Genomic DNA, 61,210 nt, shown 5'->3' with positions numbered 1-61,210 from the left:
ACTCTTTTGCCACTTAGTGGATTATTCTAGGACCCTTTAGTTTATTCATTTGTGTTAGCATTAGCACCTCTTCAGCCATTATTCAAGACCCAAAACCGAGGGAAAGAGAGTGTCTTGAGGGAAAATTGATTCATCTTGAAATCTTGGCTTGAAATTTAGAGGAATGGAAGTCTAATAGCAAATTTGAGCTAACACATTTGAAATTGAAGACTTAAGGTAGAGAATTCATTCTTGGTTTATATATTTAAGTCATTTCTTGCATGGTTCTTGGTAGTATAGAAGATTTTAAGTCAAGAATTAGTTTAAAGAATTGAATTGGAGCTTAAACCGTGCATGCATGTTTACATTCTTGAATTTTGAAGTTGTTTTCATAAAATCCTCACATGCATGTCCATATTTGGGTTATAGTTCATAAATTCATTATGTTTTTAGAGGAATTGACTCTTTTGGTCATGTATTGGAAGCTTTGATTTTAATGGAACACATGCATGTCACATTTAAATTATGTTTTTGAAGTTATTGTTGAATTTGTGTTTAATTGACCTACCTTTGGGCTTTGATTTTGCAAATTGATCTTGGAAACATGTTATACTATGAGTTTTAAAGTGTTTTTCAGAAAATTAGCCCAAAAGGATGGGATTTGATACTTTAAAAGTTGAGTTTTGAGCTTGAGGTTCAATCTGGAAATTTCAGAATTTGGACCTACGCTCGAGCGTAGGACTTTACGCTCGAGCGTACACTCTGAGTACATGCAGTCTGCTCGAGCGGAGAGAGTCGCGCTCGAGCGTGAAATGCAGGTGCCCAGAAGTTCATGTGTTTTTACAGTCCGCTCGAGCGAGGAAACTCACGCTCGAGCGAGGACCTGAGTTTCACGCTCGAGTGGAGGTCGAGCGCCCGTCGAGCGTGAATTGCATGCATCCAGTACTTTTCATGTATTTTACAGTCTCCTCGAGCAAAGGAAATCGCGCTCGAGCGGAGCACCCTTGTCTGTATGTCCGCTCGAGCGTAGAAAGCCACGCTTGAGCGTGGACCTCTTTCTCAGCAAAATTTGAAAAATGTTTTGAAATACATCTTTGCATCCTCATTCCATCCTAGGCATTCCTAGGTCATGTTTAAGGCATCTTAATGAGGATATTGATGTAGAACCACACCGAGTCAAGTTAGGGGTTAAGTTCTTAAACCCAAGTGTGTAACTTAGTGTGTGTTCATTCTGTAACTGTAGGGTTGGCATCCGAGGACGCTCACTAGCCTATCTGTAGCCCAGTACTCAGTAAGCAACAATTTTGTAAAGATACATTCAATATGATTATTTCTGAATGATTGACTGTACCATTTTTTGAAATGATACTTCATACTGAATGAATGTTTGTCCTCTACTCTGAACTGTATTGTGGCATCTATAGCAACTACTGTTACTGTGCTATTACTGTTACTGCTACTGTTACAGAGATCTCTGTAGTTCCTATTCTTGGAACTTCCGTTTACTGTTATGATGGCCATCATTGACTGTTCGGTCTTTTAAGACCTACTGTTTACTGTACTATTCTGCTATGGGATGTACCACATATGACTGTTATGACTGAATAACTGATTCACTAATGTAAATGACTATTTTAACTACTGAAAGGACATTCATTCTTAACCTCTTTATGCATATGTTATTCATTGGGTTTTAGCTCACTGTTTATATTTATATGTAGGTGTCCAGGCACCGAACCGGAGCTAGATGCGTCAGGTTAGCTCCCTTTTTGTCAAGCCAACCCTTGTGCCTCACTACGAGGTTCCATGTCTGTCCAAGCTAAGGCTGCTTTTAGGGCGCCTCAGTTCACCCTTCTGTTTTTGTTCTGTATTACTGTATAGACTTGTACTGCACTGTTCTAATTAGGGATTAGGTCCCTAACCTGGATGATTGTATATATGTATATATGTTGATGATGAATACGATTGTATCAGAAAAGTCTTTTTGCATACAGACTGTCACAGCTCAATGGACATCTTTTTATTACTGTTTGGCTTCCGCCAGCCCCTGTACTCTATATTACTGTCTTTATTGTTAAGCAGGCCTTCGGTAATCACGGATTATTGGCCGGTCTCGATACTAAACCCATAGGGGCGTGTTTGGGTCGTGACAATTCTCAACCACTGATTTAAATACATAGGCTTTTCCTAACCAAGTTTATGCATTTTAAATGGTCATTCCCTGTTCTTAGTGCTTCGAACTCGTAAGAACAATTTGTTAATTTTATTAGCCACATCATTAGAATTATATTTTGGTGTGATCCACAAATCTAAAGTAGGTTTTGTACACCAAGAACCACAATACAAGATGGCCTTAAAAATTCAAACAACTTGACATTTTGAACAATTTCAAAAAATTCAGATTCATGAACATTAAATTGTTCATCATTTTTAGCCATGTTTGGGTTGAGAACCTGTTCTTTAGCTAGACAACTTTCATCATTTATTGACAAATGGGGTTGTTTTTCTATTTTAGCCACTAACGGCTTATGAAAACCCTCCATGTGAGTTTCATCATTTTTTGGCCTAATGGGTTGTTCCATTTTAGCCATTAATGGCTTATGAAAATCTTTCATAGACACGTTGTTTCTATGGTTTGACTCTCTAAGAATGAGTTTTTCAACTCCCCGAGCTCTATATGGAACATCATTTTTAACCATGCTTGGCTCAACAACATGTTTTTTATCGAAGTTATTTTCATTAGTTGGCTTTTTAAAAATGGTTTTTTCGACCCCCGAGCCATTGATGAAATTATACTTTCACTAATTTCGGTCACAAATGACTCAAAAACATTTTGTAAAAGCCCACAAAATTCGGTCATTAAAGACTTGACAAAAAGGGTTGATAACTTATGTCTCCATTGGCAAATTTCCATATCAAGTTGATGAGTTACTCCAATTAAGTGGTGTATTTTTTCTTTTACCAAATAATATGGTAATGAAGAAACAACTTGGAAATTTTTTTCATCAAGAAAATGGATCTTTTTTTGAAGATCCAAAATTTTTCTTTCATGCCAATATATTTCATATTGACAAGTTCGAATGACGAAATCCAAATCGTTTGTCATTTCTTACACTTGGCAGTCCCACGGGGTGTGCCAAAAATTGTTGGCTTATTTTTCCTACGAAGGAAAATATCATAAATGCAAGCGTGAGAGCAAAGATTGAAAAACCCTTACAGATTAAATTCAAGCCAATTATCAAGCGATTGCGTTGACGGTTCTTTTGCCTCAACAAAGAAGACTTTAAAATTGCCAAGTGTAGAGAACATAAAAATTAAAAGAAGAATGAGGGACAGAGAAAGACGATTGAGTGAACAATCAAAGTAATAATTACTTACCTCTACTCCTATGCTTCAAAAAAGAACTGCATAAAATGCTTTGAAGAAAATGCTAAAAATAAATGCTTCGAAATATAAATCTATGTTAAACTACTCCTAAGATAAGAAAAATGACAAGAAATATTGAAATCAATTGTCTTTGATTTAAGCTCTGGATCTTTTATAGTGTAGCCATGAATGGCTATTTATAGGCAAACATTTGTAGGAAAAAACTACTTAAAACTACCCACTCTTCCACCTCATCCATTTCATACTACATGATATTTCATAACTTCCTTCAACCTCTACTTCATGCTCCATGTTCTCCACTTTATTCTCCATCATCTTTTCACATTTCATAACTTCTCATAACCTCCAAATGAATAGGAGGATGCCACATGTCCTGTAATTATCAATAATAATAAAAAATAATAAAATAGCAGATTTGTGGTGCTAACAGTAATACTCCAAAAAAAAGATATGGGATTCTTTAAACCATTCCAATAGGATATGAGATTCTTCAAAATATTTCAAAAGGGGTACAAAAATTCCTTAATAAGTTTTGAGCAAATGTATAATTTCAAATTGTGAGTATTACGTTTAAAAAAATTACATTAAGGAATTTTTTAGTATTTTTGTGTGTGTTACATTGGAGTGCTACGTTTGAGATTATATTAATTAGAGTGTTACATTTGGAAAAAGTACACTAATGAGGTTTTTTTTTTTTTTTTTTTTTTGTGTGTGTTACATTAATTGGAGTGTTACGTTTGGAAAAAAAAAACAATAAGGAGTTTTTTTTGTGTATTGCATTGGAGTGTTACGTTTTGAAAAAATACACTAATGAGTTTTTTTGGAGTGTTATGTTACGTTTGGTAAAAGTGTACCAAAGAGTTTTTTAATATTTTATATTAGATGTTACGTTACAGTTATATTAGAGTGTTACGTTACTAGAGTGTTATATTTTTTTTTCTCATCATGTGAGATTTGTCCTCGGAGGAAGAATCTAAAACCTCTATGATGCGAATTATCCAAATGTATAATTTTACATTTAGAAAAGCCCACTTTTATCCTTACAAAATTAAATCCAAACATATAAGTGACCATCATTTTGTGTAATTTTCACTTTAATAAGACCTTTGAGTTCATAAAAAAAAAAAAGACTAAACCGTTTACAAAATTATCTTTTAAGATTTATTAATGTTTCACCAAAAAAAAAATTCCCCTCACAAATTTTCACTTAAATTCTTAATTCATACACGACCGAAAAGTGATCAAATAAACTGTAATTAATGCCATCAAATAATTATGATGGCACCACAGAATTCAAAAAATTATACAATTAATCAAAAATGTCATATAATCCCTAAGGCCATGTTTGATTGGAGTTTTAGGAGGTAGATTGGATTACCAATTTGAGAGACCACTAAATCCTTATTTGGATGTAACAAAATGTCATAAGATTAATAGTGAAGTGGGCTTAGAGCATTCCTATCAGTTTACCTAAATTTGACTCTAAAATATTATTAAAAAATTTATTTCTTATTTTAAGAATTACTTTTTCATCTATCTTCCCTAACAAACTCTTTATTCTTTTTCTATTCTATTAAAATAATTTTTACATTTGAATAATTTTTTAATAATAAAATAATTAAACAATACCCTTTGAAGTAAAAAATAGAGACTTTATGGCACTGCCTTTGAAGTCAATCAATTACATAAGAAAGCAGCAAAAGCAAAGGCAAGGGTCGGTCGTCTGGGAGGCAGACCGTTCGGGTGTCCGGGTGGACGATTAGTTTTGAGCATTTTTTTTCTTTAATTACAGGATACGAACGAACATTCGAGCAAATATCCGAGGGGACGTTTGGGGGGACATCTAGGAGATTTCTCCTTCAGACCTTCAATAAAATAAAATAAGAATTTATCAGATATAAGGGAGTTACAGTGACTCTCTATAAATACGGAGTCACTGTAGCAATCCTAAATTTAAGGGATGGTATAAGGGATCTGTTGGGATAGAATGTCTGAAAAATTAACCCTTATAATAACTTTTTGCTATTATAAGGGAACTGATAGGGATGCTCTTAGTAATCCCTGTAGGGGGATTAGCTTGGGTGAATTTTAAGTGAGATTAAGAAAATAGTGAAGGGATTGAGTATATTTTATATAAAAAAATTATTTATTTATTTATTTATTTTTTACCAAGTGAACCTATTTGTTTTAGTTTTTTTTTTGTAATATAGAAATAATTTATTTATTTATTTTATATAAAAATAATTTAACAATCCTATCACTAATCATCTCCCACACTATCATCAAAATAAACACACTCTTACTTAATCCACTTACTAATAATCTACACATTAACAATCTCTTTACTAACAATCCTCTCACTAATAAATCCATTCAACTTAATTTGTCAAATGGCCTAAATGCAAACCCCTTCACTAACTAATGTTGATAAGTAACAACATAGCCATTGCATACTACATACAATCAATTGAGTGCCACTTCACAACTACCATTCACATATCACATCTAATAAACTATTTATAAGAATGATTATCAATGAATAACCAAAAATATATATATATATATATATATATATATATATTTTTTTTTTTCTTTAAAACATTACTTCTAAATTTGTTTGTACTAACGTGACAAAGAATTAAATTTTAATTGATTAACTATTAAATAAATCAACAATTAAAATGCAACCATGAACAAATAAATAATATTAGGTTAATCATTGAGGAGTCTACCCTAATTAATCCTAAATTACATAAGAAAAAATATTATTACACAATAATTTAAAAATTAATATTAATATTTATAAAATTTATCATCTTTCTATAAAAGAAATTTCTCCTACACCACTGGGTGGTGTAATTAATAAAATTATGTAGTTCGAATTTGAATTTATTCAAGTGATCCAAATTTTGACTTACCAATTGTGTGATCAATTATTTATAATTAATAATGCATGTAATTTGAATTTAAATTTATCCGAATTCTTGGATCACTTATTTGATATTAAAGTGAGAATCACAATCAATAAGAGTATAGACAGATGTTATATTAATCATCCAAATAGTTATCCAAATGATCAACCAACATGATTTAAATCAATAAGAGTATAGACAGATGTTATATTGATCATCCAAATAGTTATCCAAATGATCAACCAACATGATTTAAACAAACAAACTCAAACTTGAGGTAGGAAATATTTTCCTTCCCCAATTATATATCCACACACGACGGACACGGCTAGAAAGAGCAAAAGTCAACGGCAAGAAAGATATCAAAGCTCTCTCTTTCTGTCTCGGACATGTCATCGACGGGAAACTCGGGCGGGCGCGCCGCCGTGACATCGCAGCCTGAGCTCTATTTCTGCTACCAGTGCAATCGTACGGTCTCAATAACATCTTCTCCTACCTCCGAACTCCTTTGCCCCAATTGCAACGGCGGCTTCCTCGAAGAATATGAAAATCATAATCCTCTTCCTCCTAACCCTAGCCTCAACCCTACACCCAATCCCTTCTTCGCCTTCGACAATTTATCTGGTTTCCCTTCCTTCGGAGGCGGCGGCGGCGGCGGCGGCGGCGGCTTACCCATGGTCTTCTCCACCTCTGCTGGCGGAGCCATCGGCGGAGGCATCGAGCTCCAAAACACTGCCGATCTCTCTGCTCTTTTCGGCGGCCGATCACCTACTCTCCAACAAGGCCAAGGCCCCGATGAATTCAATCCTTTCGCATTCCTTCAGAATTACATCAATACCCTAAGAGCAGGAGGCTCCAATATCCAACTAGTCATCGAGAACTCCTCCTCCTCCTCCTCGGATCATCCAGGTTTTCGGCTTCCGTCCAATCTCGGCGATTACTTCATTGGCCCTGGACTCGAGCAACTCATCCAGCAGCTTGCCGAGAACGATCCTAATCGGTACGGGACCCCCCCTGCTTCTAAGTCTGCAGTTGAGGCTCTTCTCGACATTAAGATTACTGATGAATCGCTCTCTTCGGATTCTTCTCAGTGTGCTGTCTGTAAAGATACCTTTGAACTTGGTGAGGCTGCTAAACTCATGCCTTGTAAACATATATATCATTCCGACTGTATCCTCCCCTGGTTGGAGCTCCACAATTCTTGTCCCGTTTGTCGTTACGAGTTGCCTACAGACGATCCTGATTATGAGAATAGGACCCGGGGAACACCAGCTCCTTCCAATTTCAATTTAGCGTCTGCTTTAGCTGCATCTGCATCTGGTAGTGCTGCTGCTCCTAGTGGGGCAACGTCTCAGGATAATCTCCAGACCACACGCCCTGTCGAACGAAGGTTTAGGATAGCTTTGCCATGGCCTTTTAGGGCGTTTGGCTCACCTGCAGAGACCAGCAACAGCGGAGCTGGAAACAACAGCGGTAATAATACTGGAGAATCAAACTCAGGAGGTCAGGCCAGAGAAGAAGATTTGGATTAAGAAACAATCTTGGTATGATTAAATACTATCTAGTTTTCTCTTCTGTTCTGTTGCATTTAGTTTTTTCGTACTGTGGTTTATTTTCTGTACATGTTTCTATGATACAATGTGTTAATGTACACTAAACCTAACCCACTAACCTAACCCACTACATCCACTCCACTAAACCTAACACACTTACCATCTCCACTACCACCCACCACCTCCACTACCATCCACTACCACCACTCACCTACCTCACACCTCTCCTATATAATAGCTTGTAATATACAAAATCTATATATAACAATCTTGTAATACATCAATCAATAATATAACAATTTTTTTTTTTTTTTTTTGAAAATATAGTGCTCTTTAGTATTTTTCATTTAGCATAATAATGTAGAACATTTGAAATAGAATCACATATCAGTAACATATCTTCCTTGGTTTGTTACATCGATTACAGATCAAATTAGATGGAACAATTGCCAACTTAAAACAGAACCAAAAAGAATAATAATAATAATAATAATTGTAAAATAAATTGATTTGTATTTAATTGATCTATTACAAGATTGTTGTGTATAGATTTTGTATATTACAAGCTATTATATAGGAGAGGTGTGAGGTAGGTGAGTGGTGGTAGTGGATGGTAGTGGAGGTGGTGGGTGGTAGTGGAGATGGTAAGTGTGTTAGGTTTAGTGGAGTGGATGTAGTGGGTTAGGTTAGTGGGTTAGGTTTAGTGTACATTAACACAATGCATGTAGGGTGCTACAAACACACACACACAAAATAATAATAATAATAATAATAACAACAACATAAAGGATGAGTTTGATCATTTGTGTGGGATGTCATCACTTTGAGCGAGATACTTGACAAAGTAACTCGGCTCTGCCTAGTTTGAAAACTACTTTTCCAAAGGTTAAATGCTTGACCAAATAAGATTAGGAAATAATTTTTAAGTGAATCAATCTTTAACTACATGGGTGCCACATGACTTGGCATGCTTGCATCCTTAAGAGGATGTTCCCCACAACCATACTTGCTCCTCTTGACTCGAGAATTGCACATTGACATTATACATACAGACTGTTTAGGTCAGAAGTAGGACCTAGGGACCCCTCAGGGTTGGTGTCTTGGCCATGGTATGCGTGAGCGACTTGTGACCCTGCACAGGATCACCACAAACTCGTGGATTGATGATAGAATTGAGTGCATCCTTGCTTTGCTTACTCTCCGAGGTGGCCCCACCCCAGTCTGACAAACCTTAGACAAGAGAGAGATGCATCGCATGGATGGAGCCAACATTGGTTAAAAGGGCCTTGGTTAGAACACCTGACATGCCTTTCCAGCCATTTCCCCTCTATATAAAAGGAGCTTACTCTCTCCATGAGATAGACCAAACCATTCCTTCATGTATATCTCTCACCCTGCATTCATTGATAGTCTTCACCTCCATTGTTACTGCCACTCTTCTCTCCAAGGCTGCCTCAACTTTCTTTTTATTCACACTTCGTGAGTTTGTGCCATTTGCCTACCATGATTCCCAAAAGATCCCACAATCCACTGAATACCTAGATTCTCCATACACAAACATAATACTGCCACTTGCTCTCTATAAGTTGCCTTAGCTCTCTCCATATCCACTCTTGGTGGTTCTGTTCTATTCAGTGTCTACCATGATTCCAAGAAGGTCCACAATTCACTAAACACATGGATTCTCCACACACATGCTTGATTGGGAAAGATTGGTACGCACTATGTATGATGCTCAAGAAGAGTAGAGCTACCAGCTTGCAGAAGTATGAGTTTGCATCCAGGTGGTGGTGAATCATGATCGGTATGAGTTGGGACTCTCTTCAAATGTTTTGTAGGACTGTTACTGGGGTTCTTTTTGGCTCCTTCTTGAGCCATATAAGATCAAACCCCCGTCGTGTATATTACAGTGCACAGTTTTATTTAAGACTGGATTTCATTTTTTCATGATTGGTTCTTGCTATCTCCATTGTAGTTTGTTGTTGTTATGGTCATGGTTTGATGCATTAGTTTGGTTCCTTCCATCTCCATGATAGCTTGCTGATGTTATGACCATGCTTTGATTATGGTCTTCTTTCTTGCCATTTCATTATAGTTTCTTGATCTTATGGTCGTGCTTTGTTGCACTAGTTGGGTTATTTCCTTCTCCATGATAGTCTGTTGAAGTGATGACCATACTTTGATGTATTAGTTTGTTTCTTGTCATTTCCATAGCATGTTCACATTATGACCATGCTTTAGTTTTATGTGCTAATCAGCTCCTCTCGATCTCCATTACAACAATTTGATGTTATACTGTATTTATTGCCATTTCTTTTACGGCATGGCATGTTGATGCAATTGGAGATTTTAGTGTCCGATATGCAATGTTATGCAATGATTATCTGGTGGGTGTATGTCATGCATCTAAAAGTCCGAGGCACTTTAATATATTATACATTCACTAACATAGAGCTTGATTTGTGAACCCCTCCATTTTGAATGACCCACTTTCTCTTTATCCATGTTGATATGATATATATAAATATGTATAACGTGATGTGGTGGTGGAGAAGAGACACAAAACTTTCTTCCCAAAGTTTTCAGTATTTATGGCACATAAACTACTTTTATACATTGAGGAGTGTGATTGGTGTCCCATGTCCCTGCATGAGTTTTCTGCCAACATGCATTCAATATAAGGGAAGTCCTATCATTTTTCACTTCCTATCTGTTTAAACAGTAAATATTATTTGCATACACCACACCTTGCATCTCCTGCAATAGCCAACTATCATCTGCTAATTCTTTCATCTTGCATAACGATGGGTCATTTTCATTTTTGGAGCTCATGCATGCGTCCTTCGCATCTTTATTAGATAGATCAGTATTTGGCATGACTACTGCAAAACCACTTTACTGGGTCCTCTTGATGTTATAAATGAACATATTTCAAAAAAGGTGGTGAATACAAGAAACAAGCCATAGGTCATGATGCCCTTTCTTCCTTAAAATTTGTATTCATCAAATATGTTGCACTTTATTATACATTTATAAGATATGCAATATAGTACTCGTTATGAGTAGCTTTCCTTTTATAACATTGACCCGTGTTTCACGAATGTGGAAACTTTGGCGATGCCTCATATCTGATTTCTTTTGAAAAATAATGCATTCTACACAATGTTATGGTGTCACATCCCAGATTTGGGAGAATGATTGGCACGTGAATCATCAAGCCTTGACCCATGGGACAAGAAAGCCTAACAAAGGCCTATTCAAAAAATCCCCATGAAAAATAGTAATATTCCTGGAGTGGATTCAATAAAAAGGACTGCTCCCATCTTAAAATTTCGTGGGCTAGGCCATCGCCTATGTGCCTGAGTGGTTGCTTGAGCAATGGATCAAGACCCCAGGCATTTTTACAACTATGACTCCAAGTTCAACTGAAAATAGATGTAAATTTGTAAAATTGCTCTTGGGTTTTGCAAAGTAAGTTTTATGAGAAGGAAAGGGTCTTAAGAGTAAATATAAAGAGAAGAAGTTTTTGGAGGTTTGGCTCAAATTTTGAGGCATGACCCACAAGATAGCTCGATTTCCTTGAAGCCATGGATTGAAAATTTTGCAAGTTCTTAGTATTTTTAACAAAAAAAGAATAATGTTTAGTTCTCATTATTCTTTAATATGTGTTATTTTAGGTTCAAGCTAGAAATTTTTTTGAGTTTTGTATGTAAGGAATATTTTGGTATTCTTGGTTTGGGATGTAGAATGTGCTGCTGTTCAGAGACTTTTGTTTGTGGGGCTTACTTGATAGTTTTTATCAGATTTATGGCCTATTAAGTTTAAATAAAGGTCCTAGTCTTCAACTCTTACTCCAAATCCAAGATAAAAGTCCCAGTAAGTTTTCTTGTCTTTCAAGTTAGATCCTTCTTATATAGTGATGTATTTGTCTGTGTAGTGCATGGAGATATCTTTTGAGCCAAAACATCGATGATATGTATCAAATGGCTTGTGTGCTTAGGCGTTGTCATATTCCTTTTCTTTATTTCTTCAACTTTGTTTGTTTCGGTTATATAATTGAACGATCCTCCTTATCTTTTCCCATCGTTGATTAAACTCTTTGCATCAGCCTGCATCAGTTTCTCTTACATCATCTACACTGCCGTCTTTTTTCTTTTGTTATTCTTAAATCTAAATGTAGTTATCTTAAGTTCTATTTGTTCCCTTACTATTTTTGTTTCTTCCCCCCTTCTCACCTTGACCATATAAAATGCTGAGAACTTCAACAGTGGTATCTTTTTGTTGTACTAATTATCTCATTAAGTGGCTTTTATATTAACAGCAGCTAGGATCTACAACTTTAGTGGCTGATTCAGCCAAAAATAAAAGGGCAGCCCAGCAATGGAGGGAGTATCGTGCATTGGGGTGACCATTTTTTATTCAACTAAAAAGATATATAATTACTTTTGGCCACTGTCAGTGTTTTTTGGCAAATAGTAGGCCCATATTCTAGAGTCTACCGACATGAAAAATAAATGTTTTATTTAGGTATGATCTAAAAGTTAGGACCTCTCTCTTTAAAATAAGAAAAGTTTGGACTTATGGAATCAGATTCAGTATTTGATCAAACAGTTGATATGCACATGCCTCCCCCACATCCCACTGCAATCACCACACCTCACCACTGTAATATCACCAAGCTCCACCATTGCCACCTTCACCCATCTTTGTATCCACCCCTATCACCACCCGTCAACCTAACAAACCATAATTTGTCATTCATAGACTTGTAGCTTTCAGAAGTGTCGGGTGTTACCCATGGTTCTGCTTCGGAGGGATCTGATTCATATTTGTGACTGAGAGAAGGGGGTAGAGAAGAAGTATATATATAGAGGGAGGGATGGAGGGAGTTAAGCAAGTAATATGCATACCTCTCTACTTTGTATGCTGTTCCTAAACCAAAAAACACACTATACTATAGTTTTTCCCATTATCCTTGCTGTGATGGCTGGCTGGGAAATAGAATCACGTTGTTGCTTCTGGTGAGCAGATCTCAGAGAGCAAAGATCTGGTGGTTGCGTCTGGGAGGGGTGGGTTGGGTGACTGGAGATCACAGATGGGGAAGGTGGGTTCCATCACTGGAGGTCATGGGTTGGGGACTGGGGAGGGGTGAGTTGGGCTGGGTGGGTCACTGGAGGTTGTGGTTGGAAAGAGTGGGTCGGTGAGGGAATGATGGCTGTGATTGTAGAGGTAGTGTGGCCAACGGTTGTTGTGGGCGTAGGTGATGGTGGACGTGGGATGGAAAAATTACCCGACCCGATTGTAATTGTCCGAACCTAATTTTCATAAGAAAGGTTTGGGAGAAATTGATAGGGTAGGGTAAATTATAGGGGTAGGAAGGTAAAAAATGTCAGAATTCGAATAAAGTATGAAATTATATCACCAAAATAGTTGAGTTTAAAATCAAGAATTCGTGCACGAAACCCAAAAAAACCCAATCCGTTGCCGTCCCTTGACTGTTGTTGTGGGGATGATGCCTCTTTCATGTTTGATAAAATGCTTTAGCCCAAAGAAGATGAAAGACAAGGGTAAAAGAGTCATTTTAGTTTTTCTGTTAAGGGTGTTATCCAACAAACTGACGGGGAGGTCAGTGTAATTTCCAGAAACATCATGGAGGTATCTGTATTAAAGATATACCTCAGTGGGTGTAGGTGTTATTTACCCTTTGTTTTCATATAATTTAAATTTATTCCACAAAAAGGAAAGAAAAGAAAAATAAAAAATATTTGTGATACTAAACTGATTGTGTATTTAATCCATGTGATTTAGTTAGCATAATCCATGGTATGATTAATCAATTTCAAGAAGCTGGTTGATAGCTCATGATATTGTAGCTAAATGATCATTTCTAACATCCATCTTGAGAATGCACTATCAGTTTCTTAATGCTTTCTTGGCTTATCAATCTTCTGGTCCATCGTTCTGGATTCTTCTAATGTTTGTTGGGTTTGAGGAAAGGATTTTCGCTGATTCTAGTACAGCCTTCCTTTATGTGGGTTTGGGACTGTAGTGCCAGGATTTGCAGTAATTAAGTCTTGGTTGCAATCTTAATAGATAAACTGTTATTTATTTTGGTAAAAGCTGGAGCTGTACTGAAGGCTACTCTTGTGGCCCCTTCTCTAATGCCTTTTTCATGTTACCTTGGAATATTAGTTAGCAAACCTGAATGTTTTAATTTAAACTGGCTCTAGCATGTTTTCTGCCTGAAACTTTTATGTTCATGTTGTTTTTCCACTCATAAGCATACTGCCATGACCAATGTGTACAACAGTGAACAGTTTAGTGCCAGTTGCACTGTGTGGATAAACAAAAAAACAGTGCTTTGTGTCCCTTTTGATTGAGTTAGCTTTTCTTCTTTTTTTTATATAAATATTTTTGATTTAGACACAAGCACGGTATGGTCATGTCTTAGTGTACCAAATGGTGCTCAACTACTAAACTTATTTTTGCTGGATACTTTTTTAAACTGTATTATTTCATAAATGTTTCTCTGATGCACAATAGTAGAATGCTAAATACATGTATTAGCTAGCTGTATGTGCTTGGAAGACATCTTATGTCATTAGCATTATTTTGGTTAACAAGACAGATTTGAGCCCCTGACATTTAGTTAACAAAGCAACGAAATACCACTTGGCATATGACACCAGTATTAATCTTACTGGCACTTGAACATTATCAGTTGTTTTGAGGTGATGTTTATGCATGTCATCTGTGTATGCCTTTGCAATGGACTTATTTTTTTAGTGTGTGTAATCCTTGTATACAGTGTCTTATAGTAGTACAAAACCTTGTGTTTATTTCTTATACCTTGCCAATAAATGTTGTTTTTATTTTATTTTTGATGGCAGGGAGGGATTGAATTCAAGTCTGTAACCATGTTGAAAATAGATGTTCTCCAATACAGTGAGGATTAGTACTTGATAGGTCCAATTTTAAATGCTTGGCGGTAATAATAACAATAGTGGAAGGCTTTGTGTTTTTAATTTTCTATTACTAGATTTTTTTGTGTAATTTTATCATTTTATGGTGAATTCATGTGCATATGTGATTGGGTTGCATATCCTCAGTTTTGCATCATGTTCTTTCTGCAGTTGCTTCTGATGGGTGAGCTGAATTTGTTGCTATTGGTATACTTTTAGTATGTATGGTATTTGACAAAAGGCCAGAGACATTCATCTAAGAAAAATACTCTTTCTATCCAAGGACGTAAATACAAAATGATAAGACATGATTGAATTGAATCTAGATGTTTACTTGGACCCTACTAACTTAAATACATACGTCTTATATGTCTGTCTGTTGTGCACAACAGGATCAGATACAACTTATGTCTTAACTTGAGAAGCTGTATTCAAGCTAATGCAACAAAAACACTGCCTCAAAGGAAGGAACTAGCTTTGAATTCATCTTAAAAAAAAGGAACTAGCTTTGAAACCGTAGACGTTTTGTTCTCCTTGGAGGAATTTCACCAGAAGGAACCTTTTTGTTTGTCTTGATTTGGATGAGGATGAGGAGCCTAAGGCCGTGCTTGGAAGGGTTTTGGAATGATAGTTTTACCTTTATATTTTACTATGATGTTTGGTTTGAGTTTCAGAAAATTAATTCTACCCCTCATTTTGAAAACTCGTTCCAAGTGGGTTTTTAAATTTTGAAATTTGGCCTATCGCTCATCCCATCAGTTGACCTAAACAGTGCATTTTTTTTTTTTTTTTTGTGCAATTGGCACTTTTTTTTTTATATTTTTAATAAAACAATATTTTTGAAATTTTTTAAAAAAATTTATGAGTTTCTAATAGATTTTTAAGTTGTGTGGTTGGTTATGAGTTGTAAATTTTTGTATCAAATATCATATGTCATATCAAAAATTTCTTATTCAATTCAAAACTCATTCATTAAACAAATTTTCTACGTTCAAATTATAATTTTAAAATTCATAAATTTAAAATACAATTTCTATTCTCAAATCATATTTGAAAAATTCTATCAAACAATCGAAAAGTTTCTTCTTTAGAAGAGATGGATGGGAAGCCCTAAAAGTTAGTGATAAAGGAGATTACCTGGTGGAACAATCCCTCTCTAGGGCATTGATTCAGGCCCCCTTAAAACCCCTGCCACCCCCACGACACACGTGTGGGTTGGGAATTGGGAGAGGAGAAAAAAAAAAAGAGAAAAAAAAAAAGAATCCCAAAGAGAGTCCCAATCTTTATTCCGACAATAAATAAACGGGACCGGGGATTATACAAACTAGAGCGGATCCCCTCCAGGACAATTACTCTTTAATATATATGTACTCTTTAATAATCTTAGACTCTCTAACACTCTTACATACCATGGTGCCTGCCACCTTTCATCAGCACCGGTTCTAACGAATGAGACGGGTCAACAATTCATTTCAATCACATTTTTACTTAAAATTGGAGAGATGTTTGATTCATAAATAAATTAGGTAAAAAGCATAAAAACTGTCAAAGAGACACCTCCCTTAATTGACATATTCCATTTCTTATCAAAAGTACCAATTTGATAAAAAAAAATATATATATATATGCATTAGTCGAGGTTGATTATAAAAATGAAATTTCATTTATATCATTCTCTTACATGCTTTGTTTTATAGTGAAAAAATACAATCATTTATTTTCTTTACTCACTTATCTATCTATATATAAAAAAAAAATTAAAAAATTAAAAAAATATAAAATAAAAAAAAAAAACCTATATTTCATTTCTGTTCCTATTTGTTATACCAAACGGACAGTTAAGAATGATGTGTGAAGAATAGAAATTATTCCAGGGGTACTATAAATGGGCAAAGCCGGCTCAAAAAAAGGTAATTTGTTTCTGCAGAGATTTTGGTTCCTAAATTCCCTTCCACAAAGCAATTCATTACTCCTAAGACAAAGACAGCCATGTTTCACTGATACCAAGCTCAAAGCTCAACCAGGACCACTAAAGTTTGCATCAAAGTAAATAAATGTGTCCCTGTTTTGAGGACCCATACATAAACCTGGCCATCGCACAGCCAAAGATAGGTGCCAGAATCATATGCAAAGCAGTACAAATCAAAAACCCAATTAACATGTACCCAAGTGCCCTGCACCCCACATTTGCAGCCAGAAAACAGATCTAGTCTCCATATGGCATACCAATATTAGTTACAAAAAAAGAAAAAGAAAGATAAAAAGCAAACTATTTCGAAGCAGGGAAGGATCCTGTCAACTATTAAACCACAAGACTTGGTCAAAGCTTCACTACAAAAGTCTCAAAAAGAAAGTGCAAATTGTAAAAGCCTTGTTTGTTACAAAAACATACTCAACAGAAAAAAATATGGATCTATCTATAAATGTATCCATTACTCAACCTCTCAAAGTTAATCTACCATTTCCTTAGAAGGAGAGGGGCCAGATTTTTGTGTGAGAATTACCACCTGTTATTGGGTGGTTTGACTTTGTAAATCCGAACTATCCAATTAGATGTCGTGAACGCCTCTTCCAAGTATTCAAGTTTCACATCTTTATTACCTATTTCAACCCCCCTTGCTCGATCATACCTGCCATCACAAAAAGTAAAAAAATATAAAAATAGATAATAAATGTTTATTTTTTGTTTTTATATAATTTTAGTGACATCTTTGGCAGACGTTAGAATAATGTGGCCGTGACAAACAAAGCCAGAAGAGGCATCTCCAAAGTCATAATATTATAAACAATATAAGTACATATATAATATAACCAGAAAGTGTATTTTTGGCAAGGAGTAACCGCTTACATAAAAGGGTATATTACACTAACCACCCTTAGAGTTTGGAGAAAATACATTAGCTTCACAAGTTTGACATAATTATATTAGCTTAAGTTTTCATATTTTTTTTAGTGTACTTTTATTTTCTAGGATAATGTGTCATAGAAAATTTCATACATAATATGGGGGTTTTATGTATAACTACATATATTTGTTAAGTGAATATCCAATTAAATGTCGGACACATATCTCATGCTCCTACCCAACTGCCTAGTGTCCAATGTAGGTACCTTTCTTTTTTTTGAAAAAAAAATTTAGGTACTTCATAGATTAAGAGAAATCTATGTAACATAGATCATACCTTAAATTGCAATTAGGCTACTCCATAGAGAAGTAAATGGCTACAACTATCCACATATCTTCTTTTTTTCTTTTTCCTTTTTTTTTTCTTTCAAATTTTAACAATTTTAAGGAATTTTTTAGGCAATTGCATTTAGGTTTTCATATATGTGATGTGCATGTAATGAACACGCATTGGTTGATATACTTTCAGAGAAATTCAAGTGCACTTGTCATTTGAATTTCTCTAAAAGTACATAAAGATGCACAACAGCATACAAAACCTTAAAAGCAGAAAAAGGGTAAATATTAATCTTACCCAGGAGGCTTGCCATATTCTGTTGTCAGCTCCCCAAACCGATAGTAAGACAGCTTGTACCTAATTACCACAGCAAAATGGGATAAGAAGCTTTTTCCTCACTAAATGCAACATATAGTAAATAACAGAATAAGTAAACAGAGGATAAAAGGTGAAATTTTAATTTAAGTTCAATTTCAAAGAACTCATAGTGCTGTCGAATGTTTTGCCTAAAATGTCCTCAAGACTGAAACAGTACACCCACCCAATTTTTAATAACCACCAATATGAAAGCCTAACATGTTAAAATCAATGAGTGCTTCATAAAATAAAGATCAACTATGATATTAATAGGCAAATAAATCCCTTCGTTAGCCATCTGTGAGGGTTTTGGGTGGGAAACATGTAACATGAGCAAGCCATGACATACTACTTGAGTTTCTAGGACAAGAATGTCTTTATTTTTGTTGTCACTTATCTGCATAGCCAAATATGGCCTCTTATAGATGTATATGTATCTAAATTATATAATCAAATTTAAAACAAAAAGTTGAGAGGGAGAAGGAGAAAGAGAGAGAGCTAATCACAGAGGAGGTGGTTTCCCCAGCCACAAGCTCTTCTTAGCCCCATCTGAAGCTATCTCCCTAACGGTCGAGAGTCACCATGGCCAGAGGTGCCTTCCTATCAACCAAAGACAAGTACATTGATTTGGTGGTGATGGGGCGTGGGCCGTATTGGTGGTGGTAGGGAGTTGCAATGTGTGGGTGTGGGTGTGGGTGTCAGGGAGAGAGGAGGGAGAGGGGGTTGATTACGGTGATAATGGGGGATTTTAATAGTGGTGATGGTGATTTGGTGTGGGGGGGTTTTAATGGTGGAGGGAGAGAGAGAAAAGACTAAGATGATTCCAATATGAAGACTAGTCGAGGCAATGTCCCCAAAAAAAAAAACCTAATACCCTAGTGGTGATTACGTGCGGAACCCATGTTCAAACACATGATACTTTTCGTTCCAAAACAATCAATTTAGTGATCCCAAAAATATTTTCCAGTATATATTTATCAAAAAAAAAATATATATATATATATATATATTTTCCAGTATAAACCTTGAAAGTTATTTTAGAAGAAAAAACATATCAAATGTAATAAACTAAAATCTAAAGAGAGTGAAGTTTTGGCATGACAAAATGTAGAAACATGGGGCATAATGCTCATAAAAATGCATTGTAACCAAATTAATTTGAAAAAGAAAAGTAGCATTTTATTCGATGTTTAATTGTTAAAAGAAAATTACTCTTGAAGTACCTTAAATTCTAATAATGTAATCTAAACAACTATGAAGCACGTACACGAACACGGACACTGACATGGGCAAGGCCAAGGCAATTTTTTTTTATATATATTGCTACGTAAATTAATATTATGTTACCAAACATTCAAAATTAATAAAAACTAACATTAATTCTATATATATATATAAACCACTACATTTATATTTATAAAGGTAAAAAAATAAATAAAGAAATTAAAAAATATATTAGAATAATTATAAATATAGAAAAAGATATAAACTTATAAAGAAAAAAAATTAAATAGAAAAACATAAAATATATAAGTATAAAAAATAGGATTTAAATCAAAGATGTATAAATATAAAATATAAAATATATAAATATTAAAAAAATAAAGAGATAGACAAAAGGTGAGAGAGAGAGGGAAAAGAGATAAGGTCAGAAAGGTTAAAAAATATCATGTTGTTATGTCCACAATAATTACGCCTAAATCCTGATAGAATGCATATCAAAACTTCCATCATATTAAAACAAGTTATACATGCCTGCATGTAGGTGGTTATTTTTAAACCATATGTGAAGAATGCAAGACATGCATTTTTCTTTTTGGTAATATCAAATTTAGGGAGAAGATGTGCATTTTTCAATACAACAAGTGCCATTCCGGAAAAACTAGGATTGAGAAGAAACAAGGTCCATTAAATACAACATGACTAAATGACACTTGAAATATTAAAATTATATATAGATATAACCCCATGCTATATTTTGGCAAATTATTCCGCAAGATGACAGGATCATACGCGATTCTCCTAACTCTAGCTCACAATTATTGGAACACAGTGATAAAAGCAAAATCATACCACAAATAAATATAGTTAATATGTGCATGCTTGATACAACATACATGCAACTTGCTCAGTAGTTTACAGCAACTTACATTAGACAGTTCAACATCTTTGGAGCTGCCCCTTTGTCGACACGATACTCGCCATTGACAAGGTAATCAGGTTCCTTGATGACAGGGAAAACTCCACCTCCAATTCTCACCATCCACAAAAATCTAGTAAAGCATGAATAATTTTAGTTAATGAAGAAAGCAGAGGGAACGCCAGGTCAAGTCTGCTATGTATGAGGACCCACAAATAAGACAGCCTATAAATACCTCTAATAGAATTCGGATGACAAAATTGGTGCGGTACTAAATGTATATAAATAGAAGCATGGATACTATATTGCATTCAGAAATTATTGTGTTTGTAGATAGGATAGCCACCTTACTTGCCTCAATTAAGTGGCCTAGTGGCAAATGACAAATGTATGATGATCCAGTCACCATAAGTAGACTATTGTTATGACCCTAATAAGCAGCCAGCTTATCCAGCAGAAGCATCAGATGGTCTTGGATCTTATTTGCAAATACTCTGCAACCTATGCTACAGGCAGGTCTCGTATCTTATTTGATACTCTGCAAACAGATCAAATTTTATACCATCTGTTGATTTATATATGGAAACACTTCACTATACCAAGCAATAAGGGAGACAGGGAGAAGGGAACACAACCGTAATCAGCAATAGTTACCAATATAATATTAAATGGCATAGCTTTTGCATCTAAAAGTTAAATTATTAAATTAAAAAAAAAAATTTAAAAAAAGAACCATTCAGTGTTTTTATCACTATAAAAAGAAGGCATGGTTCAAAAAAAGATATCATATAACAAGATTAGAATACAATTTCTTTAAGCCATTTTTCAGCAAATGATCAAATCCTTACTTGTTAATATCATCAGAAGAATAACCAGTAACACCTCCAAATACAACTAGAACATAATCCACATCCAGTGATCTCATTATTTCGTATGCTTCGTCTTCATAAGATGACATTGCCCGTCCAACAGTAGCAATGTGTGTATTGTTCCAGGTGTTGTTGTCTACAATCACAGTTCTGTTTCCCATGGCAGTGATCTGGTACCCATAATCCCACCAAGACATCACCTTAGCATCTGGAGGAGTATTCTGCCGAAGCCAGAAGTATGCTTCGCGGTAATCATCAAAAATGACCCTGTTACCATGTGCACCCCTTGCAGCTAAGACAATTGAGGGAGATGAATATGCCTCTGAAGTGACCCAAGTGCAGTGGGTAGCATATCTACTGAGCAAGTAGAAAGCACCAAGAAGCAGTGCAATAGCACTGTTTCTCTGGAAAGGCAGAGATTGATCAAGCGAAGCCTGTTTGTGCAATAAATCATGAGTACAACGTTTTGATTTTCTCACAGAAAAACCAACAGAATATATATTAATATGAAAATTCTTCAGATAGCATTGACGAGACAGGAACAAATTAACTACAAGGTGCTATCTCTTTCAGGATTCATCAGCAGATTGTCTATTAATAAATATAGTTGATTATACAAAGAAAAAAGCTACTCCTAGTAGTGGCCATGTAGACTGGCCAATGATCTTAAACTGTGTTTCCAATATCTCCAAGCTATACAAACAGAATTAAGAAAGTAGAATATAAACATTGATGATGTAAAAAGGATGACATGATCAGCATTCGACAATAAAAAGATATGTTTCAACATTCAATAAAACGTATGAGCTATACTCAGACAAAACGATCTATAATCAACAACAATGGAACTTGTACTTCATGCCAAACAGAACATAGAATCTCGTAGTAAAGTATCTACATGAAAAAATAGTACATGCAAAGAGTCTAACAAAGCCTAAGACATTGAATGTGTGCATGGGACAACTAGGACCACTTTACTTGACCAACGACCAACCTGAATGAAACAAATTTAGAAAGAAAAATATGCAATTTTTTATATCCCAGAATTGCGACCAGAAGAAAAATAAAAATATTAAAGTACTTCCACAAATTATTGTTGTACAAAAAATATATTCCAATTCTTTCAGGAAATAGCCAAGGTGATAAGCTTTTACTCATATAGGGTCTTCTGCATAATATTATTTTATTATGGCTCCATATTTGTCTTGGCTGATAGTTTAGTCATCAGTGTAAAAATAGGGTAGGTTTCATGATGCCTGTTAGATTACCTTCAGGGATCTTATCTATCTCCTCTTAATGTCTAGCTCATTCTAAAAATAAAAATTCCCCTGGTATGACCATCTACAAGCCAAATGGAGTCGGTATATAAAATGACAAAACTATGTTTCCAGTAGCATAATACTCATTCAGAAAATAATAATAATTAAAAAGGGAGGTTTGTTAGTTGCACAGTACTTACATTTTTAATACCTCATATACCAATATAAAAATGCAGCTAAAGAACGAAAAATGAGATTATTTTCAGTTGACTCCTTGTATGTGACTACAATGCTCCTTGAAATCATTATGTAAACACACCATTCTTCAGAAAAGGCTGTTGGTACTTGGCAGTAATAAAACTGAGAAAGAAAACCATGCTACTCATGAAAGCAAGCTCCATTAAAGCTAGCACAATGGTCATACTGCACAACAGAGATTTTCGTATCAGAACTGACTTAAATGCAGCAATATAAACCTCACCTTAGAAGAAGCCTTTGCACTAGAAGTTCCCTTGCCAGCACCAGAATGAGCAACCTTGCTCTTTGCCCTGACCAACTGAGTTAAATTCTTTATAGTGGCAGAGACTGCAATAGCACTAATAAGGCATACTGCAGGTGTAGCGACGAGAATTAATCGAACCATAACCCCAGCAAAATACATGCTCGTGAGACCATACATTACTATGAATATTGTGGCATCTGACAACTTCTTGAAGCAAAAATACAAACCCGCTGGGAAAAGGAAAAGCAAAATATGGAAATCAAACATGAAAGATGACCATGCTGTTGGCTGATGCTCAGATACAGATGCAATAATAGGTATGTGATCTTTGGCATAAGTTGGATCCAGTAGAGAGTAAAATCGACCAGTCCATGGAGAGATATACCCAGATGCTGTGCCGACTCCCAGAGCAACTGCACCCACACCTACTGCAAAGGTCACAGTGATCCTCAGAAAGGCTTGGAACAGTTTTGGATCATTCAAAAGGTGCTTGACCCAATCCAAGAAGTAAAACACCTGCACAAAATATTCAAGTTAGTCCGGTTGACAGTTTCCATGCTCATCTGTTCATGTTATCTTCAAGAGAGAGAGAGAGAGAGGAGGAAGAAAAAAAACAGGTTATCTTCAGATCATAACCTGATGCTCCTCTTCTCCACAAACCCCAAATCAAAGCACAAGCAAGATTGATAAAAGCAAAAGATCTTCAGGGACAGATACATAATGTATATATATACATATATCTAATTATGTATGAATTTAGAGAGAGAGATTAAAAAAAAATAAACAAATTTGACGGCAGAAATAGGCAAGTGAAAAACCAGAGAGAAAGAGAGAGGGAGGTCGTTCGTATGCATATAGATCGAAAGAGAGAAAACTAAATGGTGAGAAATGGTACTACACATGTGTATCCATCTGCAGAGAGAAACAATTGGTGAAGAAAACCGTTTTCCAAAGCACACAGTTTAGATTTTACAGTACATGCCAACACTTCAGGCCTACTTTGGTGTCAGATGTGCCTTTTGTTTGCCAAGAACTTAAATGGTGGAGATTAGTTTAATGTGCATATATTTATGGAAGAAGAAAATATGTTTCCTGCCATTTTCTCCCTTACACAGTCAGGGATGGAATTAGTTTTGTTTGGGGCCAAGAACAGTTGTGGCCACCACTGCCCCACCCCACATCCCTACACCGCTTTGTAGCCCAATTAAAGGAAATTACATATATACCATTCTCTATATATATGTATGTATGTATAATAGAGTTAGTCTCAGACTTGTCTCACTCCCAATGTCTATCTCTCACATATATGTTTCATTCGAAAATACAAAGAATCGACAATGTCATTGAGCCTCTCACTCTCTCGATGACAGTGGAGGTCTCTGGTGGAGACCACGATTCCAGCCATCTTGTTTCTGGCAAGTGTTCCACTTCTCTGAGCTCTCTCTTTTGATCTATCTCAGATTCTCGTTTTTCTCTCTCTTTCTAATTTCTTAGAATCACTCTTTTGTAACCTAAGGAGTGAGGACATCACCCTGTAGCAACTCCCTTCCCTTTTCTCCCTAAGGTATGTATGCATTCTCTCCTCCAATTTCCTGTCTCCCTTCTCTGATCTTTTCTCTTCCAAACCCGCCTCTCTGTATTGTTTCTTTTTTATGACTATATCTAATCCTCTCATTTTGTTTTGCATACATATATATATATTAGAATTAAAGGGTCTAGTTTGCGATCCTTATTCTTATGCAAGTCAAAAGTTTATATTTTGTTTGTGATTCTTTTTCTCTCTTCTTTTTTTCGTTTTTTTTTTTTTTGGGTATGTTTTTTCTTTCAGTTGGGACTTGGGAGTTGGGAATTACTCTATAGTATTGTGGTTTGAATTACCCTAAAATGTGAATATTAAATTGGAGGATCGTGTTGACCTAGTGGAAATCTAATCCGACTTGGTGGAAATCCAATGTAGCAAAATATCCAACCCTACATGCAATAGCCAGGAATATTTTAGTTATTCTTGCATCCACAATCACCTTTGAGTCTACATGTAACACTAGTGGTAGGTTTGTGAGCGCACATCATAGTAGACTCCCTCAAAAGACATTAAAAACATTAATATGTGCATAAAATTGGTAGTCGGTTACAAATATGAAAGGTACTCAAGTAACTCAACATAAAATAATTTCAATATGTATTTTGTATTTTGTCTTTTTAGGTAATTCAACATTGGAATAGGTAGGCTACACCACTATATGCGATGATATGAACTTGGATGAGTTGTGAGTGAGTCATGGTAAATGGCATCATTTCTCACATCTTTAAGCATTTTTTTACAGTTCTTACATGTAAGTAATAGAACTAAATAGTGTTTTTTTTTTTTTTTTTGGGGTGGGGGGGGGGGGGGGGGATATTACACCCCAATGCTGTTAGAAACAAAAAAAAAATACATATACATGAAAAAGCTTACAACTTAAATTATTAATATATATAAATATAAAGTTTCTCACTAATTTGTAATTATTTTTCTAAAATCCCCCTGATATGACATTTCCCCCTTTTTTTTTCCCCCCATTTTATTTAACAGGAAAGAAAGTTGGAGAAGAAAATAAAGTTGTGCTGCTATTTGTTGCCTGTTGCTGGAGTTTTTTGTTTTTTTTTTGGAAGTTGCTACTGTTTGTTGTTGTTTCTGTAATTCTGATGTTCTATGGACTCTGGTAGTGTGGTTTTACCTATGTTCAGGTTTACTTGGTAGACTTGTAATTAACAATTAAGTATTTCCCATTTGATTTCATTTTTCTTTTGGTATATACATGTCATGAATTGTAATTTAATCATTGTTATATTGTTTGTCTTTGGACAATGGGTGTTTCCAAAGTTTAATCTTCATGTATGCATATATATTTGTACAATTAAAAACTAAGAATTAGCAAATTGTTTCCAAAGTTTAATTTTGGTGCATCCAAAGGTATATTTACAAAAAATTGCTATATTATTTTTTATATAAGAAACAAGATGGGACAAGGCTATACGCATCGGGAAAAAATGAACCTCGTCTAGGATCATAAACGGCGACGTGGAACAATTCAAAATAGGGGATCGGGGACAAGGAGTGTAAAACATAGCCCCGCCCTACTCTGTTGCCATTCCTACTCTTGGTCTAATTGATTTGATTACTTTAATGAAATTTTTTAATCAAAATCTAAATATTTATAAACTAAAAATTGTTATATTATGCACATTAAAATTTATATATAAATATAAGCATGCTTATAAATAGATAAAATTATAATAATAACCTTGAAACCATATGCCGAAATGTATTGATAACGATACGTATCTAACAATGGTAAAAACGATACATTGTCAAGTACAAGATTGACAAATGACAACTTTTGGTGCAGTGAAAGGAATCTGCAAACTTTTTGAACAATAAACAAATGCATAGAAGTAATACATGAAAACAATAGGTGGAGTGGAGACATCAAACTACCCAAGGAACAAGGTGCACATGATGTCATTGCAAGTGTACAGATGAAGCAGAAAGGATCATCCTTCCAAATTGTAAAAATAAAGTTAAAGTTGCCGATCAAACAAAATAAAAATATAAAATTGAAAACATCATAAGAATAGTGAAAATGACAAACTGAAGCAAGAAAATGGGAAAACAAATGAGCACTAACTTGCAGACTATCTCCTACACAACATCTCTTACTCATCCGAAAATACATATGGAATTCACCCCATGATATCTCCCCTAAAAATGCAATTGAGAATGACAGGAACACATAAAAAATAACTAAACTTGGTGAGCGAGCACATAACAACAACACATAAATGGGACAGCAGCAATTAATACCTGCATCAAGAAAAACACGCCCATTGCAGCCATATGCTCTCCAGACTGCACATGCTGAAAACCCACAAAGCGAATTTGCATAGCCAGCAACATTCCAAGCACATACATACAATTATAGGCAATATACAACCTCATGGAATACCTCCCAGTGATCAAGAGAACCAATACATAGAGCGGAATGAGATTAATTATGAAAACATAACCGCCCCAGGCCGAAACCATATAGAAGTATCCAAATGCAGAGGCCAGAGCCCAAGCAAGGGAGCCGGTATTGACGGCCTTAACAAAAAGATAGAAAGTCAACAACAAAGCGAAAATGGCAACGCCCTCATTATCATAAGAGCCAGCAACAGACCTGGAGATGTAACCAGGGCAAATGGCGATGAGTGCGGCGGCGACGAGGCCAGCACCAGAGTCCCATAGCTCTTTCCCAAACAAGTAAGCGACGATAGTGGTGTTGGAAGCGAAAAAAGGGGCAGTCAAGACACAGACCTCGCGGATGTGGACGGAGAATCGGAGGAACTTGATAGCCCAGTAGATTAGAGCGGCAGTGACCATGAGACCCGGGTAGAGAGTGCCGCCGATGATGCGACCTAGAGGGTACCAGCTCTCGGAATCGAACCAGTTCCAGAACTCGTAAAAGCCCTTCTCGGTCAGGAACAGAGTGGTCCTGTAATTGAAGTAGGGATCGAACTCGTGGATCATGCTCTCGTAGCGGAGGACGCTGAAGAGGCGACTGATGAAGGCGAGGACGTAGACGAGGCCGAGGATTGTGACTCGAATCAGGAGAGCCTGCTGCTTCGTCTTCAGCTTCAGGGATTTCAGAGACAAGGAGGAGGAGAAGAAGCTGGTGTTATTCGATGACAGATCTGACTTCAACCCGCATTGGGACGACGATTTCACGCCGCCCTCCACCTTCCCCTGCATCTCTTTTTCGGATCTTCTTATCGACTACTGATTAACAAAACGATGATTACCACTTTCCTTCGATGTTATGTTAGATTTGCAGTGGATTTTCCATGAAAAAAAGTTTTCTTGAGAAAATTGAACAAATCCTTGTGCACTGCTACCGAGAGAAAAGTAAATTAAAACCCCTACTTAAACTATATGCCTGGCTGCTGTATGAGCATATAGATATATATATATATATATATACATACATACATGTGTATATCCAGCTTGAGGCTTTGAATCTGATCTGAATCGAAAATGAATGCTAAAATGAATATTAATTGGGTTGGATTGCATCGACAATCCACAACTAGGGAGACTTTTGACTATTGGGCTGATGTTGGTGGGCTAGTGTTGGTGGGCTATTTCAGTTATTCATATCTAAACCTACGGGTAATTTGTTCGAAAATACGTGTCCGAAACGGCAAAGAGAGATCAACGATGGGATGAGTTATGAGGGAGATCGATGGCGGAGATATCAACGACAGAGAGGTGGATTGTGATAGAAATCGATAGTAGAGTTTTATCGAGAAAACTTGAGTTAAATAGTTAATACTAAGAGAGAGTTTGACTTTAACAGTAAAAATTTAACAGTTAAGAGTTTTGAAAGATGAAGGATTTTTAGAAAATGTGTTAAGCGGCGTGCATTTTAGTAGGCGTAATATTTTTAGAATAATATTTTTGGTAAGTTAGAAAATTTTAGGGATTAATTTTATCATGTAAACAAAATGGTGAATGAATATTTTAATAATTTGCACGGTATTGTATGAAATATGTTTCAAGTTGGAATGATTTAATGAAAAGTAATTTTTGGTTTGGTCTACTGTGTGATATTTTGAATTATTTTTACCATTACTATTATGAGAGTGAGACAAGTGATGACGTACAATGGTATAAATAAGGATACTATAGTAAGTTTGTTCTAAATGCACACGATTAATGATTAAACATCATCCACAATATTCAAAAATATTTTAAGAATTAAATTATTTATTGAATTATTGAGCTGATTGCATATGTCTTGGCATTTTTAGGATATGAATGTTAGCATGGTGCTTAGAAATTATGATCTTAATCTATGCTCAAAGAAGAAGAAAAATCCTTTATATTTGGAGCGTTGATACATAGTACATGCCCAATTGAATGAATGAAGATGGATTATTAATATTATTATTAAGAAATGCAAGAAACTGTTACATATTGAAAAAGGAGAAGAGGAGGGAGGATGGAATTACACTTAGACCTAGTGTGTAACGACTAAAGTCTCTAACTACTAACCGTTCTTATTTCTATAGTTAGGACTTGTTAAAACTTATATTTCATCAGCATAAGGGATCGGAATATGATTAAAAACCATCATAACAAATATTGTTCCAAGAATAAACATTAAATGTAACAATAATATTATCTTATTTGATATCACTAATTAATAAAAAATTACAAATAAGGTGAATGAGTCTTGTCTTTTCTTACTTAACCATATTGTAATAATCCCTATCACAAAATGAAATTGTTTATAAGATGGTAATAACACCATATAATATCGCTGTTATATCTAATATTTTATCTTCATTTTATATACTTTCGCTATAATACAATTATAATTTAACAAATTACAAATGCACTTTCCTTTGGCAGGCTATAACTACTAGCAAGTGGCGCTCCTAATTTACCAAAAAAAAACCAAGCAAAAAAATAAATTTTGCTTTACAATCATTGGGTATAAAAAGAATTTTATGAAGAAAAGTAAAAATAGTAGAAGATGTAACAATAACAGGGAAAAAAAATTTCTTTGGATTCATTTTATTAGAATGTAAATTTCATGAAAAAATAATTGAAAATTTTAACTTTCTAAGTTGAAAAACTTAAAGCTGGGGGAAAAAAAATCGTACATTCACTTGAGGTAAAAATTTACAAAATATAACAATTGTAAACCACTTTCTCGAAGAAAAAAAAAAAAAAAAACCTACCTAAGCATTTTTATTTTTTTTTTAAAATTTTAGATTGCAAGTAGCAAATCTTTAAACATAGTTGGCGAAGAAAAAATCTATTTAGAAGTTTAAGATAATTGTAAAAAAAAATCAACTTTCCAATACTATTACTAAACATACACACATAAATGAAAAAATCTATTTTATGCATTTCCTATCACTATAATACCAGTCAAACCTACCTTATGATCTGCTGTTTGGTTCACTGTAAATAAGTGAAATGAAATAAACATTTCACATTGGGTTGTTTTAGGAATGATTTATAAACTGATTTTTTGGGTTTATTATAAAAAGACATGCAAAAAAATAGAAAAGTAACGTAATATAAATAGTTTATTTATAGTGTTACCAAATGAGCTGTGATTAACTAAAAAAAAATTGCAAGAAAATCATTATTCTATAAGAAAATTAAGAAATAACAATTGCCCATTGCATTCCATTTCGTTTTGAATCAATCCTGACAAGGATAAACTCCGAATATTAGCAACCATTAACACTTGGCCAATTCTAAAATCCAAACAAAGCCTAAGTAAATTAGCACAAGCAAAATCCAAAAACAAAATTGAAAAAAACCCAAGTACATGCATCTGAAAAAACTTGAAGCAATCCGTTTGATTTAATTTTAATTTTAATATATAATTTTATTTAATTTTTTTTTTATTTTAAACATTTTTTATTTTGTAAATATTTTAATTTTTCTAATATTTTAAACTCAAAACACAATTCCACAATCAAATCATGACCAAACATATAACTCAAAACTCAACTCAAAAATTATTTTCAAAACTCACAATTAAACACATAATTCAAAAAATTATTTTCAAAACTCATAATCAAACTCTTTTCAAAATTTTATTGAAAACAAATTCAAAAAAAAAAAAAATTCAAAAAAATATTTGTTATTTTTTTAAGTATTGACCAAATAATTTGTTATGATTCAGATATATATGACAATCTAAATTTTTTTAAAATTTTAAAAAATTAGATATTTAAAAAAAAGTAAAAAATAAAATAAAAATTATATACTCTAAAATAAAAATATTTTTTAAAATCTTTAAATATTTAAAATATTTATCAAAAATACAACATATATATAAATACAGGGCATTAAAGTAAATAAATAAATAAATAAATATTTACTCTAAAAAATAAAATAATTTTTTTAAATATTTAAAAAATAAATCAAATTTTTTTTAAAATACAACTCAAAATTCTTTTTAAAACTCATAACTAAATAAATTCTCTCTTTTCAAAATTTATTTCAACACATTACTCAAACACTCAAATCACACAATTCTAAAAATAATTTTAAAAGATAAAATAAAATTAAAAATTTAATTTTTTTTAAATAGAATAAAAAAAATTTATTATTTTTTAAAATATTGACCAAATAATTTGTTATGATTTAGAAATATATATATATATATATGACGATCTAATTTTTTATTAAATTAAAAAAAATAAAATATTTAAAAAATATTTAAAAATAAAATAAAATTATATACTCTAAAATAAAAAATATTTTTTTAAATCTTTAAATATTTACAAAAAATACAACACGATTACATAAAATACAGTACATTTAGTAAATAAATAAATATTTACACTAAAAAGTGACATAATTTTTTTAAAATATTTAAAAAAATAAATAAATTTTTTTTTTTTAAAATACAACTCAAAATTCATTTCAAAACTCACAATCAAATAAATTCTCTTTTCAAAATTCATTTCAACACATAAAATATAATTTCACACTCAAATCACAATTCTAAAAATAATTTTAAAAAATAAAATAAAATAGGGCAAATTACATATACACCCCTCCAGGTTTGACAAAATTACAGATACCCCCTGAGGTTTGAGAAATTACGAATTCCCCCCTGAATGCTATATTTGCATAAGAAATTAGGGGGTAATTTGTTATGAAATATAAACCTCAGGGGGTAAATTGTTATGAAAATACAAACCTCAGGGGGCGGGATGTAATTTCCGAAACCTCAGGGGGGTATCTGTAATTTAACCAAACCTGGAGGGGTGTATATGTAATTTGCCCAATAAAATAATATAAATTTAATTTAATTTTTTTAAACAGAATTTTAAAAGTTTTAAGTATTGAAAAAAAAAATTGAATTAAATTTTAAATTGGGTATTTGATTGAGTTCTTAAAATAATTTTGAAATTGAGTTAGTGAATTGTATATTTGATTATCAATTCTGAAAAGAATTTTAAAATTTTTTAATTAAAATCACGATTCCAAAGGAGAACCAACGGCAGGCCAATAAGCAACAGCAGCTAAATAGCACTTTGAAGCAACAAAATTCAGAGCATACATTTCAAAATTGCCACAGGTAAAAGAAAAAAAGCAACGTTCAGCAATAATCAAGTAACAAACTTTTTTTATCAAACCAAAAGAAACACTGCAGCATAGCATTCATCAAACACAAAATAAGATCACCTTAGCATTTCCAGTGTTGCACGTCTCTGACTTGGCTAATAGAACCAATTTACTTCACTGGACATTTCATCAATCAAGCAATGCCAATGTGATTGTTACGATAAACTTTACTTAAAGACATTAAATTAAGTGAATTGTATTAACATCAGTCTCATGAGTAGCCAAAAGGAACATATGTGACCATATGATAGGGGGCATATCTAGCAATAAAACATTACCCTCTTGACATTGTCTTTAAGGGCAGGGAGGGGTCTAACAGGGGCATTAGCACCTGGTACCCTTGTGCTACGTGCACCTGGACCAACCATCATGCCTGCACGGCCAACCGCTGCACTGCTCATTGAACCACTATCGGATGTCTCTGGTTCCATGTAAAATCGAGCACGGAAAGCTGCCAGATGAGCATAGTATGCAGGAGGCACTGACAAAACAAAAAGGAAACAGCAAATAATAAGATATAAAACTAGAATTTGCTAGTTACATTATCATTAAACACAAACCAAAGCAAAATCATAGGCACAAAGAGCTAACCAATGGAGACAGAGCGTGTGCACCTCGCATATCTGCAAAGAATTATGAAACCAATACAAAATTACACCAAAGTTTTAGAACAGGAGGGCAGAAACAACCATCAGATGCACAAATTTTCTGACATAAGTTGATGATTCAAGAACAATAATTGAGAAGGATTAAATGAACTAACCTAAACAACAAAAAAAACAAGACCATTCAATAACAAAAACTGAAAAGGATCAATCTATGACGATACAGGCAAGTTAATAAATTTTGCTAATATTGTCTGAAAAAGAGTCTCTGCAGAGTATACGTACGTATAGCAAAGGTTATTTGTCAGTGATTGGAGCCCATCAGCTGTGAACTTGTTCTCATCCCACAACACATGGTAGTGAGCTGGTCGACTAGTACCCTGTCAATCACAAGAAACTCACTGAGCAACAAAATCCAAAACAGTGATTAAAGCATACATTGAACAGTGAATATGTAGGCTTTACTTGAATGCCAGCATGACTGCATAAATAGAAGTCAAATTCAGTCGGATGGCAGATTTTGGAATCCACAACAGTACCTGTAAATTTCACATAAAGAGGTTACATCACAAGGGAATTATAAGCAAACATAGTCATTGAAACCATGATGATGCATCATGCTTGCTTTCTTACCCGGCAATATATTTCCACTCCTGTCCACTGCATTTCGATCACGATGGTTGTTGGCAAACAACCTTGTGTGATGCCGTTTCTGAACCACAACGAAAGTAACTGGGGGCTGATAGTTTGGTTCTAAAGACGCACATGCCTACAAGGTTTACAGAAAAGAAAAAATTATATTTTTCGTAATTTCCAGTCTGATGGGATGAAGAAAGCTAAATGACCAAGGAAAGTAAACCAGGAAAAATAATCACCTTCCGGATAGCATCAAGTTCATAAAGCAAAACCTGATAGAACTGTCCTTCACTGACACCGTCCCTGATACAACAGCACAATACAGTGGTTAGGCATAGCAAGCACAAATTTATTTGGCTGCCATGGTGTCCCAGGACAGGTCCGTCCACACTGTAAAGCAAGTCACTTGGATTGCAATGTTTCTTGGTTTAAGCAGGACTACTCCATGATAACCTATTTTGCTGAATGAGTAATGAACTTTGGTTTAAATTCCATTTCTTGAAGCATGTGAGCACTGGGGTAGAGAAACAACTTTTCTCCAAATTTGTCAAAAACAGGTTATTTTGATAGAAAGAAGATATGAGCAGATGAATGATGTCAGCATCACTAAATTGGGCTAGGCCTTTGGTTGTGTTTTATGGCTTTTTCTTGCAACTCATCCTTTCGAATTATTGTCAACACCTAGCCCATCAGGCAAGAGAGGTTTATTGTTTCTTGAACTTCAGTGTAATCATGCTAATTTTTGGGCATAAAAATTGCTTACTTCAAAAAAAAATAAAAATAAAAATAAATAACAAAAAGCAAAACAACCCAAACTGCATGAGACAAAAGCAAGAGAATGTGATAGTACCTGTAAAATATGATCCTCTGTGGTTTCTGCCCTGTTGCTCTACGGAAGGAGATGAGAAGTTCCCTGACATTTATAAGAACAAAATGGATATAAAATTCAACCTACTAAAAACTATCAATTTTCAACACAAACTAAAAAACAACAGTGCACATTAAAGGAGGAAGGATTTCCACATTTTTCTATTCTTTCCTTTTTTACTGTTTCGTTTTTTATACAAAGAGAACAGAAAAGAGATTGTTAATCATACTTGATCATTCCACCAGTCACAGTTCCTCTTACAGGATCTTGCCAGGATTTGAACAGATCTTGGATGAGTTCCTGGCGATGCTCTTGAGCACAAACCAAACCAGCATATTTTGTAACCTCTGGCCAATCTTGAGAAGCAACAACCTAGAATTAACCAGAAACAAATAACTTCAATAATAAAAGTTAGGAAATGCACTGAATCTAGACACATGAAATAAATGCATCACAGAAGTCGTGAAGTTATCATACAGCCGCAATGGAAGGGCTTGAATCTTCGCCAGGATGAGGATGGGTAACATCAGCACCAAAAATGATGGTAGGTAGGTCGCTAACTAGAGGTATGCGCCTTGATATTGCATCAACAAGAACTGTATTCCTTCCCCCAACTTTCACATTAATTTTTAATGCCACATTGGCAAGATACTGCTTACTCATCCGAAATACATGTTTTGTCAAACAGCACTGGGAAACAATCCCAAGATCTGTCTCACAAATACGCTTCAAATCACCTAAAACAGAAAACAGAAAATACAGTTCAATGACAGAACAACACAGCCTAGACTATGGGGCCCAAGACATGAATAAATAGGAAACGCAAATTGGTCGGTTGAAATCAATTTCATACCATAAAGAGAGCCATTGTTATCTGGCAGAATAACAATTAGCAGGTCAAGCTCCTTGCCCTGAGGCTGGAGTTTAGTCATCGCATCATGGAACCGAGCTTTCAAGACTCGTTCTACCTGATCAGGACGGGCACTCAGTGGTGCGAGCACAGGGTCACGATTAAATACCTATGCAAGGCCAAGCATTAAAAGTTCAGTGCAGAGAACTCAAAGCCATCTTGTGTATGAGAAATAATTAGAGTAAAGATATCTCAAGGCCCATACCATGCCACAAATAACACACATTTGTGCAAGCTCATTACAAAAGCCCCGAGAAACACTGTCTTGCACGTTCCGTGAAAAATTTATACAGATCCAATTGTTTACAGTTCCCCCGTTGACCATTTTCTGCAAACAAGTACCAAGTAAAATGATATTGACCAAAAAAAGATGAATATATATCACTTAACTAGGACCCACAAAAGATAAGAATTCACATTTTCGATATACTATGTCTGTGCCCCAACCACTCGTTTGAATAAATATACTAGTCCTTAACCAAAACAGCAGATGATTTGATATTACAGTCATATAAACTCCAAAGCTTAACTTGATAAAAATTCATTTACAAATTTGTGTATTGACGTTGATGATTGACACTTTAAAAATATTAGTAACAATAAAATTGCAACACTAAGTTGGTATATATACATATCTCCCAGTAAAAAACAATGTGTATAATTCAAAAAGATCACATGCTTGAATATGCTAATCCAATTTTAAACAAGATAACAATACCTTATTCATCATGTTCCATTGACCAACTTGTGGAAGGCAATCCTTTTCCCTGCCGGTATCATGGTATTTAAGCTACACAGACAGTGCACATCAACAGATGCCAAAGCCATCAAATTAGCATTTTCAAAAGATGCATACACCAAAAAGATGAATCCAGCAACAATGAAAACAAGATTGGCCAATTACCCAGGGAGCAGGCAGAACACGTGCTTCCACTGCAGCTAGCTTCTCACTAATTTTGATTCCGAACTCTTTTGCATAAGGATCATCAGCATAAGCATTGTGATGAACAGTCTGCAGATGGACGAAAAATGCTGAGGGTTTTTCCACAATATGGCATCAGGTACTTCTCAGCAACATTCCAGTATAGGTGTATTGCTAAGAACATGTGATTTCTCCAGAGTACCAGATTAAGCATCTGGTAGCTTGTACATTTTGAAATTCAACAATTTACATATGTTTCTATGTATTTTTATTTTTTTGGCAGCTCACATATGTTTCTACGAACAGAATGCAGAAAACGAACTTGAATTTTTTTAAAGTGGATAAATGGCTAATGTACTTGTTCATTTTCTTTTCTTACTTTTTGCGTGTTTTATTTGTCGGGTGGGGGGGACTGATAATGGATTGGTCATTGGACTTATGGAAGCACAATTTTTTAGATAAGCAAAAATAGGATATATAAATCACGAAAATTAGAATTCCACAGCACTTGTAGAGCAAACCGATATGACACATGAGAAATTAGAGTTCTGTGGTACAAAATAGAGCAACCAAGAAGACAACCACATAATAGCAAAGCCAGAATAGACTTGGCATGATGTAAAAGACCTTAGTCCTACTATAAAAAAAATTTTAAAAAAAATAAAAATGGCCCTTGTACAGTTTATACCATCTTCACTCCATATTAAAGAATGATTGTTACTCGTACAAACTTATAAATGGTTAATAAAATTAAATTTAAAACATACTTAATTCCCATAGTATGACATACACAAATAACATGTCAGTGCACATAGCATACACATCAATCCCTCTAAGAATCCATAAATACACTCCTAGCTTCAGGACACATGTTGGCCTCATTTGGAAAGAAGCTATTTTAGCCCAAAAAAAGCTAAAAGGCTAAAAAAAACCAAAAAACCCAGGCATGTTTGGCCCGCATCTAAAAAGGTTGGCTTCTACCAGTGTAAAAAGACCAAGATACTGTCACATTAAACTTTTCCATAAAACTAAAATAACGGTAAAATGGAAATTTTAGACAAAATCCAAAACATCACATCAGTTTTTCACATTTTTCTATACAACTAAAAAAGACACAAAAAATCATTTCCAAGCACAACTTTTTTCACCTCATAAAAAAAGCCAAAAAGCTACTAAAAAGGCCTCTTCCCAAACGACACCGAAGTGAGATTCAGTTCCTACAATGGACACACCCAATGGACAAACAGTTATCCTTAATGAATCAATAAAACCTACTTCCTGATATACAGTCTTCTGTTAAGCCATCCATGACACTAGTTTAGAACTATTATTACATACATCACAAAAACAATTTAGAATTATATTACCTTCATTACTTCTAAAAGTATACCATATTCTTAAATCCAATCTCATAGAAACAAACAGAAAGGTGTTTAGCTAAATAACTTAATCTCCATTCTTTGGTTTCCGGTATGACAACTATTTCTAATAGCCAATCCCCCAAGTACGTGTCTCAAAAGACACACAGAACTTGTAGTTGCATACACAAATCATAACAGCCACTCAGGATATTAGATGTTACACCAGGGGAGTAACATTAAACAACCAAACACATAAATTTACCACAAAAACGAACCTGAAGAATATCCTGCTCCCTTTCTTGAGGACGCTGACAGGTCACCTTAAGCAAAGCAGTAATTTGCCTCTCATTCAACCTCTTGGAGTACCTCTGACCCTCCACAATCTTGCACACCTAAATTCATGAACACAGTTTGGCATCAACCATTTTTTATTATTTTACTATTTGACAAATAGGTTTGCACATCAACACACACAAGGGAACAGGGTTAAAAGGGAAGTGTTGACCTCCATAGGCAGATAATTTGGCCTCTGCTGATTCCCAACTTGTAGACAAGGCCATTGAGTATGTTGGATCACAAAACCATAGGTCTCGTGAAAGTACTCAACAACAGATTTCATTGTCCCTCTTTCATCAACTGGGAAGCTAAGACATATGAACAATAAAAGACTTAGAGAAAAGACATGCAAAGAGAATCTCAACAAAATGCAGAAAATTATAGAGGGGAAATTAACAATTTTCATCAAGGATCACAAACTACACATTGACTCTTACGTTAGCTCTCTTGTTGCCTGTGATGTTAAACCAGTTATTCGGTATTTTCGGCGCATATTTCCACGGTGAGTAACTTCAACCTTCACTCCCCTCAAAGCTTTCTTGATCTGTTACACAAGTAAGCTATCCAGATCAATGACCCAATTTATCAACTTAACTGCATGCAAGCTGTGCATTGAATGAGTAATGTTATACATAAACAGACTTCTCACCAAATGTTCTTAACACTAGACAGAGAAGTAGTGGGGTCGTCCACATTAATATACACGTGGGAACTCATGTAAGAAATCCGTTTAAGCAGCATTTTCCACATTAAATATTCTCTAAAGAACTCCATTTGAAGAAACAACTATGTAGGACGAATAAATTTGGAACAGAAAGCAAAATTAACACGTCATAACAAAGTGTTTACATAGAAACACAGATAAAATTTGGGGAAATTACAAACAAACAAACCAAAAAAAAAAAAAAACTTACTTCGAGTCTTGTAACAAAGTAAACTATGAATTTTTAATTTGATCAATTTAAACCCTAAACTTTTTATTTGTTTTCAATATAAACTATTTTGACTATTTACATTGAGTTCAATTAATGAAAAAAATGAATATTTCATTCATTAAACTCAATGAAAGAATATTCTAGACATATTGTGTAGCTACATTGAGTTTAATGACTAAAATACTCCTCTTTTTTTATCGGGTTTTATTTAACAAAAATAGGCAAATAGTTGAGATTAAAAACAAATCAAAAGATTAGGGTTTAAATTAACAAAATTGAAAACTTTATTTTGTTACAAGGCTAAAACCTGGAGGTTTTTTTAAAAAAATTATCCCTAAAATTTTTAAAAAAAAGTACAAATTAAGACATAGTGAGAGAGAAAATTAATAGGTTAAAAATGAAGTAGGTACCGCAAGGTCAAAAAGAATGTACACAGTAAGAACAGACAAAAAATAATAAATTAACCAAGTGGGTAACTCAGTTGGCCAAAACTTATGCATCTCATCAGGAGGCCAAGAGTTCAAGTCTTGCCGAAGGCAAGAGTTTCCCCCTCCCCAGGCTACAGCTACCAATGTACCCAAGAGACAGAGACAGAGGAACAAAAAAGAAGTTTAACAAGCGTGCAGATGTGCTTTATCTAAATTAAAGTTGACTGGTAGTGAACTTAATAAAATGTTCAACTTAGAAACCATTATTTAAACAAACAACTGGAAGAGGCTATAAAGTCAACGCAAAAAGAAAATTGACTCCCCAAAAAACAAAAGAGAAGTGGGAGAAAATGGATCTTCAAAAGACAACCCTGGACACAGAAGAAGCAGCATAGCAAAAGACAATAAAATCAGTACTCTGGAGTCCAATTAATAACATAAAATAGTTGTCAATATAAGAAATGAATATTATCTCACCTTCACACGATCAGCATCAGACAATGGTCTTGAAGACACATCCCTAGTCAGAAGCTGAGTCACAAAATCAATGACAGGCAGTGGCTCAATAAAAGCAGTGGAGGACATATCTGCACAAGTAATTCAAGTTGCAATGATACAAAAACACAATTAGCCATTTAAAAGGAGAGACTGACTAAGAAGTGTAGGAAAGAAGTATTGTAGCATCACATATTGCAGGATCAACTAGCATAAATTGTGTCAGTACAGGAGCTGTTAAAAAATTGTCAGGATAAGTAAAATCACAACAAAAAACTGTTTACCTATGTTCAGTGACAGCCCCATCTGAGTTGGACGAATGCTTTGGTAGAAGCCACGCCAACTTTCTAGTCCTTCACCCAATGGATGCCTTCTCCCCAAATCAGGGGAATAAAATGAGCGGCCCACGGGACAATATCTACCACCAATTCCACAACACTAGCTAGTCATTACAACTGAACTAGGAAAAAATATTTAAAAGGTAGTGGCAGTAACACTACTAGTACTAGCTTATCAAACCCAAGAAAGATAAAATGCAAAAGAACCCCAAAAAAGTACTAGCAATGCTAGAATGATATTAGCAGAATCATATGCCATGGAAAATCATATTCCTCACCGCATTGTGGGCAGTTCACGCAAAACAATGTCCAGAACCTGAAGAGCTTCTTGCGGTGCATCGGCCTGCCTTCCTTGTAAAAACAACCCTAAATGGTGCAGGTCAGCACGTGCAGCCAATTTTATCACAACTCTGAATTCCCTCTCTCTCCTGTTTCAAGGGGGGAAATGTGACGGATCAGCAAACTAAATAAATAAATACAAGAGTACTTGAATGTTGGCTTACTAACTTTCAAAGAAAAAGAAAGAAATTAAAAGATAATGTAAGCAGAAAACCTAGCACCGCCTGTTCCATCATCTTCATCAATGAGAGTGATTTTGAACTCTTTTGAAGTGAAAGGGAGAGGACCCGCAGTATACAAGCTCTTTCTTCCATCATAAGCAGGAAGCCGCTTGCCAAGATGAGATTCCCGATACATTTTAACTAGTTGTTCCATCACAGCACGGTTAACGCCTCGAGATGTCACCTCTGGGGTAATTGAAACCTAACATGCAACAAGAAAAAGGCTTATAACCATGAAATTTTCAGTTGCTTTTACACTGAAAGAATACAACCAGAAACATGAAAATAATCAAAATACTCACATCATATTGGTGCAAATCCTTGTCTGGCAGTTCAGCAAAGAAATGGTTAGCCTTGACAATACACCTGGTACCACTGCTACCCTTGCCTGGACGAAGAGGAAATCTCATTGATTTACTCGATGGAGGCGCAGGCTGGATTGCCTGGCTGGAGGTCCCTTCTTCCTGCAGAGAAAGCCCCTGAACTTTCGATGTCACTTGTGAAAGGCTTGGATCAGGTACCGGGGATGAAGAGCTGGCCTCACCATGCATCTCTGCTGGTTTTGGATATGCCACAGGCTGTGTGGTCACCCCGGCCTGATAAGAAGCCTGGGTTGCTTGGTGCAGCTCGGGAACTGGTGGTCTAGAAGGCCCACCAGCAGAAGGTACAACCCCAAGGCCACCACCCACGCCACTACTGCTGCTGCCACCACGCCGCTGCTGTGATACCCCTCCTCGTGGCGGACCTCCCCTGCCTTGTTGGTGATACTCAGGGGGCCCACCATAATACTGCTGACCTGCCATTCCACCACGCTGGGGTCCACCACCACCGCCACCACCCCCCCGCCCACCATACCCTCCACGACCTCCTTGTTGAGATTGGGGACCCCATCCTCTACCTCCTCCTTGGTGACCACCTCCCTGCTGCTGCTGCTGCTGTTGCTGTTGCTGTTGAGCTGGCGGACGTTGGGCACCACCACCACGGCCTCCACTTGCTTCCTGAGACTCAGAGCTTTCTCCCCCACCAGGAAGTTCAGTTCTCCTCTTCCTCACCATGATAATACCTGCACCAAACACAACACAAACTTATTTATGAAAGACTGGAACAACAAACAACTTCAAGCATTGTGCAAAACCATATGATTGAGACATGAAAGAAAAAGGAGAAACATAACAGGCACAATCAATCACTCCTCCCCTATAACAAGGATAATCCAATGGTACCATCCAGATTTAATTATAAAGTGTGCCGTGCCCATGAAAAGACAAATATAACCAATAGATATGTTGAATATAAACAATGAACAACCAAGGCCACAGTACCTCTCACTAACAAAATTTTTAGATGGGACAATTTATGGGAGACCCCAAAAAGCTAGGCTGTAAACTCCTACATTTTTAAAATTAGTATTTTTTTTAGCTCATTTTTCAAACTACATATGAAAATGTGGTTCCTGAAATGGGAATTTAGTAACACACTACTTCAAACCAGCTATAAAATAGATGTCTGTAAATGGTCATATTACAAAATGTGGGAGCATTTATGTTTTCACTAGGGTTTGAATATATAAAAAAAATTAAAAAAATTAAAAATTAAAAAATATGATGACTAAACAAATTTTCAATAGATTTCATGTAATTTGGGGAATAACTTGGAAAAAATCCCTTAGTTTTTTGTGTTACTGTGTAAACATTTAATCATAAAAACCCAAAGTTAAAGAACACAGACAGCAAAATAATAAGTACGTCCAGTGACTTGCACTAAGAAATTAATCAATATACCAAATCCAAAGCGCGATCACATCGAACAAATTAACAATAACAAATAAATACAACAAAGCCTCTTATACCAACACCAGAAAGCAAAAACAAAATCGCAAAATACCTGAAGCCCTAACGGTAAAGCCATTTTCAGAACCACTACACATAAAATAGATTATAAATAAATAAATCTGAAAACACAGGCAAAAAGGTTCACATCGATAGAGAAGATCTAACCAACTTAAGGCACAAGATCACCCAAAAAAAAAATATTTAAAAAAAAAAATGGAGCAATAACAAACAAGAGACGGAAGAAGCGAAAACCCAGAAATCGCAATGGATCCGAGTGAAAAAGAGTAAAGTGAAGCCAATAGAATGTAGATCTGTACAGAATAATAAGCCAAAATCAGTAAAAACAAGCAGAAATCAATTAAGCAGAGAGAGAATCGATTCTGCAGAGAATCAAATATGTTTGACCAACAACTAAAACCCTAATACCGCTATCGTTTACCTCAAAACCACTCTTCAAATACCACTTCCCGTCTCACTGCAAAGGAAGTAACAACAAAACCAAACCAAACCAAAAAAAAGAGGAGAAACAAAAAGCCGGAGGGTTTAATTATTATAGTTGAGAGAGACAGAGAGAGAGTATATAGGAGAGAGAGAGAGAGAGAGACACACACACACCTATCAGGACACACCTATCGGCCCTTTCTCTTCTCTATTCTTTGGAAAAATCCCCAACAACACCATCCACAATGCTTATTTAAATGAGCCAGAGCATTGCCAAAATGACAGCCCTGCCCCGGTTCTCCGTACACATACTTTTTTTTTTTTTTTTTTTTTGGACCTCTTCTGCTATTTTAAAAATATAAAAAAATAGAAAATTTTATTATATACTGCTACTATTATATGCATTTTTAATTATTTTTTTAGTTATGATTAATTTTATTTTTTTAATTATATATTATTTTGAGATATTTATTTATAATTTTTTTGTGTTTGATTATGACTTTAGTTTTTAATTATAACTCAAAAAGTATAGAGTTAGAGGATCTTCAATGGTGTGTCATTGGAGCTGCTATTGTTAAATTATGGCAGCAATTGATAGAAAGGCATCTCCAATGGCAACTTTTAGCAGTTGCTATCTTTGACAATTGTCAAACCTTGTGTCAAATATGCCAAAGCTGCCAAGTCAGCTTCAACCAACCGTTGCCTCCCTCTTTTCCTCCTTTTTTTCATCTTCCTTTCCAAACATAGTTTCACATTCGCCTAAAAATCACACAAATTTTGAAATTTCAAAATTCACCCAACAATTTTCAAATACAAAAAATTAAAAAACAAAATATCTGAAGCAAACAAAAAAATACTTGACAGAAAAATTAGAAAATCAAAATTTAAAGCAAACAAAATTAGGGTTTCGATTTCACCAATTTGAAGCAAACAAAATTAGAAAAAAAAAAAAAGAAAATCAATAGAGTGAAGTCAAAAAAAATACCTGATAGAAATGGGTTGATTTTCTTTGCGTTCTTTGGATGATCTTCTTTGTATTCATCATTAGGGTTTTAATCTTCTTCGTGATCTTGTCCAACATCGTCGATTCATTGTAGGAGTCAGACAGAGCGTAACAAAGAGGCGTAAGAGAAACAAAGGGGTGGGGGTAGACGGCGGCAGTTGGGGAGAGGGAGACTGACAATGAAAGGGGGGAGGAAATGTTGTCTTCAGCGATTAGGGATAGACACCATCACCGATCGAAGAGAGAGAGCAGAGAGTGAAAGTGAGTGGGATCGACACCATTGCCCGCTCGAACAGAGAGAGATGATAAATGAATCTGAGAGTGAGAGAAAGAGATACGGAGATTGAGAGGGACATGGAGGAGGAAATGGTGAGAGAGACAGTGAGAGAGAGATTAATAAAATGAGAGATGGGAGAGGGATAGAGTGAGAGAGAAAGTGAGAGAGATCGACACCAGAGAGATGGAGACTAAAAGGGGCAGGGATGAGAAAATGATGAGAGAGACAATGAGAGAGAGAGAGAGGAATAAAAGGTTGGATGATTCTACACAAATCATCTCAATCATTGATGACCAACACGTGGACGGTGGTGATGAAAATTTATAGAGTCGTTGTACTCTGTTTGGCTTAAAAAATAAAAATAAAAACAAACACCAATGTGTGTCAAACGGTCATATCTTCAAACGCCTATTATATTGAAATAATAATGTTTTGAATTTTTACAAATAGAAAATTGGTGGGTAATTGGTAATAGTTTATTTTTTATATGTAGTTAAAATTTTTTATTAAATATGAGTGATATGTTTTTTGGTATGGTGAATTATATTTAATTTTTTTTTTCAATTTTTTAATTTTTAAAATTTTTTTCTATTTGATTAGTCAGGAATAATATAAATATATAATTTTTTTTTGCAAACAATTAAAAAAAGGTCACAAAAGACAAAAAAAAAATCACAAAAAAACCTATATCTAAATAACACTTACAAACTTTGAGGGAAAGTTGGTTGAGATTTGCCAAAATAATAAATGACCATTGGAACACCATTGCTATAATTTGGCAAAATAGTACTATTCATTGCTAAATTATAGCAATGGCAATGGCAATATAGCAATAACCATTGGAGATGCTCTTATGTCATTTTTCTGTAATTATAAGGTGTATCAGGATTTTATCACGAAGGGCCCAAAGATAAATAAATTTTTTTCATTATATATACAAACACACGTATATATAATATGATATATAAACTATAAATATAAATATATAAAAAAAAATCAAATACCATAAAAATAATCTCTATTATAATAAATAATTTTTTTTGTATAAAATACAAAAAAATAACATAAGATGACAGAATAATGAGATTTTTTTTTTTCCATACTAGGAAGTTATTTTATTTATAAAATAAGATAATATATATTTTAAAAGTATCATGGTAAACAATAAAATAAGATAATATATATTTTAAAAGTATCATAGCCTGTGTTTGGCAAGGGCTTTTTCAGGTTTTTTTTGGCTATTTTAGCCACAAAAAACAAAATAGGCTATTTTAGCCATAACAAACAAAACATCACATCCAACCTATAATCATTACATTATTCTCTCACAAAAAAAGTCAAAAAAGCCAAAAAGTCCTTCCCAAACCAAGCTTTTTAGCCCAGGCTAAAATAGCCAAAAAAGTCAAAAAGCCAAAAAGCCAATCCACTTCCCAAACGGAGGCATAGTAAACAAAAATTTTCACAACAATAGGAGGTCATAGCCTCGCGTTGTCTTTTTGTACCATAGTTTTTCCCATAAAAAAAAAATATCCTCTTATAACAACATTTATACTATACTCTGGATTGAGAGCTAAAAAGAAATGATTAAAATTTCTTACTTATTTGGTAAAATAAAATATTGTGATTTATCACATTTTTATTTAGGTGGACTATGACTTTTTAGATAGGGGTGGACTATATGATTAAAAGATTACTTTTTTTCTTACAAAATCTCACAACTTTTGGTAAGAAACAAAGCTTAAGTTTAGTGTGATTTGTGTGATTTATGTTTCTTATCATTTTCTTTCATTTTTCACCATTACTCACTTCATTAATCATCTAAACAAGTAATTATAAATTTTATTCTCTTCATTTCTTTTCTTTTCTCGCTAAGACCCTCAATCAAAACAAAGTATGAGGGCTATTAATAAATGAGAAATATAGAAAGATATCTCTCCACAAGTTTGTGTAAGAGTTCAAGTATAACAATGACTTGTTTAGTAATTAAAGTCCATAAGGTTTCAAACTCTTGGAGAATAAGAAAATATTTTTCTTTAAAATACAAGAATAACCTTGAAACCATAAACCTCAAGTTTGTGTAAGAGTTCAAGTATAACAATGACTTGTTTAGTAATTAAAGTCTATAAGGTTTCAAACTCTAGGAGAATAAGAAAATATTTTTCTTTAAAATACAAGAATAACCTTGAAACCATAAACCTTATTTTCCATAACTCGTTCTCTTCCACAATATTCTATTTACATTTTTTTTTTCTCTTTCTTTCACTTCGACATGCTTCAGATATGGAAGTTTGTTATTAGCTCTGTCCAATATTGCCACCACTATCACCATTATCATGATCAATTACAGCATCGCCTCCTACTGCTACTGTCACCGTCTACCACTGCCACCATCAATTACCATCATCATCGATCATAGCCACTATCTGTCACTGTTTGCCACAGCTACGACCACTATTTTCCACTGCCAGCATCCCTCAACTATCATTATATTCACATCTCTATCAAGTTTATTTGTGATAACAAAATTCCTTGCATAATCTTATTTGATTTATGTATGTTTATCTATTTTTTCTCCTCATTCTTCTCTGTGTGTGTGTGTTGTCTTTCTTCTATTATTTTCTAATCTCTTTATATTGCACAATAAAAGTTTATCGTTTTGGAGAACTTTCATTGAGACAGTACTTAAAATTCATCAATTTAGAGTACTCAATTTGAATTATATACAAATTTGAAATTAGGGACTTATATTGATACAAAAATTACTTTGAGTTTGGATAGTGAAATTGTCAGAGTGCAAAAATCAATACAATTTTGTTGTATTTTCATTTACTTTCTTCAGTAAAATTTTGCATTTTTAAAAAAAAATTTACACGAACAAATGAGATGATTATAAAAATGTAAATTTGGCAAAAAGGTGTAAGTATAAATAAAAAGTTACTAAATTTTAAAGTTTTCAAATTACCTAAAAAGTGGAAAACATTATTGGTAGGAGTATTTTCGTCAGGTGCATTTTTGAAAAACCTAGCTAGTATTGAAAAGTTTATTATCCTTATTCTTCTACAAACTTAAAACGTGGGAGTTAAAAAAATTTCTCCTAATAAAACACTACAAAATATCAAAATATTTATTATTTCAATGCATTTTTCACATATTTCAAAATATTTTTATTTTTTAAATACATTTTTTACACATTTTTTACAACACTAATGATAATTCCAAAGGCTATTTTTAGCAATTTCAATAAAAATACTTCTACTGTGTTAGTTTGCCACTCAATTGTTAGTGATAGCAACTCCAATGCAAGAGGCTACATGTGTATATTAGGTATTTTTGCTAGTAAAGTTTTATTTTGCATCTCCACCATACTCTTTATTAGAAAAGACATTTTTATCTTATTTTATTTTGACTCTCCACATTGTATCTAATGTAGAAAGCTGGACAAAAGTATTTTTCAGCTAGTATAATGATTCATCCCCCTTTTCCCCCACCCCTTTTGACCCCCTCTCTCTCTCATTGGTTACCTTTTCTTTTCTTTTTTCTTTTTTTTCCTGCTCCTGCTCCTCCAATCACCCCCTGTCACGTGGCAAAGGGGGTGAGGGGGTGACCCCCAAAAGGGGGTCCCAAACATTATTCTTTCAGCTATTGTGTTGCTCCATCTCTATTTCTTCTGTTCTAACCCATCAATCCTTGTTTTATTTATTTTTATTACATTTCAATCCTTGTTCTATTTATTTTTATTACATTACTTATAATTTATAAATGGAGATTGTTAGTCTTATGTGAAACGAATTTTTTGCCATGTCTCCTCAACCTTTATGCCAAGTTATTTATTTAAAAAATCATATCGAGGATCATGGTATCACTAGTGGCTTATGTGGTATGTCATTAAAAGTATAAAATTTTTACGAGTCATGTTATTATATACATCTCTTTTGAAATGTGTATCATATATAAGTTATGGCATTTGTAGTATTGATTAACATAAATGTCATAACTAAAACATTTTTAATCATAACTAAAAATAATAATGAGTCAAAACTAAACAACAAAAAGATACAACTAAAGTCTTTTATTTCTTTATTTACCATAACTAAAATAATGTTATAACCAATATCATAATGAATCATAACTAACACCATGCTAAGTCATAACCAAATTATAACTATCACTACAATATGTCATAACTCAAGTTCAAAAACGTCATAATTAGGGCATATGGTACACATTTTAAATAAGGTTGGTATTATATAATTTTTCTATTTTTATTTTACATATATAACATTTTCTTTTGAAAATTTGCATTCGTTTGGCATGTAGGCTAATTTGGCTTTTTGGTTAAATTAGCAACAAAAAGATACAATAAGCTAAAAAACTAATAAGATAAAATATCACATCTAAATCATAATTATTTTACTTTTTTTCTCATAAAAATAATCAAAAAATCCAACCCAAATAAATATTTTAGCCGACATGCCAAACGAAGGCTGAGTTAGTTTAAAATAAGGTGTGTTGATGTAGTACAGGCAAAATAAACATTATTATATTTTTTGTGTATTTTTTCTTGTCGTTTTGCTAGGCAATATATGCATAGTAATGTTGGAGCTGCTCTAATAATCCATTAATAAATAAATTAAAAAATTTCAGTAATAATGTTAATTAATAGGTGAATTACTCTGGCCTTTTTTTTTTTAATATTTATTTTACTTCTAAAATTATATTGATATTTTTTATTACAGTTATTATGACTACTGACGTGAAATTTATATTTATATTTTTACTTGTCTACAAAATATATTTTCTTAATAATCTAATTTTATGTGAGAAAATGTTAATCACCGAGCGATGGCTAATATTGGGTCTAAAATGTTGTTTGAAAAATGTATGAACAATTATTTAAAACATGTATAAAAATAAGTGAAATGTGTATTAAAATTAAACCATCATTAATAGGACCTTTTTATATTTTTAAGTTAATTCTAAAACTAAACAATTTTAATCCTAATTTAGTTTTTCCTTGGACATGTGACCAACAAACCACCAAATAAACACCATTACTTGCATGATTAGAGCTACACCCTTCTAACTCTACCGCTACACCCACAAAATCACCACCTCCACCATTTTTATTTTTTGTACACCACTAGTACTCATTCCAATCAAGACCTGCATATAATATATATAGGTATATAGCTATATTATTGAAATTGATTTCTCACAGATACATAAACATGGGTATATATATATTTTAGCACTACAATATAAGGAGTTTGCCTTCTTTAAGGGATGGCTTGTATTTTACACTCATCGTTCTCTTATGCCCTTATGCATATGCATGCCTTCACGAGTTTGACCAATTGGAGGGATTTTTATCCGATTTGCTTTCACTCTTTGTATTATCTTGGCCATTGTTGCTATGATGGATAGTTTTTTTTTTTTTTCTCCAACCTGTTATGCCGGTATTCGTTACGTTTGAGTTCTTGCATGAGACAACGCATTTTGATCATCTCATGTAGTGCAATTTTTGTATGTGATTGATCCCTTTACACTTGGTTTGGCCCCATCTCATGCTTTTTTGTGGCATTGTTGTTACCTATTTGAGTAAGTTATGTTTTGCTTTTGTATGGATTGCGCCTTACGTTGTTGCTATAATTTGTTGTTCATATAATGGCTTGCTTTTTTTCTTTTTTTCTTTTTTTTTTTTAACCTTTTCACAGTGGATTTACTTTCCTCCTATATGTTGTGCCATTTGTCATGGTCATTTCATAATATGTTGGTCTACTACATATGCTTTACTATTGTCGTAGCCTATTAATTTGGGGATATATAACATAATTCACAGTTACACATTTTAGACATAAATTTTGATTCAACACTTTTCAATGTGATCAAATGACTAATTTAGTTCAACCCACATGTCAATCAAAGGTCACCAAAATCTGCACCTAGTTTTAAAGGTGGCAATGGCAATTTAGTCATTTTCTCCATGATAAATTCAATAAATTATTAAACACGGGTAAAAACACAAATTAATTTTACATTTATTTTCAACTATCTAATTATGTTCTTTACCTTTTATGTTTGGCTTGTAAATAGAGACAAATTAGTTTATTTAACCGCGTGGAGTGTTTAAATTATCAATAAAAAGTTATGCACTATTTGCTCATTTTGTGTATTAATACACCAATAGATTAACTTATTAATTGCCCAAGTCTATTAGTAACTATAAATACTTTAAAAGTCATAAGATTTATGATGATTTGATATATTTAAAGTGAAACTCTTTCACTTACCTAAATCATATGAGTAATACTAGAGATCCCAAATATTCTACTAAAAATTTTACCAAATATCTCGCACCCATGTGAGACATTTGGTAAAACTTTTGGTAGAATTTTTGGGGCCTCTAACATTTTTGAAATCATATTTATTGTATTTTATAAGCCCCATCCATATATTTAAAGCGAAACTCTTTCCCTTACTAAATCATATTTATTGTATTTTATAAGCCCCATCCATCTCATAAATGATTATGTCTAAATTTAGAATGAGGGGTCACTATTGTTTCTTGCTGTGCGTAAAACGACACCGTCTTAACAAATTTCTTCTTCTTCTTCTTCTTCTTCTTCTTCTTCAGGAAATCAAGATTTTCATGAACCTTGTCTCTTCTTGCTTCATCTCCATGGCTACCATTCCACCGCAACCATCAAACCCTGACGGCATGCCAACATCAACCTTGAACGACATCCACCACAAAACCAATTCGTCGTCTTTTTTCTTTCTTAAAATTCTAGTGTGCTCTTAAATTTATAACAATTACAAAACTTTTTCCACGGTTCTCTGTCGTCAAGATATCACTAATTCTCCGCCATTCAAATTTGGGTGATCGGGATTCAGGACATCGCTAACTCTCCATAGTCACCCTACTGTTCAGATTTGATTTTTCTGTTAAAAGTCGACTCCACCATCGCCATTTTTCTTTTTTTCTTTTTCTTTTTTTCAAATCCTGGAGTGCTTCCAAACAATCAAAAAATCAATTCTTCAAACAAGTAATATAAAAACTCAAAGTTGTACAACCAAACTTAAACATGAAAGCTTGTTTACGACAGGTTCAATCATTCTAGCAAATTATTTTGGTCCAAAATAATCAACAACCAATTCAAAAAAGTAATATAAAAGCTCAAAATTGTACAAATGAAGTTAAATATGAAAGGTTATTTATGATGGGTTCAACCATTCTAGTAAATTATGGCTTCTTTATGACGGGTTCAATCATTCGTCACGGTCATTTTCATAATATGTGGGTCTACTACATATGTTTTACTGTTGTCGTAGCCTATTAATTTAGGGGTGTATAACATAATTCACAGTTACACATTTTAGACATAAATTTTGATTCAACATGTTTCAATGTGATCAAATGACTAATTTAGATTCAACCCACATGTCAATCAAAGGTTACCAAAATCTGCACCTGGTGTTAAAGGTGGCAATGGCAAATTGGTCATTTTCTCCATGATAAATTCAATAAATTATTAAACACGGGTAAAAACACAAATTAATCTTACATTTATTTTCAACTATCAAATTATGTTATTTACCTTTTATGTTTGGCTTGTGAATAAAGACTAATCAATTTATTTAACCGCTTAAAGTGTTTAAATTATCAGTAAAAAGTTATGTTCTGTTTCAATTTGCTCATTCCGTGCATTAATACACCAATAGGTTAACTCATTGATTGCCCAAGTCTATTAGTAACTAAAAATACTTTAGAAGTCACAAGATTAAGTGAAACTCTTTCACTTACCTAAAATCATATTTATTGTAATTTATAAGTCCCATCCATCTCATAAATGATTATGTCTAAATGTAGAATGATGGGTCATTGTTGTTCCCTTCGTCGTCAAGATATCGCCCATTCTCCGCCATTCAAATTTGGGTGATCAGGATTCAGGACACCGCTAACTCTCTACAATCACTCTACTGCTCAGATTTGATTTTTCTGTTAAAAGTCAACTCCACCATTGTCGTTTTTCTTTTTTCTTTTTTTCAAATCCCAGTGTGCTTTCGAACAATCAAAGAATCAATTCTTCAAACAAGTAATATAAAAACTCAAAGTTGTACAAATAAACTTAAACATGAAAGCTTGTCTATGACGGGTTCAAGCATTCTAGCAAATTATTTTGGTCCCAAATAATCAACAACCATTTCAAAAAAGTAATATAAAAGCTCAAAATTGTACAACTGAACTTAAATATGAAAGGTTATTTATGATGGGTTCAACCATTCTAGTAAATTATTTTGGTGTAGTGGGTTTACTGGTGGATGCTCACCCAGAGTTATGGATCCTTGTGAATGTAGTTGACAATGGAGGTTGGTCTAACATTTTAGAGAGAGAAAAAAGAATACAAGGGATTGATTGGTTTCAGCCATGGTGGAGAAAGAGAGTGAAAAAGTGATGAAGTCCAAGCAGTCACGGCAGAGACCCTGTTTGGCGGTGGGGGTAGGGATATGGCTTGTTGATGGTGGGTTCCCGTTGAAGGGATGGTGGCATGACGTTGGGTTTTGAAGGTTGTTGTGGAATGGTAGCCATGGAGATGAAGCAAGAAGTAAGAAGAAACAAGGGTCATGAAAATCTTGGTTTCCTGAAGAAGGAAAAAAAAAATTGTAAGAACAGCACCATTTTACACACAGTAGGGAACAACAGTAGACAAGAAATGATAGGACCCGTCATCCCTAAATGTATGATCAAACAATTTTTATACAAAATAATTATTATTTTCATTAATAACTGGATCTAATTGGTTTGAAAACATACATCCCAACACATAATTATAATTATCATATTAGTATCAATATGGCATCATATATGAAGCTTTGTATGGGCAAATGAGATATGTCTGGATCTAAAATGGTTAAAGATAAAATTGAAAAAATGAAAGTGGTTCAATATGGCCTAAAAATTACATGGTCACTAGAAAGTATCCATGGATAACAGGATGATGGATTTGGAGTTTACACAAGGAGATGAAGGATTATATGGGTGTCATTGTGTAAAGGGTAATGCGATTTGATTATTAAAAAAAAGAAAAAAAAAGAAAAAGTGAACTAAGGCCAAGTTTGGCATCTACTAAATAATATAAAAAGTCAAAAAGTCACTATCCTATTTAAGTCACATCATCTTATTTAAATCACATCACCTCTCTAACACATCACATCAAACCCAACCCAAACCCAACTCATATAAGCCAATAAGTTAAAAAGTGTACTTTTTTAGAACATCCCAAACCAACCCTAAGTCCATAGTATATTAGGCCTTATAAGATTATTGAATATTTAGACTACAATTTACTAGTCTGCATTGTTGTCAGAGTTGTCTCAGTTGCATGATATATTTCATATATTAACGCTCCAAAAATACCTATCAAATTTGTAACATATGTTGGCTACTTAGCCAATATAGATAAATGAGGATTTGATTTATGTTAGGGAGACAACGTATATTTTGGACTATCAATGTCAGATTGTATGTAACAAAACTATTTGTCATTAATGAAAATCCTATGAAGAGGGGCCCCACAGCTTAGAAGGCAATTTAGGACAGTGAAGAGAATGTACGAGCACAGTATTGCTACCACCTTGCAATCCAAAACTAATGTTGGTTTAATCTCATAAAAGCATGCTATATAAAAACAACGATTCCATGTTTTGTATTACAATTTTTATTTCAATTCATAATATCCATGATCTTGTTTGTCATGCACACAACATAAAAATACAATTATTAAAGAATGTAGTTTATATTTACTGAGAAGAATTTATATGATGCTGATGATTATGAAAAAAAAAAAAAAGTGAAATAATCAAATGAAGGGGCACAAATCTAGGCAATCAGATGCATCCAGAACTACGGTTGTGGCCAAACCTTCTAACTCTTTTGGAAGAAAAAAAAAAAAGGGACTTGCACAGCAATTTATAGTTCCTGTTCATTTCAAATCATAAATGCACCATAATGGGTTCAAGAGGAATGAACAACCTTATATAGCAGCACTTCAGTCGCATCTGCAGAATTTTGATCATATACAACTTGGGAGTCAGCTAGGTAGTTCATTCTGTGATCTGACAAGCAAAACATTTGTTTCTAATCAAATCCAAGCAAGCTTTTTGTTAGATATATGACACAAAAGGACGTAGTTGAATGTTGAGATTATCATTGTTGCAATTGGTCAACAATCAACCCTCCTATTTCAAAAGAAAATTAAGAGAACTCCAGATAATGTTTTTTATATACATCATTGCAAACTTTATTAAGTTCCCTATTCTTCTTCTTCTTTTTTATTTATTTTTAAATCTTCTTCATTAACTTACTTGCCAAGTAGCACTGCAGTAGCAGGAGTAGGAGTGTCTTTGCATTTTTCTTGCCATGCAGAAATTGACCCTACTTTCTTCTAATATTCAACCAATCTATAATGTTTTTCACAATCATTTCTCTTTCAGGTTCAAAGAGTAGATCGTGCAAGAATCCTTCAAAGAGTTTGATGGTTTTGTCAGTTGAGGAGGCCTCTTCATACAGTTTTTTAGAAGCCTCAGGGTCAGTGATAGTGTCAGCAGTGCCATGGAGAACTAGGAAGGGTACTTTCAATCTTCTCAGATTCTGCTGCAAGTATGCTGTGATCCGAAGAATCTCATAACCAGTCCTTATCCTGATGGGTCCAGTATACACCAGTGGATCTGAATACTTTGCCACAAGTGCATCGGGGTCACGAGAAACTGGAATGCCCTGCTTGTTTGCGGCACTAAATTGGAGTCTTGGAAACAAGAAAGAGAAAACTGGGGCAAGTACCTGACCGGCCATCAAGGAAATTATGAGGACTTATCCTTTCCTCATCAAAGAATATATATATATATATTTTTATTTTTATTTTTGATCGGCGAAAGTCAGTTGTTAGTTGTTAGATTAGCACCTATGGGAGTTAGCCTCTCCAAATTTATATACATGAAGGAAAAAAAAGAATTAAGCCAATTCCAAAATTTGTCTTTACCTATATTGATAAAAAAGAAGTCCACTTACCGTGATAATAGGGTGGGATGGCTGAATTCCTACAGCAGGTGAAGTTAGTACAACACCTGCTATACATGTTTCAAGCTTCGGCTCAAGTACTGCCTACAATCATTCATTTATGTGAGACGGTGGAAAGTCTAATAATTCCCACACCCAAAACTTAGATGGAAGTATCAAAAAGCAACATACATATCCTGAGAAATTAATCGTTCTAAACCAACCTCACCTTGAGGACTATGGCTGCACCAGTTGAGTGGCCAAAGCAGAAACATGGAAGTCCTGGATTTTCAGCTAAAACCTTTCCAATAAATGATTTCTACATGAAATTGCAGACAAATGAGTAAATATCACATTTGCACCCAAGACATACATATAACTGTCACGAGTATCTTATATATGCATCTTTTAATTGAGCCTCAAGGCATACCGTACCGTGTCTGTAACAGCATCATCAAGAGAGTGAACATACGCATGCAGCCCATCACTTCCACCATGTCCTAAGTCATGTAGAAATTACGAATCAGATAAGGAAAAATATTAAGTACATACACATAATCAAAAGCTACAAACCACACACACACAAAATAAACTACAAATCTGATTAGCTCAAGCAAATACACCAGTCAAATTTGCAACACCATTTTTCTGAGCAAATAATGTCCCTATATTTCAAGAACCCCCATTGGAAAAGGAAAATAAAGGGCGTATCCAATGCACGACGCTCCCGCTCAAGTGGGGTCTGGGGAAGGGTTGATGTACGCAGCCTTACCGCCGCAAACGGAGAGGCTGTTTCTGTGACTCGAACCCGTGACCACCAGGTCACAAAGGGGTAGCTTTACCGCTACGCCAGGCCCACCCTTCCCTTGGAAAAGGAAAATAAAAGAAGAAAAATAAAAAATAAAGCAAGGGAGAGAGAGAGAGAACAATAACAATTTAATTCACTGGTTCAGTGTAACTTGTTTGGCATTGTATACATTTGAATTCCACAAAGACCATTAGAATGCTCCAATTTTGCATAAAGCATGAAAATAAGGTTTATAGAAGAGCACATTAGTTTCCGGAGTTCTGTTACTTCACTCTCTTAGGGTTTTAGATTTCCTAAACTAGCATGTGTCCTCCCTTTACCATTCTTATACACACTAGGGCAGATGCAAATGATTTTGAGCTTACCAATCCAATCCATTGCATAAACCTTGTATCCATTTGTGTTCAGCTCCTTTGCGAATTCACTATACCTGTCACTGTTACAAATGTTGTGCATGTATTTAATCAGTGAATCAAGTTACAGAACCAACTGAACTTGATAATTAAAATATATATCTGAGAGTAATACAAACCCGTGTTCATTCAGGCCATGCAAAACAACCACAACTCCCCTGCACAGGACAGATGAATATCATCATCAACATTTAGTCCAGTGGTTCAAATATTAAGTAGTACAGTCTTGGCTCTTTTGAAGACCATAAAAATGTTGAAACCATCCAGGTTAATTCCTGAGCTGAGAAGCACCACCAAGTAGCTTCCACTCATTCTCAAACTCAACTAAGAAGGTGTTGAACAAATTTGGTTGAACATTGGCAGAATTAGGATCCTGGTTACATACTGGGAACTTTTTCTTGGCCAATCTATTTTAAATAGACCAGCCTTCCTCACAATTTCCTAAGAATCATAATAAAAAATATGGAATTTTGTAATGTAAAATAGAATATTACCAAGCTAACAGAAGATATCATACATGAAATCATATCATGAATCTTGGAAAAAAAATAATTGAGGAAAGGACTTATTAGAACAAAGAGAGTCAATTGAAATGTTAGAAGAAACAATTTGTAATAACTTCATTTTCTTGCAATCCATACAAGATACCACTTGTGAATGATGAACCAACCTTGTTAACTTCAAAATCCAAATCCTTTCTTGTTTTTAATTTTTTAATTATTTATCTTCCTTGTTTTTTTTTGTCAACTTTATTTGACAGTATTGTTGAGCACTAAAGTAAGGGCAAATCCATCCAAATATTTGCTGAAAATTTGAACTTAAGCAAACAAGAATTGAAATCAATGGGACCTCATGGATTAACAAAAAAAGTGATGTGATGTGATCTAATCTACTACAAGTCCATCCCATAGGCCATTCCACCAATTATCCCATTAAACAAAAGCACCTCCATGGTTATCACATTCCAAAAGAAAGAGGACATGTCTCTCTCTCCCAGCTTAGTGGCATTCCTATACCCTGAAATTGCAGAGCAGATAACAATAATGAAAAAAACATTTTCATATCCTTGAGATGTAGTCCAGCTATAGCCTATAGGGAAATACTCAGGTGATGAATAGCGTAGAAAAAGCAATGTGTGGTGGAGATTCAATTTCAAGTGTGAGTCCCACTATACAAAAATTGAATCTGAGAACATAGTTTTTAACGGCAGGCAAGTGCTGCTGAAATGGATGTGAGAGGAGAATATGCCTCATATTCTGCATTTCTCCAGGAATAGCATCAAGCATGATGAAGACAAAGCAGTTCATTATCATTACAATAAGCACCTGATCAAACCCTAAGATTCAAATTTAAAAGGGGTCGATGAAAACAACAATAAACAAACAGCCTCAATGAAAGTGATCAATGCTTACCTGATTTCTTTGGAAACAGGAGACCACGACTGCGTGAACATTGTGTAGCCTCTGGGCGTAACGAAGAGAGAAAAAACCCTGCGTGAATTGTCATCGATGAAGTGTGTGACTCTCTGAATAGCGAGGGCTCTCCTGGCCGCCACCTCCTGGTCGACAGCGCTGCTCTTCCAGGGCACAGAGGCCGGCACTCGCACCAGTCGTTCCCCCTTCTTCCTCCTGCTGCTGCTGTGCTGTTTATGTTTGTCATCCTTCATTTTCTCGCAACAAGACCTTAGCATAACCAAGGCATTGATGAGCAGGAGCAAGTTGTTGAGCATTCGCAGCGAGAACAGCGCGTTGACGCGTCCGCTGGCGCCCGAGGTTATCATCACCGAAGAAGCCGCGAGGACTTGTTTCGGCATCGATACAGTTGACGATGATGACTTGTTCAACCCTAAAACTCCCCCCAAAGCAGGCACGACGCAAACGGCCTTGGATTTCAAATTAAAATTCAAACTCAATTTCCTCTTAGTGACATGTAATTGAAATGGATCACCACAAAACCCAATTAGAATGTGAGATTCTCTAGGAATGGAAAATGTTTGGATCGACAAGCAGATCATATAAACTGGCTAAATTTAGCACCAGCAGCTCCTGATATGGTGGCAGAAACTTCTGCCAAGTTTAGAGGAGCCTCCAAATTAATAATAATAATAATAATTGTGTATATATATATATATATATATCCAAGCTAAACAAGATGAAGATTGTTTGAATGTTGGAGTTGATTTGGTGTAGTAAATGGCGAAGAGAGAGATTGGGATTGGGATTGGGATTGGGGTTGGGATTGGGATTGAGATTGAGAGAAGAAAACGCAGTGGTGAATTTTTGATTGGGGTTATTGAGTGAGTGAGTGAGTGAGGAGGAATGGGAATTCGAAAGCAGGCTTGGTTGGGTGCTTGGACAGTGTTTTTGTTTCCTGCAAAAGAAAATGGAGGGAGGGTGTTTGTGGCGAGAGAAGAGATGGATAGAATAGGATGGAATACTCTCGAGTTGCAGCTGGGGACGGTCGATCAGTGGTGTCAACTCCTTTGTGATTTTGCAGCAGCAACCTCTTCTTTTTTATAGTATTTATCTATTTTTAATTTGTAATTAGCGCTTGATAATATATATATATATATATATATATATATATTTAAATTTATTGGTACAAGAGGCGTGTTATAAAAAAATTATTTAAATTTAAAATTAAAATATAATTTTAATTATTATTATTTTTTGATAATATTAACCTTATCATTGTATAAAATTATTACTTAAATATTTATATAGATTAATTTTAGTTAAATTATTTATATATTTTGATAATTTTAGTTATATTATATTATGAAAGTGTAATTATCATATATAATTTTGTATGATGTATATTAAATTATAAAATAGTAAAATAAATACTCATTTTGATATTAAAAATAATACTTCAATTAGAAGAAAAATTAGTAACATAAAATTAAAAGTAATTCTAACTATATAATTTTCTTTTATATTCATTTAGAAAATAAAAATATGTAAAAATAGAATTATATAAAATTTATTAAAAAAAATTAAATATAAATATGTTATAGTTGGATTATCATATACTGATTTTATATGATATATATTAAATTATATGTGGGAGCCATTTTAGCAACTCAAGAAACATCGAAGAGAAAGGCATAAACGACAGTCAAAGGGACCAATGTGACAGACCAGCCGATTATACTCTATATACTCGGCGTCACCTCCAGTTGCTGAGTTCCCTCCGTAAAGTATAGTGAGAAAATGGGTCTTGATGGGATGTGCGACAAGGGATAAAAACCCAGCGAGTGAACTCCATAAAAGGAGGGAAAGGGTTCAGTTACCAGGTATGTGAGAACATTTGTAACTTACTTATACAAAAGATATTTAGAATAGAAAGACTAACTAGATCGTCGGACTGCTAATTCTGGCATCCCTAACCGGATCTGTTCTATTTCAAATGGCTAGCAAAGGACTGTTCCAAGATCTGCCTGGATAAAGGGGTATTCCAAATCCATTTCTCCACAACTGGCGTCGTCTGTGGAAAAACTCATCCATGACAGACTGTAATAACCCTGATCCACAATTAGCCACTAATCGGTAGTTAAGGATGTTAATTAAGTGAATAAAATAAATTATGGGTTTATTATGTGATTTGCATGATATTTGGCTTTCTATCTGTTACTTATAGAAATATCTGTTTGGAATTTCACTTTAATATGTAAATTGAAAGCCTTATCGGCACCTGAAACCGAAATTGACTCTACCAATATGTTATTTGAAATTTTTAGAACCATATGGCAAGTTTTATTAAAAATTGATTCAGTCAGATTCGTTAAGTCGCGTTTGGCAAGCCTTATGTTCTAATTAGTGTATTTTAGCATCATAGCTTTATATGTGAGGTACAAGCTCATTTTGAGCTCATTTTCTTTTATCCCTTGAGTGGAAAAATCTGGTGAAACATTCTAGAGAGAGAGGGAGCACAATTCTAGAGAGAGATGGAAGAATTGAAGGAGAATTGAAGACCTTGGTTTAGATTCATCAAAACTAAGCTAGAGCTAGATTAATTCAAGACTATAGGTATGAATTCAACTCCTAAATTATGAATCTAAGTTATCAGCATGAAGATTATGTGTTTAAGGGTGTGTGTTGAGCTTAGAATGAAGATTTGAGTTGCAATTCATGCATGCATGTACATTTTCTTACAAATTGAGCATGATTTCCATGAATCCTTTCTGGCATATTTGAAATTCATCTTCATTTGGGGAAATCATCAAGTTTCAAGTTGTTTTGTGGTGTTTGATCATATTTTGAGAAGTTTGATACAAGAAAAATTCATGCATGTTGTACTCATAAACATTCTTGAAGTTTAAGTTGAAATTGGGAACTTTTGGCGAACCCTTGGGCTATGATTTTATGAAATCATCCTAAATTCTTCATGTTTTACAAGTTTACTATGTTATCTCAAGTTTTGGGGCCCAAGAGATGTGTTTTGGAAGGTTAAATTCGAGTTTTGAGCTTGGTGATCAAATCTAGAAATTCCAGAAATTGCATCTATGCTCAAGCGTGGGAGTTCACGCTCGAGCGACCAATCTGAGTACGTGCACTCTACTCTAGCGACGATGTTTACGCTCGAACGTGAAATGCATACACCCAGAAGATCTTGTGTTTTGCAGTCCGCTCGAGCGAGGGAATTCACGCTCGAGCGAGGGTTTGAGTCTCATGCTCGAGCGTAGGTCGAGCGCCCGTCGAGCG

The 61,210-nt window shown here is 34.4% G+C and overlaps 4 protein-coding genes across 16 annotated transcripts; 1 reads left to right on the top strand and 3 right to left on the bottom strand.

Annotated features, from left to right (window-relative positions):
* Positions 1-6,398: 6,398 nt before the first annotated feature.
* Positions 6,399-15,496, top strand: LOC114270422 (E3 ubiquitin-protein ligase RING1). 2 transcript variants are annotated; one of them, XM_028211907.2, is made up of 2 exons: positions 6,399-7,822; positions 14,722-14,950. In XM_028211907.2, exon 1 carries the CDS (start codon positions 6,668-6,670, stop codon positions 7,808-7,810), a length of 1,143 nt encoding a protein of 380 aa, XP_028067708.2. In that variant the 5' UTR covers positions 6,399-6,667; the 3' UTR covers positions 7,811-7,822; positions 14,722-14,950. The 2 variants fall into 2 exon arrangements, with proteins under 2 accessions (XP_028067708.2, XP_028067709.2); XM_028211908.2 differs by lacking the exon at positions 14,722-14,950 and adding an exon at positions 15,186-15,496 and having other exon boundaries at positions 6,445-7,822.
* Positions 15,497-16,979: 1,483 nt separating this feature from the next.
* Positions 16,980-29,862, bottom strand: STT3B (staurosporin and temperature sensitive 3-like b). Its single transcript, XM_028211906.2, has 6 exons — positions 26,947-29,862; positions 23,082-23,618; positions 21,321-21,775; positions 20,483-20,605; positions 18,273-18,332; positions 16,980-17,423 (listed from the first exon to the last, which is right to left on the bottom strand). Exons 1-6 carry the CDS (start codon positions 27,871-27,873, stop codon positions 17,294-17,296), a joined length of 2,232 nt encoding a protein of 743 aa, XP_028067707.2. The 5' UTR covers positions 27,874-29,862; the 3' UTR covers positions 16,980-17,293.
* A 2,299-nt stretch (positions 29,863-32,161) lies between these two features.
* Positions 32,162-43,252, bottom strand: AGO1 (Stabilizer of iron transporter SufD / Polynucleotidyl transferase). 9 transcript variants are annotated; one of them, XM_082866800.1, is made up of 25 exons: positions 43,125-43,179; positions 42,949-42,984; positions 42,740-42,820; positions 42,562-42,596; positions 40,980-41,740; positions 40,671-40,879; positions 40,396-40,545; positions 40,064-40,197; positions 39,762-39,871; positions 38,359-38,465; positions 38,091-38,229; positions 37,861-37,977; positions 36,207-36,314; positions 36,021-36,092; positions 35,508-35,630; positions 35,246-35,411; positions 34,870-35,129; positions 34,622-34,764; positions 34,375-34,437; positions 33,764-33,827; positions 33,522-33,657; positions 33,354-33,427; positions 33,174-33,268; positions 32,875-32,906; positions 32,162-32,764 (listed from the first exon to the last, which is right to left on the bottom strand). In XM_082866800.1, exons 5-25 carry the CDS (start codon positions 41,730-41,732, stop codon positions 32,544-32,546), a joined length of 3,276 nt encoding a protein of 1,091 aa, XP_082722926.1. In that variant the 5' UTR covers positions 41,733-41,740; positions 42,562-42,596; positions 42,740-42,820; positions 42,949-42,984; positions 43,125-43,179; the 3' UTR covers positions 32,162-32,543. The 9 variants fall into 9 exon arrangements, with proteins under 9 accessions (XP_082722926.1, XP_082722925.1, XP_082722924.1 ...); XM_082866799.1 differs by having other exon boundaries at positions 42,762-42,820; XM_082866798.1 differs by lacking the exon at positions 42,562-42,596.
* A 9,062-nt stretch (positions 43,253-52,314) lies between these two features.
* LOC114270418 (uncharacterized) lies at positions 52,315-59,027 on the bottom strand. Of its 4 annotated transcripts, XR_014327804.1 has the most exons (10): positions 57,920-58,998; positions 56,627-56,665; positions 56,460-56,530; positions 56,059-56,151; positions 55,722-55,786; positions 55,516-55,605; positions 55,299-55,391; positions 54,596-55,070; positions 54,264-54,346; positions 52,315-52,872 (listed from the first exon to the last, which is right to left on the bottom strand). XR_014327804.1 is itself a non-coding variant. In XM_028211896.2 (8 exons), the coding sequence occupies exons 1-8, from the start codon at positions 58,519-58,521 to the stop codon at positions 54,666-54,668; spliced, it is 1,458 nt and encodes a 485-aa protein (XP_028067697.2). In that variant the 5' UTR covers positions 58,522-58,998; the 3' UTR covers positions 54,392-54,665. The 4 variants fall into 4 exon arrangements, 2 of the variants coding, with proteins under 2 accessions (XP_028067697.2, XP_082722921.1); XR_014327805.1 differs by lacking the exon at positions 56,059-56,151 and having other exon boundaries at positions 57,920-59,004; XM_028211896.2 differs by lacking the exons at positions 52,315-52,872; positions 54,264-54,346 and having other exon boundaries at positions 54,392-55,070.
* Between the last annotated feature and the right edge of the window lie 2,183 nt (positions 59,028-61,210).

The sequence above is a fragment of the Camellia sinensis genome, chromosome 4 (assembly GCF_055761805.1).
Source record: "Camellia sinensis isolate YWXY chromosome 4, ASM5576180v1, whole genome shotgun sequence".
NCBI lineage: Eukaryota > Viridiplantae > Streptophyta > Magnoliopsida > Ericales > Theaceae > Camellia > Camellia sinensis.
The sequence above is the reverse complement of the archived record's forward strand: the minus strand, read 5'-3'. Positions and strand labels throughout refer to the sequence as shown.

What these genes read in the sequence shown, in the direction of transcription:
- LOC114270418 (XM_028211896.2), bottom strand. Translation starts at nt 58,521, where the DNA reads ATGATCTGCTTGTCGATCCAAACATTTTCCATTCCTAGAGAATCTCAC. An exon ending in CCTGTTTCCAAAGAAATCAG is followed by an intron (nt 56,666 to 57,919) that starts GTAAGCATTGAT and finishes TGTCCTGTGCAG; the next exon opens with GGGAGTTGTGGTTGTTTTGC. An exon ending in CATGGCCTGAATGAACACGG is followed by an intron (nt 56,531 to 56,626) that starts GTTTGTATTACT and finishes CATTTGTAACAG; the next exon opens with TGACAGGTATAGTGAATTCG.
- AGO1 (XM_028211898.2), bottom strand. Translation starts at nt 42,604, where the DNA reads ATGTGTAGTGGTTCTGAAAATGGCTTTACCGTTAGGGCTTCAG. An exon ending in AATGGAACATGATGAATAAG is followed by an intron (nt 35,631 to 36,020) that starts GTATTGTTATCT and finishes ACTTGTTTGCAG; the next exon opens with AAAATGGTCAACGGGGGAAC. An exon ending in GCAGTCATGCTGGCATTCAA is followed by an intron (nt 33,269 to 33,353) that starts GTAAAGCCTACA and finishes TGTGATTGACAG; the next exon opens with GGTACTAGTCGACCAGCTCA.
- STT3B (XM_028211906.2), bottom strand. Translation starts at nt 27,873, where the DNA reads ATGCAGGGGAAGGTGGAGGGCGGCGTGAAATCGTCGTCCCAATGCGGG. An exon ending in GCGTGTTTTTCTTGATGCAG is followed by an intron (nt 23,619 to 26,946) that starts GTATTAATTGCT and finishes TATTTTGTGCAG; the next exon opens with GTGTTTTACTTCTTGGATTG. An exon ending in GAATATGGCAAGCCTCCTGG is followed by an intron (nt 17,424 to 18,272) that starts GTAAGATTAATA and finishes TTGTGATGGCAG; the next exon opens with GTATGATCGAGCAAGGGGGG.
- LOC114270422 (XM_028211908.2), top strand. Translation starts at nt 6,668, where the DNA reads ATGTCATCGACGGGAAACTCGGGCGGGCGCGCCGCCGTGACATCGCAG.